General features: G+C 43.1%; 1 protein-coding gene across 7 annotated transcripts; it reads left to right on the top strand.

The window, feature by feature from the left end:
- Window positions 1-32,705: 32,705 nt before the first annotated feature.
- Window positions 32,706-59,062, top strand: vegfab (vascular endothelial growth factor Ab). Of its 7 annotated transcripts, none has more exons than XM_055885104.1 (9): window positions 32,708-33,486; window positions 35,234-35,279; window positions 35,796-35,936; window positions 36,213-36,409; window positions 39,751-39,827; window positions 46,516-46,548; window positions 52,676-52,750; window positions 54,575-54,718; window positions 54,965-59,062. In XM_055885104.1, exons 1-9 carry the CDS (start codon window positions 33,382-33,384, stop codon window positions 54,984-54,986), a joined length of 840 nt encoding a protein of 279 aa, XP_055741079.1. In that variant the 5' UTR covers window positions 32,708-33,381; the 3' UTR covers window positions 54,987-59,062. The 7 variants fall into 7 exon arrangements, with proteins under 7 accessions (XP_055741086.1, XP_055741079.1, XP_055741081.1 ...); XM_055885105.1 differs by lacking the exon at window positions 32,708-33,486 and adding an exon at window positions 33,493-34,274; XM_055885106.1 differs by lacking the exon at window positions 52,676-52,750.
- The last annotated feature ends 13,027 nt before the right edge of the window (window positions 59,063-72,089 follow it).

Genomic DNA, 72,089 nt, shown 5'->3' with positions numbered 1-72,089 from the left:
TAGCATATTTGTGGTGAAGGGTACAGATAAGGTGTGTGTTCGTGTGTGTGTTTTTTTGTTTTGTTTTTACTATCCTTGTGGGGACCAGGGGCTGGATTCACAAACCCTTCTTAAGAAGACATTTCTTCTCAAGCGCAATTTTTTCCATAACTTTAAATTTAATAAGGAACTTACGAAAGTTGCTATTCTTCAAAAAAGTTATTGAAAATGTTCTTACATTTATTCCTATGTTATTTCTTAAGAAAATAGTTAAGAATAAATTTGATTCTTAAAAAAAGGTTTTCTTAATTCAAAGATAGCTAAACCCTTGTCTTAAACTAGTGGAAGTGAGAAAATAAGCTAATGAAAGCAGTAAACATGTTAAATTGACTCACAAACTTCATATGAATGTTTCAGTATTGCTTTTTTATTTTCTTGAGAAGCTTTTAAAGTTTTTGTGTAAGATATGTTTTTTTGAATCTGGGCCCTGAAGTCCTCACAAGGATAGCAAAACAAGGAAAATGAAGACAAGAGGGGACATTTTGCCAATCCCCAAAAGGTTTAACCTGTTGGGGATGGGGGCGCTGTTTAGACTATTTATGCTAATGTGGCTAATTTTTTAAACGGCTTCCCACAAAATCCTTGATCGTACAATATGCATATTATTATTATTATTGGATAGAAAACAGTCTATAGTTTCTATAGGAGTTGAAATTTTGTCTCTAAGTGGAACAGAGCCCATTCTACAGCAATTTCCCTGACATGGAGTCAGATTTGAGAAACGTTGGCCACTTTTCTGAAGTCATTTAAACGGGCACTGTCGTTGCTATGACTATACGGACACTTCTTACGTCTTCCCCTGGATGCCTTTACGTGATGACGATTCCAACGGGCTCGATTGCTCGTTCACAGGCCCTACAAATGAAAAAAACCTTTAGCTAGCAAGTCTTTTCTTGCTGCGTAACGCGCGTGGAAGACACCGACCCTCTCCTGTTCCAAGCGTTAGTTTAGCCTGTTATATTTCTCCGGTCATCTTTTCACTCGTTATAGGAGTTACAAACATCACAAAGTAGTTAATTTAAAGCGTTTTATAGCAATTTATATCCGTTTAGTGCGATTTTGGGACATTTATTTTTGCAACGATGTGAAAAGTTGGAAACGCTTTTCAGTTCATCCCGAACGTAGTTGACATTTCCACATGGCAAGAGGACAGCTTTCCACCAAAAGACGATTGCTCCCAAGAAAGGATCCTTTGCCCAAGATACTGATGGAAGAACAGCTCAAGGTAGGACATTTTTATTATGATAAATCGTGTTTCTGTCGAAACATTTTAGTGGCTTAGGACGCCATGTTTTTTGACGTAGCTTCGCTTGGCGCAAACTGTATTGAAAAGTAAGGATAAATTAAAAAATGTAATAACGCAATTGTATTAAGAATTAAATTGTCTATCAATCCCTGTCCACCCTATATTTTTTAGTCACGTTTATGAGTATTTATGTATAAGAGTAGATCACTGTCTAAGTGGCGCAAGGACGTTTTCTTTACCAGCTTGTCTACATTTCACATTGTCTAACCATGATTTTGGTGGCTAAATATAAACATTTTCGATCAAACTGTATATGCATGTTGTAATGTGATGTTACAGGAGTGTCATCGGAAGAATTCTGAGAAGGTTAGTGAAAAAATTAATATCTTTTGGCGATGTTGACTTTTATCGCTCACTTTGGCTAGAATCAATGCTGGGCTGCTAATTGCTATGTGCTAAGCTAATATAACGATTTATTGTGTTTTCGCTGTAAGACACTTAGAAAATCTGAAATATTGTCTGTATTCACAGGATCTGTGTCTTTCGATTCGTGTATGCTGTGTATTTTTACGAAATGTTTGATGATTAGTAGTTAGGTAAACACGTTGCTCATTGTAATTATTCTAGTCCATTTGTGATGGTGGGTGCAATTGTAAACTATGCCATATACCTGAAATATGCACTTTTTTCTAACAAAACCTATCCCATACCATAAATATGTTATCAGACTGTCATCTAATGAGTTTTTTTGTTGGTTAGGGGCTATAAATATCTTAGTTTAGCCGAATTGGTGATGGCTACTGGTGTTGGTGGACAAATAAAAGATGGTGGATTATGCTAATGTGTTTTTAGGTAATAGATGTACATCTTTACATATTGTGTCTTCCCTGTAAAACATTTTAAAAATCGGAAATGTTGACTGGATTCATAAGATCTGTGTCTTTCATTAGCTGTATTGGACTTTAATGTGTGAAAGTTAAATATTTTAAAAAAATATTTTTTTTGAATTTCGCGGCACTGGTTTTTCAGTGGGGGGGGGGGGGGGGTGCCGCTAGCGCCACGCTGATCCTAGACAGGTTAACTTCCTGCTCTGTCTGCATATTGCAAGTCAGTCGGATCTGGACAGGGTGGGAGAACATTGAGCGGTTATTTGCCTGAAGGATCAATGGAGGTCGAGAGCTCAGAGGGGTCACATGCGATGGTTCAATGAGAGGAAGACAACAATGAGAGGAAGACAAGTGTTGATAAAGTGCTGAGGGTAAACAAGTAGAAAATATAATAACAACAATAATAATAATAATAATAATAATAAAGCATGCAAGCTGGATCAATAAATTAATAGATACATCTTTGAATGAGCAAATAATATAGTAAATTATGGAAAATCACATCAAGGGATAAAGGGATTTAGGCATTAAGAGTTGGTTGTAAAAATAAGTGTTAATATAAGAACATTTAATGAATATAAAAGACAAAACCAGACAGGGCGAATAAAATTGAAAAAATCTGAACTTCCTCCTCATGTTGCTATCCCCTCTGGCTCTCCTAATTGGGCCCCCACCAACCATTACAGGTCAAGGCTGTATACTATTCCTTACCACTCGAACCAAGTTTGGGCAATCCAACTGGATTCAGCCGCTCTTCTCTGGGATAAGGCACAGAAGGCTTTCATCTCCAGATCTGTGATGTGGCGGGAGGACTGGGAGTGACTGGGAGTGTAGGAACATTTGGGTTCTTCAGTTTGGGGTTTCTGCAGTAGGCTGATACAGGTCTGAAGTCCTGGAGTGGGGGAATGTACACTGAGTATCCCAAACATAAGGTTCACTTTCCTAATATTGAGTAGCACCCCTGCCTTTTGCCCTCTGAACAGCCTCAATATGTCAGGCCATAGACTCTACAAGGTGTCGAAAGCTTTCCACAGGGATGCTGGCCCATGTTGTCTCCAATACTTCCCACAGTTGTGCTAAGTTATGATCCACACAGGAAACTGTTGACTGTGAAAAACCCAGAAACATTGCAGTTATTGATACAAACCGGTGCACCTGCCACCTACTACCCACCTACTACCATACCCTGTTCAAAGGCGCTTAAATCTTTTGTCTCGCCCATTCACCCTCTGAATGGCACACATACACAAGCCATGTCTCAATTGTCTCAAGGCTTAAAAATCCTTATTTAACCTGTCTCTTACACTTAATCTACATTGATTGAAACGGATTAAACAAGTTACATAAACAAGGGATGATAGCTTCACCTGGATTCCTCTGGTCAGTCTATGTCATGGAATGAGCAGGTTTTCTTAATGTTTTGTATATGCAGTGTATGTTGTGTGTGGGTGAATGTATCTTTGAGTCTTGTGTGAAGGAGTTTGTGTTGAGAAGGTGCTGATGAGGGTTTATAATCTCGAGTTCTGTCTCTGTTGGAGGAATGGGGACAGGGGTGTAGCAACTGATAATGTAATAAAATGGCAGTAATGTAATAGCTGCTAATAATGTAATAACTTCTGAATTTATAATGTAAGAAATGCTGATAATGTAATAAATTGCCAATAATGTAACACATGCTGAACGCATAACGTAATAAAGCTTTGTGTATAATGTAATAATTGTTACATCATGTGTTCACTATTACATTATGAAGTGGGTCTTTTTTTGTTCATGAATAGTGTAATAACTTTAACCATTAATGTCCTTTTCACTCTCTCTTTTTTTTGTTTCGTGCATATCACGTGGCCTGCTTCAATAATTGCAGACAACACACCAAACCAAATTCCTGAAACCTAGCTCTAAACCTGACTGTAGCAGTAATATCAAGAGTTTCAAATGACACACTTGACCCGCCAATACACAACCACAATTCCAGTCAGTAAGTGAATCAACAAGTCAGTGAGTCATTCTGTCAGTGAATCAGTCAGTTAGTGAGTCTGTCTGTCTGTAAGAATTATGGAACGAGAGGGAGAGAAAGTGTGTGTGTGTGATTGTGTGTGCTTTTGCATGCTAAATTGTTTTAGGAAACTACTACTAAAATCTCAACTGATATGCAATATTCTTTATAGATAAAACCCTGCAAACTAAAATGAATCATTAGGACGTCCCCGAAACGTATCAAAATGATCACCTAAAAATGTAAGGACGTTCGGTCATGGTCCCCTGGAGGTTTTTGTGTAGTTCACGTCCCAGGGACGTCAACTGATGGTCGACACCTGATGGTCATAAAGAAACGTTCTCCCAAAAAAATGAATTAGCACGTTCTACCAAGGACTTGCATAGCCTAGTTTCATTAAACATCACCCCTTGGTACTGTTGGCAAGGCCCTGATTGGTGAACCACTGATCCATTCACAGCTCTCTGGCAATGTTAGGGACACACACCCACACAAACAGTGCTTTTAAAGGGACCTATTAGGATTGTCACTGTATGTTCTTAGGACATCCCCTGTTTTCTGGGAACACAGTTGTCGACTGAACTGAACCATACCAGAGAGAGGGAGGTGAAACAAGAGCCATACTATATCTCTGCCCGAAATCTGTCCACGTTAAGCAGATCCTTAATTATTAACCTGTCTAGGATCAGCGTGCCGCTAGCGGCACCCCCCCCCCCCCCCCCCCCACTGAAAAACCAGTGCCGCGAAATTCAAAAAAAATATTTTTTTTAAATATTTAACTTTCACACATTAAAGTCCAATACAGCTAATGAAAGACACAGATCTTGTGAATCCAGTCAACATGTCCGATTTTTAAAATGTTTTACAGGGAAGACACAATATGTAAAGATGTACATCTATTACCTAAAAACACATTAGCATAATCCACCATCTTTTATTTGTCCACCAACACCAGTAGCCATCACCAATTCGGCTAAACTAAGATATTTATAGCCCCTAACCAACAAAAAAACTCATCAGATGACAGTCTGATAACATATTTATGGTATGGGATAGGTTTTGTTAGAAAAAAGTGCATATTTCAGGTAGATGGCATAGGTTACAATTGCACCCACCGTCACAAATGGAATAGAAAAACTACTTAGAGCAACGTGTTTACCTACTTACTAATCATCAAACATTTCGTAAAAATACACAGCATACACGAATCGAAAGACACAGATCCTGTGAATACAGACAATATTTCAGATTTTCTAAGTGTCTTACAGCGAAAACACAATAAATCGTTATATTAGCATAGCACATAGCACATAGCAGCCCAGCATTGATTCTAGCCCAAGTGAGCGATAACGTCAACATCGCCAAAAATATATTAATTTTTTCACTAACCTTCTCAGAATTCTTCAGATGACACTCCTGTAACATCATATTACACAATCCATATAGAGTTTGATCGAAAACGTTTATATTTAGCCACCAAAATCATGGTTAGACAATGTGAAATGTAGCTCAGCTGGTCAGAAAATGTCCTTGCGCCACTTAGACAGTGATCTACTCTTATACATAAATACTCATAAACGTGACTAAAAAATATAGGGTGGACAGGGATTGATAGACAATTTAATTCTTAATACAATTGCGGAATTACATTTTTTAATTTATCCTTACTTTTCAATACAGTTTGCGCCAAGCGAAGCTACGTCAAAAAACATGGCGTCCTAAGCCACTAAAATGTTTCGACAGAAACACGATTTATCATAATAAAAATGTCCTACTATGAGCTGTTCTTCCATCAGTATCTTGGGCAAAGGATCCTTTCTTGGGAGTAATCGTTTTTTGGTGGAAAGCTGTCCTCTTGCCATGTGGAAATGCCAACTGCGTTCGGGATGAACTGAAAAGCGTGCCCGGCTATTCACATCGTTTCAAAAATAAATGTCCCAAAATCGCACTAAACGGATATAAATTGCTATAAAACGCTTTAAATTAACTACCTTATGATGTTTTTAACTCCTATAACGAGTGAAAAGATGACCGGAGAAATATAACAGGCTAAACTAACGCTTGGAACAGGAGCGGGTCGGTGTCTTCCACGCGCGTTACGCACCAAGAAAAGACTTGCTAGCTACAGGGTTTTTTCATTTGTAGTGCCTGTGAACGCGCAATCGACCCCATTGGAATCGTCATCACGTAAAGGCATCCAGGGGAAGACGTAAGAAGTGTCCGTATAGTCATAGCAATAACAGTGCCCTTTTAACTGACTTCAGAACAGTGGCCAACATTTCTGAAATCTGACTCCATGTCAGGGAAATTGCTGTAGAATGGGCTCTGTTCCACTTAGAGACAAAATTTCAACTCCTATAGAAACTATAGACTGTTTTCTATCCAATAATAATAATAATATGCATATTGTACGATCAAGGATTTTGTGGGAAGCCGTTTCCAAAATTACCCAATTAGCATAAATAGTCTCAACAGCGCCCCCATCCTCAACAGGTTAAGCAGGTGAAGAGTTTTTTTGGATGGGGGTACAGTGTGAGTGTTACAGATAAACTTTTGCCGCCAAAAACTCTTAACAGCCAAATTATGAACTTTGGAACAATATTCATAAGATAGGAATGTTATTAATGGTCCGTGGGGATCTAAAGAATAATCCTGTCATATGGTTTATTATTTTGTGACGTTATTAACGCTGGTATGACAAAGTACCTGTAACTTTGAAAGTGTAAGCGTCCTATGTATCAAGTTTACATCTAAATGTGGTTTAATACTTTTGTGAAGATATCAATGTGATTTTAGCCTTCTAAATTAGATAATTGTTTATCATACAAACTTGGGCCCAGTCAGTAGCCACACATAAGTGAGCTCAGAGCTCATGTCAGCATGACGGAATGCCCTTTTTGCTTAAAAGGACTCGCTAATAATTAACATACAGACCAAGCAGACGGACGGTGTAAACCGGACATCACAAATGGTTAAAAATACAAGACCAAAAAGACGTGAGGCTGTGGTCTACACGTTGAAATGGTTAGAAACTTTATACTGAGACCAGACAGCGTGGAGCGGTGGCTACACGGCTGAAAATTGTTTAAACTCTATAGACCAGCCGACGTACAGCGCAAGCTGAACGTTACGAAATGGTTAGACGCTTTGAAATTCTCAACACAAGTGAAGAAGGTAAAGACTAGATCAGAACATTCACAGTCTGCAGCTGTGCATGAAAAAGTGATCCTAGATGTTTGACACGAGGGGGGAAGGAAGAAAATCCCCTCTGATACAACCGTTGGTACGTCTGAAGTATCTATTCTAATGAACACTCCAAGACCAGAGAAGCTCTACAACGAATAAGGACATTGTGACCTCTGGTGAACAACATCAAGCCACTACCCATAGACAGATCGATTGGTTTCAAAAGAGAGAAGATAGAGAAAGACAGCTACGGGTAAATACATATTGCATTTCTAATCTGAATGAGCGGTGGTTATGGTGCTAAGTATTCTGGTTACTGTGAGCGTAGTTTCCAAATGAATGTACGGCTCGGTAGGTAGCTTAGCGGTTAGAGCGTTGGGCCAGTTACCGAAAGGTTGCAGGATTGAATCCCCGAGCTGACAAGTAAAAAGTCTGTTGTTCTGCCCCTGAACAAGGCAGTTAACCCACTGTTCCCGGTAGGCCGTCATTGTAAATATTATAATAAGAATTTGTTCTTAACTGACTTGCCTAGTTAAATAAACGTAAAAAATATATAATATATGATAAGTTGACTTTCTTTGTCTCTCCCTCTTTCCACTGTGTATCAAGCCATCATATCGTGTCAGTCCACTAGGGACCTTTATTTAATGTATGTGTGTATGTGTATTCTGTGTTATTATTTAGTTAGTTAGTAAGTAAATCATTTTGCCAATGTGTCTATTGCTGTTTATGATTATGCGACGTTCAGAATGAGACTGATGAGGTAATAATTAATAATTGATTGTTATTGATGTAAGAGATATCTATATATCTTCAGAATTTAAGTCAGGAGACAGTAACTCATTAAACAACTTTTACCGTGGTGCGCCAAATTCCTAATGAGTTAATTGTTACATGATTAATTTAATGATTAATTTAACCTTTATTTAGCTAGGCAAGTCAGTTAAGAACAAATTTTTATTTTCAATTTAACATAGTTAAAATAATAATAGTCATCAGATTAATGATAGTCACGTCACGACAGAGCCTTTTGTACCTAGGCTTGGAGCTCCGGTACCACTTGCCGTGCGATAGCAGTGAGAACAGTCTATGACCAGGGTGGCTACAGTCTTTGACCATTTTTAGGGCCTTCCTCTGACACCAACTGGTATAGAGGTCCTGGATGGCAGGAAGCTCGGCCCCTGTGATGTACTACTGCTGCATCAATATGTTTTGACCATGACAGTTTACGATCCAGTGTCACTCCAAGCAGTTTAGTCTCCTCAACTTGCTCAATTTCCACATTACTCATTACAAGATTTAGTTGAGATGTAGGGTTTAGTGTTGAGCAAATATCCCAAATGCACCACTTTAAGTTTTTTAAATATTTAGGACAAAATTATTTCTTGCCACCCATTCTTAACCTGTCTAGGATCAGCGTGGCGCTAGCGGCACACCCCCCCCCCCCCCCCCCCCACTGAAAAACCAGTGCCGCGAAATTCAAAAAAAATATTTTTTTTAAATATTTAACTTTCACACATTAAAGTCCAATACAGCTAATGAAAGACACAGATCTTGTGAATCCAGTCAACATTTCCGATTTTTAAAATGTTTTACAGGGAAGACACAATATGTAAAGATGTACATCTATTACCTAAAAACACATTAGCATAATCCACCATCTTTTATTTGTCCACCAACACCAGTAGCCATCACCAATTCGGCTAAACTAAGATATTTATAGCCCCTAACCAACAAAAAAACTCATTAGATGACAGTCTGATAACATATTTATGGTATGGGATAGGTTTTGTTAGAAAAAAGTGCATATTTCAGGTAGATGGCATAGTTTACAATTGCACCCACCATCACAAATGGACTAGAATAATTACAATGAGCAACGTGTTTACCTAACTACTAATCATCAAACATTTCGTAAAAATACACAGCATACACGAATCGAAAGACACAGATCCTGTGAATACAGACAATATTTCAGATTTTCTAAGTGTCTTACAGCGAAAACACAATAAATCGTTATATTAGCTTAGCACATAGCAATTAGCAGCCCAGCATTGATTCTAGCCAAAGTGAGCGATAAAAGTCAACATCGCCAAAAGATATTAATTTTTTCACTAACCTTCTCAGAATTCTTCCGATGACACTCCTGTAACATCACATTACAACATGCATATACAGTTTGATCGAAAATGTTTATATTTAGCCACCAAAATCATGGTTAGACAATGTGAAATGTAACTCAGCTGGTCAGAATTTGTCCTTGCGCCACTTAGACAGTGATCTACTCTTATACATAAATACTCATAAACGTGACTAAAAAATATAGGGTGGACAGGGATTGATAGACAATTTAATTCTTAATACAATTGCGTTATTACATTTTTTAATTTATCCTTACTTTTCAATACAGTTTGCGCCAAGCGAAGCTACGTCAAAAAACATGGCGTCCTAAGCCACTAAAATGTTTCGACAGAAACACGATTTATCATAATAAAAATGTCCTACCTTGAGCTGTTCTTCCATCAGTATCTTGGGCAAAGGATCCTTTCTTGGGAGAAATCGTCTTTTGGTGGAAAGCTGTCCTCTGTCCTCTCCCCTTCCATGTGGAAATGTCAACTGCGTTCGGGATGAACTGAAAAGCGTGCCCAACTTTTCACATCGTTGCAAAAATAAATGTCCCAAAATCGCACTAAACGGATATAAATTGCTATAAAACGCTTTAAATTAACTACTTTATGATGTTTGTAACTCCTATAACGAGTGAAAAGATGACCGGAGAAATATAACAGGCTAAACTAACGCTTGGAACAGGAGAGGGTCGGTGTCTTCCACGCGCGTTACGCAGCAAGAAAAGACTTGCTAGCTAAAGGTTTTTTTCATTTGTAGGGCCTGTGAACGCGCAATCGACCCCGTTGGAATCGTCATCACGTAAAGGCATCCAGGGGAAGACGTAAGAAGTGTCCGTATAGTCATAGCAACGACAGTGCCCTTTTAACTGACTTCAGAAATGTGGCCAACATTTCTCAAATCTGACTCCATGTCAGGGAAATTGCTGTAGAATGGGCTCTGTTCCACTTAGAGACAAAATTTCAACTCCTATAGAAACTATAGACTGTTTTCTATCCAATAATAATAATAATATGCATATTGTACGATCAAGGATTTTGTGGGAAGCCGTTTAAAAAATTAGCCAAATTAGCATAAATAGTCTAAACAGCGCCCCCATCCCCAACAGGTTAAACTGACTGCAGCTCTTTGTTAAGTGTTGCTGTGATTTCACTTGCTGTGGTAACTGACGTGTATAGTGTTGAGTCTTCAGCAAACATAGACACACAGGCTTTACACAGAGCCAGTGGCAGGGCATTAGTAAAGATTGAAAAAAGAAAGGGCCCTAAACAGCTGCCCTGGGGAATGCCTGACTCTACCTGGATTATGTTGGAGAGGCTTCTTTAAAGAACACCCACTGTGCTCTGTTATATACGTAACTCTCGATCCACAATATAGTAGGGGATGGATGTAAAGCCATAACACACACGTTTTTTTCAGCAGCAGATTATGATCGATCGTGTCAAAAGCTGCATTGAAGTCTAACAAAACAGCTCCCACAATATTTGTATTATCTATTTCTCTCAGCCAATCATCAGCCATTTGTGTAAGTGCTGTTCATGTTAAACGCCCTTCCCTATAAGCGTGCTGAAAATCTGTTGTTAATTTGATTACTGTGAAATAGTATTGTGTCTGGTCAGCCACAATTTTTTCCTAAAGTTTACAAATGGTTGGTAACAAGCTGATTGGTCAGCTGTTTGAGCCAGTAAAAGGTTGCTTTGCTATTCTTGGGGAGCGGAATTACTTTTACTTCCCTACAGGCCTGAGGGCACACTTTCCTGAAGACTTAGATTAAAGAGAGGCAAATAGGAGTAGCAATATCGTCCGCTATTGTCCTCAGTCATTTTCCATCCAAGTTGTCAGACCCAGGTGGCTTGTCATTGTTGATAGACAACAATAATTGTTTCACCTCTTCCACACTCACTTTACAGAATAATTAGGTCAGTTATGCATGGCTGTTAAGGTTCAGAATTTGTTGGTGGCAAGAAATGCTTAATTTTGCTAATCTTGACAATAAAAAGTAATTAAAGTAGTTGACAATATCACTGGGTTTTGTGATGAATGAGCCATCTGATTCAATTAATGATGGCGCCGAATTCGCCTTTTTGGCCAAAAAATGATTTAAGATGCTCCCAAGATTTTTACTATCATTTATCTTTGTTTCAAAATACAGTTTCTTCTTATTTTTGTTCAGACTTATTTGCCATTCCTTTTGCCTCATCCCTCTCAACCATACAGTTTTTGAATTCCTCATCAATCAACAGGGATTTAACAGTTTTACAGTCATTTTCTTCATGGCTGCATGCTTTATTAGTAACCGGAATAATCAATTTTATAAATGTGTCAAGTGCAGCATCTTGTTGCTCCCAATTACAGACCACAGACTCCCAAATATTCTTCACATGTTCAACATTGAAATCACTACAAAACGTATTGTTTGACCTCTTATACACTATATTAGGGCCAGCCTTTGGAATTTTGGTTTTACTATATTATGATCAGTACACCCGATGGATTTAGATACTGCTTTAAAGGTTGCAGGCACTAGTTACAGTTTGAAGCGTTTTCTTGAGTGGGCAGCTTGATGAAAGCCAGTCAATATTTAGGTCACCCAGAAAATATACCGCTCTGTTGATATCACATACTGTACATTATCAAGCATTTCACATATATTATCCAGATACAGACTGTTAGCACTTGGGGGTCTATAGCAGCTTCCCACAAGAAGGGGCTTTAGGTGAAGCAGGTGAACCTGTAGTCATAAGCCATATTACTTCAATTGCATTTGACATGAGATCCTTTCTAAGATTTACAGGAATATTACTCTGAACATCTCTTCTGAAGATGTTGAAACCATGTATTGCTACCACTGTGTCATCAAATGTATTATTTAAGTGAGTTTCAGACATAGTCAGTATATTAATGTTATCTGTTACTATCTGTTACTTTGGCATTGATTTCATGAACTTTGTTTCTTAGTATGTTAATGTGGGATATTTTTTGCACTTTTCTTGAATTCTTGATAGTTTTTATTGCTTTACTGGAAGGCTTATCACAAATAGACATGACAATGATATTTATGTTTGAGCTGAAGGTGCTGGGTGAGCTGCACACAGTGGACTTCCTACTAGGGCAAACTGCCTTAGTGTTAACAGTTTATCTCAAGTTCATAGGTGCATTATTACTGCATACAGTACAGTAGCTGTAGGATTGACAGAGGCATTCAGAGTTAGAGGGACATAAATTAGGTTACTTACATTTTGACTGCCAACGCCCCTGGGACAACGTACATTTGCTGCAGCACTAGGACAACTCAGAGACACAATGGTAGGGATTATCTGAGTAGGGCTTGGGTCACTGATAAATCATTGAAATGGGTCCAGGAGCCAAGATGATGCGGATGGACTCTGTCATTCTGTAGAGCATCTTCTGTTTCCAAAAAGTGTCAAAGTTATCTATAAAAGTTACGCCAACAGAGCTACAGTAGTCTTTAAGTTAGGTGTATAATGCCAGTAGCCGGGCTGAATCTTTCACAGCAGCAGTCCAGCGATGGTTCCCGGGCATGAAGTACCGGGCCTCTAATTGTTCGAGTGGTCACCCGACCATCTTGTAAATATAATTTACAATCTTTGACCATCCCCCCTTTCTGACAGTCATAAATCTGGTGTTGTTGGAGATACGTCAGGCGGTGTGGGTAGGGCTACGCGCTACCTCACAGGAGAGGCCAGGGGCTGGGGCTGGGGGCTCACCTTTTGATCTCCACTCTGTAAGGCAAATTGGCCTGGTCAAGCCTGGGATAAAGAGGAGTGAAACTCTGTTTTTAGGATCATTAGTATTTGGCTAATCACATGACTACAAGGTTTGTCTTCAAAGCGAGGAGTGTGTTTTTTTCTCCCCTGAGAGCACTGGATGTTTGCAAGATCAGAATGGAAGTGCAATAGTAACAGTGGTTAGGAAAAATAGGATTATTAACTGGAATCAATTGTTTGGTCCCAACAAGGATAGTAAAACAAGCATGCCTGTGTGCATGGGTCTTTTCAAGTGTACAAGAATGGCATCGGTATGGAGAGTGTGTTTGCCACAGAGAATTCCCGAGCAACATCACACATTGGTCTTAGACGACACTGAGATGTTCCCATAAGAGAGATTAAATTTGGGTCAGCAAAGCTAGTCTACCCTACCCAAAGTTGTGGCAGGGGAAACACTGGGCTAGATTAAATCACAAATCAATTAAACAATAAGGGTTTTATTTTACATAAGGTATACTGTATGTACATTGTTTTACACAGAGTGGATGTACAGTACATTCTGAAAGTATTCAGACCCCTTGACTTTTTCCATATTTTGTTACTTTACAGTTTTATTATAAAATTGATTAAATAGTTTTTTTCATCATCAATCTACACACAATACACCATGCATTTTTAAATGCAAATGTATTTTTAAATGCAAATGTATTAAAAATAAAAATGTTAAATATAACATTTACATAAGTGTTCAGACCCTTTACTCAGTATTTTGTTGAAGCAGCTGTGCTTTGGCAGGAACTACAGCCTCGAGTCTTCTTGGGTATGATGCTACAAGCTTGGCACACTTGCATTTGGGGAGTTTCTCCCATTCTTCTCTGCAGATCCTCTCAAGCTCTGTCAGTTTGGATGGGGAGGATTGCTGCACAGCTATTTTCAGGTCTCTCCAGAGATGTTCAATCGGGTTCAAGTCTAGGCTCTGGCTGGGCCACCCAAGGACATTCAGAGTTGTCCTGGCTGTGTGCTAAGGGTTGTTATCCTGTTGGAAGGTGAACATTTGCCCCAGTCTGAGGTCCTGAGTGCTCTGGAGCAGGTTTCCATCAAGGATCTCTCTGTACTTTGCTCCATTCATCTTTGCCTCGATCCTCACTAGTCTCCCAGTCCCTGCCGCTGAAAAACATCCCCACAACATGATGCTGCCACCACCGTGCTTCACCGTAGGGATTGCGCCAGGTTTCCTCCAGATGCTTGTCATTCAGGCCAAAGAGTTAAATCTTGGTTTCATCAGACCAGAGAATCTTGTTTCTCATTGTATGGGTGTCTTTAGGTGCCTTTTGGCAAACTCCAAGTTGGCTGTCATCTGCCTTTTACTGAGGAGTGGCTTCCGTCTGGCCATTCTACCAAAAATCCCTGATTGGTGGAGTGCTGCAGAGATGGTTGTTCTGCTGTAAGGTTCTCCCATCTCCACAGAGGAACTCTAGACCTCTGTCAGAGTGACAATCGGGTTCTTGGTCACCTCCCTGACCAAGGCCCTTCTCCCCTGATCGCTCAGTTTGGCTGGGCGGCCAGTTCTAGGAAGAGTCTTGGTGGTCCCAAACTTCTTCCATTTAAGAATGATGGAGACCACTGTGTTTGTAATAGTGCCTGTGTGTAGCTGGTGTAGAGGAGTCAGGCGCAAGACAGCAGATATGAGTAATAAACGTAATTTACTCAAATATTCACAAAATACATCACAATAAATCGAGCACACAATAACGGACCGTATTACAAACAAACAATCACTCACAAACAACCATGGGGGAACAGAGGGTTAAACAATGAACAAGTAATTGGGGGATTGAAACCAGGTGTGTAAGACAAGGACAAAACAAATGGAAAATGAAAAGTGGATCGGCGATGACTAGAAGGCCGGTGACATCGACCGTCGAACGCCGCCCGAACAAGGAGAGGGACCGACTTCTGTGGAAGTCGTGACAGTACACCCCCCCCCCTTGACGTGCGGCTCCAGAAGTGCACCGACACCGACCTCGGGGACGACCTGGAGGACGAGGCGCAGGGCAATCCGGATGGAGACGGTGGAACTCCCGCAGTAACGAAGGGTCCAAGACGTCCTCCACCGGCACCCAGCATCTCTCCTCCGAAACGTACCCCTCCCACTCCACGAGGTACTGAAGGTCCCCCTCCCGACGTCTCGAGTCCAGGATGGCTCAAACAGCATACTCCTGGGCCCCCTCGATGTCCAGAGGGGGTGGAGGAACCTCCCGCACCTCAGACTCCTGGAGTGGACCAGCCACCACCGGCCTGAGGAGAGACACATGGAACGAGGGATTAAAACGGTAATCTGGGGGAAGCTGTAACCTGTAGCATACCTCGTTCAGTCTCCTCAGGACTTTGAATGGCCCCACAAACCGCGGGCCCAGCTTCCGGCAGGGCAGGCGGAGGGGCAGGTTTCGGGTCGAGAGCCAGACCTGGTCGGGGACAGTCTCACTGTGGTGGCGGTCGGCGCTCGCCTTCTGCCGCCTCACGGCCCATTGCAGGTGCACATGGGCGGCGTCGCAGGTCTCCTCCAAGCTCTTAAACCATTTGTCCACCGCAGGAGCCTCGATCTGGCTCTGATGCCAAGGTGCCAGAACCGGCTGATACCCCAGTACGCACTGGAAGGGGGAGAGGTTAGTGAAGGAGTGACGGAGTGAGTTTTGGGCCATCTCTGCTCAGGGGATGAACGCCGCCCATTCCCAAGGCCGGTCCTGGCAATATGACAGCAGAAACCTACCCACATCCTGGTTTACTGTCTCCACCTGCCCGTTACTCTCGGGGTGAAAACCTGAGGTGAGGCTGACCGAGACCCCCAGACTTTCCATAAACGCCCTCCAGACCCTGGACGTGAACTGGGGACCCCGATCAGAGACTATGTCCTCAGGCACCCCGTAGTGCCGGAAGACGTGAGTGAACAGGGGCTTCGCAGTCTGTAGGGCCGTAGGAAGACCGGGCAAAGGGAGGAGATGGCAGGACGTAGAAAACCCATCCACAACGACCAGGATCATGGTGTTGCCCTGTGAGGGAGGAAGATCCGTCAGGAAGTCCACCGACAGGTGCGACCACGGCTGTTGTGGAACGGGTAGGGGTGGTAACTTCCATCTGGGCAGTTGCCTGGGAGCCTTGCACTGGGCGCACACTGAGCAGGAGGAAACATAAACCCTCAAGTCCTTGGCCAAGGTGGACCACCAGTACTTCCCACTAAGACAGCGCACCTTCCGACCTATACCAGGATGACCAGAGGAGGGTGATGTGTGGGCCCAATAGATCAACCGGTCGCGGACAGCAGACGGAACGTACAGACGCCCAGCTGGACACTGGAGAGGAGTGGGCTCTGTACGTAACGCCCGCTCGATGTCCGCGTCCAGCTCCCACACCACCAGTGCCACCAGGCAAGATGCCGGGAGTATGGGAGTGTGATCCATGGACCACTCCTCTGTGTCATACATCCGGGACAGTGCGTCTGCCTTAGCGTTCTGGGAACCTGGTCGGTAGGACAGGGTGAACACACAACGGGTAAAAAACATGGCCCACCTTTTCTGGCGAGGGTTCAGTCTCCTCGCCGCCCGCATGTACTCCAGATTGCGGTGGTCAGTCCAGATGAGAAAAGGGTGTCTCGCCCCCTCAAGCCAATGTCTCCACGCCTTCAGAGCCTTGATGACAGCCAACAGCTCCCGGTCCCCCACATCATAGTTTTGCTCTGCCGGGCTGAGCTTCTTCGAAAAGAAGGCACAGGGGCGGAGCTTCGGTGGCGTACCCGAGCGCTGAGAGACCACGGCTCCTATCCCAGACTCGGACGCGTTCTCCTCCACTATGAACGCCAAAGAGGGATCCGGATGAGCCAGCACGGGAGCCGAGGTAAACAGAGCCCTCAGGTGACCAAAAGCCCTGTCCGCCTCGGCCGACCACTGCAGTCGCACCGGTCCCCCCTTCAGCAGTGAGGTAATGGGAGCTGCTACCTGACCAAAGCCCCGGATAAACCTCCGGTAGTAGTTGGCAAACCCTAGGAACCGCTGCACCCTGCCCATACAGGTCCCGGACAATCTCGTCAACAAAGGCCTGGAAGACTGATGGAGCATTCATCAACCCGTACGGCATGACGAGGTACTCATAGTGCCCTGAGGTGGTACTAAATGCCGTCTTCCACTCGTCCCCCTCCCGGATACGCACCAGGTTGTAAGCGCTCCTGAGATCCAATTTTGTTGAAGAAGCGCGCCCCGTGCATTGACTCGATCGCACTGGCGATAAGAGGCAGCGGGTAGCTGTACCTCACAGTGATCTGATTGAAACCCCGATAGTCAATACACGGGCGCAGACCTCCATCCTTCTTCTTTACAAAAAATAAACTTGAGGATGCAGGTGAAGTCGAGGGCCGAATGTATCCCTGCCCCAGAGATTCGGGGACATATGTTTCCATAGCCGCCGTCTCCTCCTGTGACAGAGGATACACGTGAATCCTGGGAAGTGCTTTGTCTACCAGGAGATTTAACGCACAATCCCCCCGTCGATGAGGTGGTAATTGAGTCGCCCTCTTCTTACAGAAGGCAAAATCCAAATCGGCATATTCTGAGGGGATGCGCACGGTGGAGACCTGGTCTAGACTTTCCACCGTGGTCGCACCGATGGAAACCCCTACACACCTCCCTGAGCACTTTCGTGACCACCCCTTGAGAGCCCTCTGTTGCCACGAAATAGTGGGGTCATGACAGGCCGTATTATAATCAAACAATCACTCACAAACAACCATGGGGGAACAGAGGGCTAACCCTAACCCTAACCCAAAACAAATGGAAAATGAAAAGTGGATCGGCGATGGCTAGAAGGCCGGTGACGTCAACCGCCGAACGTCGCCCGAACAAGGAGAGGGACTGATTTCGGCGGAAGTCGTGACAGTGTTCTTAGGGACCTTCAATACTGCAGACATTTTTTGATACCCTTCCCCAGATCTGTGCCTTGACACAATCCTGTCTCAGAGCTCTACAGACAATTCCTTTAACCTCGTGGCTCGGTTTTTGCTCTGACATGCACTGTCACCTGTGGGACCTTATATAGACAGGTGTGTGTGCAAACATTTCTAAAAACCTGTTTTCGCTTTGTCATGGGGTATTGTTTGTAGATTGCTGAGGATTTATATTTATTTAATCCATTTCAGAATAAGGCTGTACCATAACAAAATGTGGAAAAAGTCAAGGGGTCTGAATACTTTCCGAAGGCACTGTATATATCATATTTCCATGTGCCTGGGGGCTTTTGCTATCTAAGGCAGTTAGAAGCGGTCACTGATTGAACTCTCACTTCTTGTGTGAGACACCAACACCTGTTACATCTGTTTTATGGGTATGCACGTTCAATGCTATGTAGTCTACTTCTTTACGGTGAAGTATGGCTGGCACTTTGTCAGGTTTGAGTGTATTCTCTTGACTTTCCTTTCACTTTCACTTTGTTTGTCTTCCTCTCTAAGTCACTGAACCCTCTAAACTAAACTGTAAAAATAACATGGCCCATGAACTCACTCACTTACTGGAAATACGCTAAGAATATGGATGGAAACAGAGGTAGAGAGGGGTTTAGTGGGAGAGAGAGAGTAAGAGAGAGAGGGAGGGAGGGAAGGAGAGAGAAAGTGAGGATGAGTGAGAAGGATGGAACAAGCTCGAAAGATACTGTATTTCCCATTTGGCATTTGATCCCTTGGTCCTCTTCTCAGTTATTCTAAAGGATGGATGAGGCAGGGGGGATCCCCTAAAGTTTGTCGGTGGTCATGTAGACGTGCGTTTCCTCTCCATGGCACGCTCTCCACAGCTGTTCCAGGAGAAAGGTCAAAACGCTAAGAGTGGTTTGGCCGATGGTTCATAGAATGGCTATCTGTAATGACTGAATTCATCTGCTGTGCTTGGTGTCCAAGACTCTGTCAGTCCTGTTTAGGGAGCAGAGATTGAACAGAAACTTTTGTAGCTGGCTGTTACGGGACAGGAATGGGAAGATTCCCCCCTCTCAATGTTCACTACATACAGTATAGATGTAGAGACATGCTATAGAATATGACAGAGAACAGTTAAGGAGAATAAACAGTAAAGATAGATGGAGGTTTGGAATTTGAGATATTCTGGGATTTGAGATCATTTGTTTCTATAGTGGTCAGTTTAAGGGTGGAGAGGAAGCAATTTTTTGTGAAAGTACGTTTTTGTGATTTTTGTTGTTGTTTTGTTAATTGATTCAGCCTTGAAAGCGTCTCTCTCTCTCTCTCTCTCTCTCTCTCTCACTCTCTCTCTCTCTCTCTCTCTCTCTCTCTCTCTCTCTCTCTCTCCTCTCTCCTCTCTCTCTCTCTCTCTCTCTCTCTCTCTCTCTCTCTCTCTCTCTCTCTCTCTCTCTCTCTCTCTCTCTCTCTCTCTCTCTCTCTCTCTCTCTCTCTCTCTCTCTCTCTCTCTCTCTCTCTCTCTCTCTCTCTCTCTCTCTCTCTCTCTCTCTCTCTCTCTCTCTCTCTCTCCTCTCTCTCTCTCTCTCTCTCTCTCTCTCTCTCTCTCTCTCTCTCTCTCTCTCTCTCTCTCTCTCTCTCTCTCTCTCTCTCTCTCTCTCTCTCTCTCTCTCTCTCTCTCTCTCTCTGGACATCCTGACCTGAAATACACCCCCCCCTTTCCATCTACAATACTCATAGTATTGTGTGACACACAGTCACCGACACACATACAAAGACAACCTCACTCATTCATGCTTGTAGGTGCACGTACTGTAGACCTTGGTACAGTATACACACACACACTAACACACACTCACACACACACACACACACACACACACACACACACACACACACACCTTGTCTCTCACGTGGTGTTGGTCTGTAAATGTTATCAGGGCTGTAGCTGAAGGTTCATTCAGTTTAATATATATAAGATTACTGGAGGGAGTGGTACTGTAGATATTTCACTCACAAACACGTTTCATTCTCCATCAGTCCATTCCACAGACATACCAAGGGCTTACCCTCACATACACAACCACTGCCAAGGAGTGACTGTTCACTTCTCAGCCCTAATCGAAAAAAGAGACAAAAGGGAGAGAAGAGAGAGAAAGAAGGAGACATGTTTTAATTTGGATTTAGGTGAAACAGAAGATGGCAGTAAGCTATGAGACATTCCCGCTCTCTGTAAAAGAATGCTCTTTGAGATAAAGTTGCACAAAAAGTTGCACTTACACAATTCTTTGTTTACAGTATTAGAGGAAATATGCTTGGGGTACAGCAGAGGAGAGTGGAGTAAGTTGAGCCAAAGGGTTAGTTGAGCCACCCCTTGTTTCTAGGAAACCATACATAAAATGTACCATGTGACCATTTATTTAGGAAGAGGTCACAATTTAATGGAGTCTGTGAAGGAAGAAACCACATGGAAAAAGTAAGCAAGCTGTGGTCTAGTGCTATTTTTTTGTACCGAGAGATATAGTCTATTAAATAATATTTTAGAATATGCATAAAATGTATCCTCCAATTGCAACATCTGCCTATGCCCACACATATTGTCTCAAGAAATTGTGAATATAGGTTTTTGCCGTACTCATATCAGAGACACAATGAAAGCACTGGAACGGCAGCGGCAAGACTGATTCTATGCGTTTCTGTGAGCGATTCGAGCAGAAATGCAATGAACTGGGCATGGCAGAAAGCAAAACTCGTAATAAACAGCCGACCAAAGTAGAGAGACCGAATCTGCGAGAACATACTGGACAATATCAATGTTCAGATGAAAGTCAAGTTTGACCACTTTGGTGAACTTAATTCCCTTGGCTTAGTGGAATGCAAAAAATTCTAAACTATGTCACAAACGTTTGACACCAGCAAACGACAGCTTGTCAATATAATGCCAAGAACTTCGATTTTGTTAGACTTAAGGCTAATCTTGTCAGATTGTACAGTTCACTAATGGTACAAGACACATCACCCGGATAGCTCCTCAGCTTTTTGTTCCAGTATGACCTGACGCAGACTGTCCCAAAGTCAACAAAGTTACTGCAGCTGGTCCTCACTATACCAGCCACAACCATTGAGAAGTAATTTTCTTTATTTTTACATTTGTATTTTTTTTGCCCTTTTTGGCCCCAATTTCGTGGTGTCCAATTGGTAGTTACAGTCTTGTTTCATCGCTGGTCCAGGGCGAAGGTCCAGAGCCGCGCGTCCTCTGAAACACGACCCAACCAAGCCGCACTGACTCTTGACACAAAGCCCACTTAACCCGGAAGCCAGCCGCACCAATGTGTTAGAGGAAACACTGTACACCTGGCAACCGTGTCAGCGTGCATTGTGCCAGGCCCGCCACAGGAGTCGCTAATGCACGATGGGACAAGGATATCCCTGCCGGCCAAACCCTCCCCTAACCCGGACGACGCTGGGGCAATTTTGCGCAGCCCCATGGGTCTCCCGGTCGCGGTCGGCTGCGACAGAGCCTGGACTCTAGTGGCACAGCTAGCACTGCAATGCAGTGGCATAGACCACTGCGCCAGTCGGGAGGCCTTGAGAAGTCATTTTCTGTGCTGAAATGGATAAAGACATACAGTCAAAACCGGACCGATCAAGGACGAATCTCATCCATTGCCATCATCTCCATCGAGATTCGAGACCGAGAGACTTTTAAACAGGAAGGAGTTTTACAGTTTAGTCACTGAGGCCTTAAATCAGGATAGACAAGTAGGCCTAAATGTAAGTGAAAGTGTTCATTTACAGTAGTGCCGTCTACTATTACTACATTACATGTCTATTGTGTAAGTACACTGAACAAAAATATATGGTCCCATGTTTCATGAGCTGAAATAAAAGATCCCAGAAATGTTTTATACACAAAAAGCTTATTTCTCTCAATTTTGTGCATACATTTGTTTACTTCCATGTTGGTGAGCATTTCTCCTTTGTCAAGATAATCCATCCAGGTATGGCATATCAAGAAGCTGATTAAACAGCATTATCCGTACACAGGTGCACCTTGCATGTGGACTGCAGGAATGTCCACCAGAGCTGTTGCTAGAGAATGTAATGTCCATTTCTCTACCATAAGCCGCCTCCAACGACGTTTGAACGACGCCCTCACAACCGCAGACCACATGTAACCGCCCAGGATCTCCACATCCTGCTTCTTCACCTGCGGGATCGTCTGAGATCATCTACCCGGAGAGCAGATGGAACTGCGTTTGCACAACCAAAGAACTTCTGCACAAACTGTCAGAAACCGTCTCAGGGAAGCTCATCTGCGGTTTTCGTCATCCTCACCAGGGTCTTGACCTGACTGCAGTTTGGTTTTGTAACTGACTTCAGTGGGCAAATGCTCACCTTCAATGGCCACTGGCACGCTAGAGAAGTGTGCTCTTAACGGGTGAATCTCGGTTTCAACTGTACTGGGCAGATGGCAGACATCGTGTATGGCGTTGTGTGGGCGAGCTTTTTGCTGATGTCAGTGTTGTGAATAGAGTGCCCCATGGTAGTGGTGGGGTTATGGTATGGGCAGGCATAAACTACGGAGAACGAACACAATTGCATTTTATCGATGGCAATTTGAATGCACAGAGATACCATGACGGGATCCTGAGGCCATTGGACAAAGTCTGTAATAGAATCAACAGGTTACGACAGAGAAGAACAGGTAACTATTGTGGGAGATTTTCTTATCAACGGTTACAGGAAGCATCAACAGTGCCTTGGAATACTGTGGTCATGATGGGCATTATGGGGTTGGAAGACTTCCTTCTAATACAACAGACGTAAAATCGGAAAGTATTCAGACCCCTTCGCTATTTCCACATTTTGTTATGTTACAGCCTTAATCTGAAATGGATTTTAACTTCTCTGGGATATGTGGGACAGTAGCGTCCCACTTGGCCAAAAGCCAGAAAAAATGTAGCGCGCCAAATTCAAATATATTACTATAAAAATCAATCACACATGAAATGACACATGAAAGACACCAAATTAAAGCTACACATGTTGTGAATCCAGCCAACATGTCTGATTTCAAAACGGATTTACGGGGAAAGCACACCAAACGATTATGTTAGCTCAGTACATAGCCACAGAAAAACACAGCCGTTTTCCCAGCAAAAGATAGCAGTCACAAAAAACAGAAATAGAGATAAAATTAATCACTAACCTTTGATGATCTTCATCAGATGACACTCATAGGACATCATGATACACAATACATTTATGTATTGTGTATTGAGGGCTCTCTATGGTCAGGGCGTGACAATAATGACAAAGCGAAAACATGTTTTTTGATTTTTTTGCAAATGCATTAAAAATAAACAACTGAAATAACTTATTTACATAAGTATTCAGAACCTTCGCTATGAGACTCGAAATTGAGCTCAAGTGCATCCTGTTTCCAATGATCATCCTTGAGATGTTTCTACAACTTGATTGGAGTCCCACCTGTAGTAAACTCAATTGATTTGACATGATTTGGAAAGGCACACACCTGTCTATATAAGGTCCAACAGTTGACGGTGCATGTCAGAGCAAAAACTAAGCCATGAGGTTGAAGGAATTGTCCGTAGAGCTCCGAGACAGGATTGTATCGAGGCACAGATCTGGGGAAGGGTAACAAAAATTGTATGCAGCATTGCAGGTCCCCAATAACACAGAGGCCTCCCTCCTTCTTAAATGGAAGAAGTGTGGAACCACCAAGACTCTTCCTAGAGCTGCCTGGCCAAACTGAGCAATCAGGGGAGAAGGGCCTGGGTCAGGGAGGTGACCAAGAACCCAATGGTCACTCTGACAGAGCTCCAGAGTTCCTCTGTGGAGATGGAAGAACCTTCCAGAAGGACAACCATCTCTGCAACACTCCACCAATCAGGCCTTTATGGTAGAGTGGCCAGACGGAAGCCACTCCTCAGTAAAAGGCACATGACAGTCTGCTTGGAGTTTGCCAAAAGGCACCTAAAGGACTCTCAGACCATGAGAAACAAAATTTTCAGGTCTGATGAAAGCAAGATTGAACTATTTGACCTGAATACCAAGCGTCACGTCTGGAGGAAACCCTGCACCATCCTTACGGTCAAGCATGGTGGTGGCAGCATCACGCTGTGGGGATGTTTTTCAGCGGCAGTGACTGGGAGACAAGTCAGGCTTGAGGGAAAGATGAATGGAGCAAATTACAGAAAGATCCTTGATGTAAACCTGCTCCGGAGCGCCCAGGACCTCAGACTGGGGCGAAGGTTCACCTTCCAACAGGACAATGACCCTAAGCACACAGCCAAGACAACGCAGTAGTGGCTTCGGGACAGGTCTCTGAATATCATTAAGTGGCCCAGCCAGGGCAGGGACTTGAACCCGATAGAACATCTCTAGAGAGACCTGAAAACAGCTGTGCAGCAACCTGACCTGATAGAGCTTGTAGCGTCATACCCAAGAAAACTTGAGGCTGTAATCGCTTGCAAATGTGCTTCAATAAAGTACTGAGTAAAAGGGACTGAATACTTATGTAAATGTGATATTTATGTTGTTTTTATATATATATACGTATATAAATTTGGACAAAAAATTACTGTTTTCGCTTTGTCATTATGGGGTATTCTGTATGGATTGATGAGGGGAAAAAACGATTTAATCTGTTTTAGAATAAGGCTTTAACGTAACAAAACGTGGTAAAAGTCAAGGGGTCTGAATACTTTCCGAATGCACTGTACACTGAATTAGATAGTAGCTGTGTGTGTGTGTGTGTGTGTGTGTGTGTGTGTGTGTGTGTGTGTGTGTGTGTGTGTGTGTGTGTGTGTGTGTGTGTGTGTGTGTGTGTGTGTGTGTGTGTGTGTGTGTGTGTGTGTGTCTGTTTGTGTTCCTGGACGAAGTTGTTTTCTATGCTAACTGTAGGAGTTGAGATCTCATTAAGTCGACCATGTGTTTGTGCGTGTGTGTGACACACTAATTCTCAAAATGTCAACATAAAATAGGATACACACTCGTCACCTACATTCTTGCACATACATACCCTTACACACACACACGGACACGCACTGAGTCAGCAGAAACAGGAGCTTAGTGACACAGCTGATGAACCTGTGTGTTATTCTTCAATTAAACTATGGATGAGATCCGAGCTAAAGAACTCTCCTCAGCCCTGCTCAAGTTACATGATTGCCAAATCCCTTTCTCACTCTCTCCCACTCTCAACTATATGCTTCTCTTAACTCTTTGCTTCTCTCTCATATATATATATTTTTTCTTTTTTACCATCATTTTTCTTTACCCCTCTCTATTTGTCCCATGCCATCCTCCATATAGGTGGATCCAACATATCACCAGATGGCTGATGAGTTATGTCACTACATTCTTATCTTTACTATAGACCTCCTCTATGTCAGTCAGTCTGTCAGAGCAGCGGAGGCAACAGTGGCTTACTGTACTGCAGGGTTCCCCAACTGGCGGGTGATTTTATTTGCCCCCCTTGTTTTCTGAGCAAAAAAAATAAAACACCAGCAAATCAGCTCCAAGTGATTTTAATGTTGGGAATCTGTTCCAAAGTACTCCCACACATAATAAAGAGATATACAGTACGTGATCATATAAAACTGGAAGTTTGAAATTATTATGTTTAAGTCAAATATTATATCTCGTTGGGCTTCTTGCTGTCAATTTGCAGTCTACAAATTATTTGTAATTATGTTCTGGCGCCAAGCAGATGGTCATCTGCTCAAGAAAAAAATGGCCCGTGGCTGAATCTAGTTTATAATCCCTGTTTGTACTGTATGTTCTGCATACGTGCTTGCAGTTCAAGCCTGTAGTACCACACATCACGAGCAGAGGGCAGAACTGCATCCATGTGAAATTGGGCATACATCTAACCATGTCAAAACATTGATTTTAATGAAAGGGGTAGAGATAAATGCCTGATGCCTCTAGACTCAGAAAAGGTCCGATGATCATGAGAAAGTTGTCACAATGTTTTGATCCATATCCTTATATTGAGAATTGTAATTGGAAAAGGGAGAGCTGTAACCTATGGAGAGAAATACCACCATCACAGCGGTAAATTATGTTTCCCTTTTTCCTCTCCTCATTCAACAGCTGTGGAGTCGCGCACGTTCGGTGCTGAGATATTTTTAAGGGCCGATCAGTCCATCTGTCCATCTGTCAGGTGATCTGTTGGCACCTGCTGCAAGCTAGCTTCGAGGGAAAACTGAGAATCCTTTTATCTCCCTCTTACACACTGGTGAAAAGGGGAAGCCACCGCACGCACGTTCCAACTTTCCATGACAACGCACAGTGACGCTGGCCACCGCCAGTTGGCCGGGCTGACCACCGCTCACATGCCCAGACAGCGCGCACTGGAACGAGCAGGCCTGGTGGTGTCCCCGAACGCACGAACACACACCGGTACGTTGCAGTGGACACACACGCTCACTCCCACGTCCAGATTCGGTTAAACGGTTGCCGCTGTCCAGGCAACATTGTAGTTCGACTGGGGAATTCATCGGTTGCAGGCGCTTCCAGATGGTTTTGAAATGTTTTGTGCGCAAAGATACATAACTATATTTCAAAATTGAATCACCGTATATAGGCAATAGGGCACATCGGATGCTTATTGGATAATATCATACATTACAGATTGTCAACTCAATGCATTCCTTTATTTATGATGGGCATGGTGGCATATTCCATCCTCACTGGGAATCGTTCTGTGCGTGTGCGTAATTCGACTTGTATATATGTCGTTTATTATGGGGATGGTAGTTGTGGTAATAACTTTTAGAACTGAATAAAGTAAATTAATAGGCTACTACTGTCAGTTTTGTTCTTATTGATTATTGAGGAAACAGCAGTTTCATAGTTTATTATAATGTAATATAGCCTATTTCTCTTCAGGATATATTGCAACACACAGCACACAACAAAACAATAAATCATAGCAACAAAGACCATTTTGACTTTTACAGTAGCCTAAGGATATTTTTTATTTATTTGTATTTAACCCTTATTTTACCAGGTAAGTTGACTGAGAACACATTCTCATTTACAGCAATGACCTGGGGAATAGTTACAGGAGAGAGGAGGGGTTGATGAAACCTCCCACCAAAGCAACCTTGGCTGAGGCATAGAAACTGTAAATATCCGGTTTTAAAGGATACAGTATCTTCAACCTAATCTCATCAAAAATATAAATGCAACATGTAAAGTGTTGGTCCCATTCTTAATGAGCTGAAATAAAAGATCCCAGAAATATTCCATACACACAAAAAGCTTTTTTTCCCCAAATGTTTTGCACAAATTTGTTTGCATTCCTGTCAGTGAGCATTTCTCCTTTGTCAATATAATCCATCCACCTGACAGGTGTGGCATATCAAGAAGCTGATTAAACAGCATTATCATTACACAGGTGCACCTTGTGCTGGGTACAATAAAGGGCCACTCCAAAATGTGCAGTTTGGTAACACAACGCAATTCCACAGATGTCTCAAGTTTTGAGGGAGCCTGCAATTGGCATGCTGACTGCAGGACTGTCCACCAGAGCTGTTGCCAGAGATATAATGTTAATTTCTCTACCATAAGCTACCCCCAATTTTGTTTTAGAGAATGTGGCAGTACGTCCAACCAGCTGGCACAACCGCAAACCACGTGTAACCACGCCAGCCTAGAACCTCCACATCCGGTTTCTACACCTGTGGAATTGTCTAAGACGAGCCACCCGGAATGCTGATGAAACTGTGGATGTGCAGAACCGAATAATTTCTGCACAAACTGTCAGAAACCGTCTAAGGGAACTCATCTGCGTGATCGTTGTCCTCAACAGGGCATTGACCTCCTGACTGCAGTTCGGCGTTCTTAATCGATTTCAGTGGGAAGATGCTCACCTTCGATAGGCCAATGGTACCCAGAAGAAGTGTGCTCTTCATGGATGAATCCCTGTTGTGACTCTACCGGGCAGATGGCAGACAGCATGTATGGTGTCGTGTGGGTGAGCGGTTAGCTGATGTCTACGTTGTGAACAAAGTCCCCCGTGGTGACAATGGGGTTATGGTATGGGCAGGCATAAGCTACAGACAACGAACACAGTGGCATTTTATCGATGGTCATTTGAAAGGAAAAGGAATGCACAGGCCTGCATACTCATCAGACATGTCACATTGAGCATGTTCAGGATGCTTTGGATCGACGTGTACGACAGCGTATTCTAGTTCCCGCCAATATCCAGCAACTTCGCACAGGCATTGAAGAGGAGTGGTACAACATTCCACAGGCCACAATCAACATCCTGATCAACTCTATGCAAAGGAGATATGTCGCGTTGCAGGAGGCAAATGGTGGTAATACCAGACACTGTTTGGTTTTCTGATCCACTCCCCTAACTTTTTTTTGTGATCAACAGAATCGGATCTGTATTCCCAGTCATGTGAAATCCATAGATTAGGGCCTAATGAATTGATTTCAATTGACTGATTTTATTATATGAACTGTAACTCAGTAAAATCTTTGAAATTGTTGCATTTCATTTATATTTTTGTTCAATATACTTTCCTTTTCTTCTAAAGTAGGGACCCCTCTCAGAAGTAGGAACCCCTCTCCGATGTAGGGACCCCTCTCCGATGTAGGGACCCCTCTCCGATGTAGGGACCCCTCTCAGATGTTTATTTTACTCCTGTTACATTAAAGTGACAAAGTCAAAGGCATAAGCGGTGCGTTCATAAGGCTAGGCAAAGCTAAGCTTACCCTAAAGTAAATTTAATTAAATGTCAAAATGATATAGAGTAATTTGCTTACTCCTAACTATACAGAAATAAAATCATTCAAAATAGGCTACAACAGCAGAAAGCTTGATTTTGCCACGAATGATAGCTTCTTTAAAAAACAAAAGTGTGGAATGTTTTAAATCGCATTGCCTACAGTCCAAAGGGCCTGCAATTTCAGCAGTGCGTGCGTCAACTGCCAAATAGATGACTGTTGAGTTGCAACTGTCAGAGAGAAAAGCAGAGAGACCCAGCCAGGCTTATCACAATATTTAAAAATACAATCGCGGAAAAACAGTTTTGAAGCAAATGGCTCTTGCTGTAAAGAGAAGACAATGAAAACTCGGTCTTTCATATATCAACATTTTCAACATAATTGAGCATATTCATTATCTTTATCATTGGGTCAGTGCCACTTGTTTGTTTTTGGACAATAATTTCCTCCTCCAGGTTAGATGGATGTCATATTAAATTTATCACGTTTGAGGTATGATCCAGAACGGTGGGGTAAAGGTACAAAACGGCAAGCAGTCTCAGGGTCAGGGCAGGCCCCACTCCAACATCAGAACCATCGGCCTCCACCACGAACTGGCGGGACGGGTCAGGATGAACCAAGATGGGAGCTATGGTGGAAAGGTGTTTGAGATCCCGGAACGCTCGATCAGCAGCTGGAGACCACGTGAACGGAACCTTGGGAGAGGTGAGTGCAGACAGGGGGGAAGCCAGGGTGCTGTAGCCCCGCATAAAGTGGTGATAAAAGTTGGCGAAGCCCAGGAACCGCTGCAGCTGGACTCTGGACGTGGGGTGGGGCCAATCCACCACCGCTCTCACCTTCCTAGGCTCCATCTGTACGCTTCCTGCAGCGATGATGTAACCCATAAAGGGGATGGTGGGCGATGGAATTCGCACTTCTCAGATTTTACAAACAGCTGGTTCTCCAGGAGGTGTTGGAGAACCTGTCGGACGTGGAGCACGTGTTCTTTGGTGGAGTGGGAGAAGACGAGGATGTCATTGAGGTAGATGAAGACGAACTGGTTCAACATGTCACGGAGAACATCATTAACCAGAGCCTGGAACACAGCAGGGGCGTTGGTAAAACCAAAGGGCATGACCAGATACTTGTAGTGGCCTCTGGCTGTGTTGAAGGCAGTCTTCCACTTGTCCCCCTCCCGCATCCGCACCAGGTGGTAGGCGTTCCGTAGGTCCAGCTTGGAGAACACGGTGGCCCCCTGGAGTGGCTCGAAGGCCGAGGAGATGAGAGGTAGCGGTTCTTCACCATGATGTCGTTGAGACCTCGGTAGTCGATGCACGGATGCAATGAGTCGACAATGTAGGTCTCCATAGCCTTTGTCTCTGGACCCGACCGAGAGTACAGTCATCCCCGTGGTGGAGGGGTGCCTGGGAGGAGATCAATCCCTCAGTCATAGGGTCGGTGCGCTGGCAGCGAAGTGGCCAGGGTCTAACTGAACACCTCCTGGAGGTCCTAGTACTCCGCGGGAATGGCGGAGAGGCCCGGGGCAACCTCCGAGGCCCCAGGAAGACATCCGGGATCAGGCTGCACTGACTTCAGGCAGTGGGTGTGGCAGAATGGGCTCCAGCCCATGATAGCATAGGCAGACCAGTCAATGAGGGGATTGTGTCCCTGGAGCCAGGAGAACCCCAACAACACGGGAACCTGAGGAGACTTAATGAGCAGGAACTGGATCGTTTCGCTGTGGTTCCCAGAACGCCCGTCCAGTGCTCTAACGTCCATGGGAATGGAGAGGGGCTGAGTGGGGATATCCCGCTCGGAAGCCAGGGTAGCGTCCATAAAGCTCTCATCAGCCCCAGAGTCAATAAGTACCCGGAGAGATTTTGACTGGTTCCCCCACAGCAACATGGCATGAAAAGGAATGCGAGTAAGGGGAGAGGAAAAGTTCTGGGTATGGCCCACCAGAGACAACAGAGAATCAAACATCTTCTGAACTTCCTACCTGAATACCTCCAGACTGAGGCAGACGGCGGATTGTTGCTCCCACACTGCCGTGGCCCAGGCAAGTGGCCTCCCGGACATCAGCGTAAAGATGTATGGTCTGAGGGGAACGAAGCAGGCTGCAGCTCGAAAATGAGGGATCACTGGGAGAGAAAGGCCCGGCAGATCCCGGATTCTCCTTCGTAGTGCTCCAGAGGTAGTAAGCGGGGTTCTCGGGACACTGGGGTGACCAGGAAGGCGGGGCTGCTAATAGCCGAGTTACTGAAGGGCTGGGAGGTTACCGTCGTGGTAGCCTGCCTGACAGACAAGCCGCGGAATTGCTCCAGCAAGTGTTCGGCCAAGGTCTGGAACCGTTCCATAAGCCCGCGAAGCAACTCCTTGTGCCTTCCAGTGGTGGCTCCTTGGGAGGAAATGGCGTTGCGGAGCTGGTCCGAGACTGCTGGGTCAGTCATGGCAAGTTCGTACTATCACGTTTGAGGTATGACCCAGATGCAGACAGGGTTGAAGAAACAAAAGTTTATTCCTAACAACAGAGGCAGGCAAATGACAGGTCACGGGTCAATAATCCAGAGAAGGCATAAAGGGTCAAGAACGGCAGGCAGTCTCAGGGTCAGGGCAGGCAGGGGTCAATAATCCAGAATGGTAGGTTAAGGTACAAAACAGCAGGCAGTCTCAGGGTCAGGACAGGCAGAACGGTCAAAAAACGGGAAGGACTGAAAAACAGGAGCAGGAAAACAGGCAGGAGCAGGAAAACAAACACTGGTAGGTTTGAGGAACAAAACTAAATGGCAACAGACAAACAGAGAACACAGGTATAAATACATAGGGGATAATGGGGAAGATGGGGTACACCTGGAGGGGGTGGAGACAATCACAAAGACAGGTGAAACAGATCAGGGTGTGACAGTATTTGTGTCTCCCCTTTTCGTAGGCCTATCATATGGATCAGATCATTTCATTTTTATTGAACTGTTTGTCAGTGTCTTCACATTAGGCTATCCTGAAATTTTTATCGTCTTAAAAAAGATTCTGGTAATATCTCCAGTAATATAATTGTAGTAGAATTGCATTAAATGTGTTTCTAAAAGGCCAACATTTTCCTGTACAAAGAAAAGAGAATAAATGTATCTGATATAGCCCAGGCCTACTCTATGCCACTACACCCTGCATTGAACAATATTTTTTTGCGAACAGTGATTGAGTTATATTATTAGCCTACATTATGACTTTCCAATCAAATTATCACATTAAAAATACTAGGCTAGAAGTTTGCAAATGCAAAGATGCATGGAATGCTTTATTATAAAGGTGGATTTTTAATATGAAAATTTGCTTTCCCAAACATGAAACCCAAGTTCAGCGTATGGTTAAAGGGCTTGTTCGACATTGTAGCCCAACTGACTCTACAATCGGGCATCTTAATACTCATTATTATCTGTTAGTCAGTCAGTCTGAATTTACCCATGATGTATTACGGATTTGATCCACATGGCCATTGTCAAGGTTTGATTGATGAAATTCACTGCACAAGCGGTCAGTATCAGAACACTGCGATCTGACCTCACACATCTGTCAAGATTGGGTAACCACGCCCACCTCTCCTTTTAGCCAATGAACCACTTTCGGTACTTTTCTCAATTTCAACCTCCTTGCGTCCTCTCCTCGCTCCTCGCCTCCTTCTCAAAACCCATTGGAAGAGAATGTCAGAGAGGAGGGACCTCTGACTTTCTCATCCAATGGGTTTTGCGAAGGAGGTGAGGAGAGAGGACCCGAGGAGTAGCCAATGCAATTGAAATTCTCACCCTGGGCTTCCAATCCCTCTGTGCTGCACGACAATTCGACAGTATATTCGCCGCTCGAGAGACGGAACCAGGGGGACACGTTGTAGACCTCCAAAACTATTTTACGGTGATGCGTTAGCGACAGTAGGGTAGATGAGAGCTGGGATCACTCAAACCAGGAGAACGCGAAATTAAACCGCAGTTAATGTCATGTTTGGAAGTTTGACAGATCTCGTAAAACAGAGTATATTCTTTGAATGTTATTGTAATTCTGGGGTTGACATACAGTAGGAGTGGGAGTTTCTGTAATCGCATGTCCCCCTTATCCAATGGACACGCATTGGAGACCCCTGGTACACCAAGTAGACCTATGAAATTACTTCTGTAATGTGGATTGCAATTTTATTTGAAAAAAATAAAGGTCTACTTCAGAACAATGTGAGAAGATACGCGTCCTGGATTTTCATGTTTCTGGATATCTTGAAAATTATTGGCAACAGCTGAAAGTCGCTATGCTCAAGGGATTTCTGCTCAGGTGTCTTGCCTGCTCCGACAGTGGGACCAAAATGGATTTGACGCCACTGCAACCCCCCGTCCCCCATTAACAGAAGTTCTAACAGTTCTTACACGTTGTTATTAAACTACGGTTTTAAATTTGACAAATGCTTTGGAAGAAATCGCAAGACGACCCGCATGGATTTTAAATCGACATTTGCATTTGGAATTTCAATCATGAACTTTGTTGACAGTTTAATAACCTTATTTCTCCTGACGCTTCTGTATTTGTCAGCTGTCAAGGTAAATTATGTATCATAACAGACCCAGGGTCTCTAAATGGACGTCAAGAAATGTATTATATTTGTGAAATATGGTCGAGTGTAGGTCGTCCTTGTCGCTCCCCTTGTTAGGTCATTGCTCATGTTTTAACAACCTCAAAATGTTTCGTGGCATCGGATATATTCAAATAGCAAATCTGACACTGTTCCAACTTCATGTATTTACTGTCTGGTGTGGTGCGTTTTTGTCGTTCAGAGGTGGAATAGGCTTATCTAATGTTTTTGAAAGAATGTTATAAACTTTAGTCTAGACTGGTGATTGCGGGCCTGCTCAGAACCACCTTGGCGATATTATTACGCTTTTAAAGGCGCAGCGGCATTTTGAATTTGCAGAGATATGGCAGCAGGTTCACTGCCTGCACATTCGATCCTACAGTTTCATTTTAATAGGCACTATCGGAATACCACTACCCACCTACATTTTAAATGAACATTTCTGAAAAATAGTGCGTTGGCTTCATATTTTATTAAGGCTATAACATTAGTTTAACTAATGAAAATGTATACATTAATGTAGGACTATACTGATTTGCAAATCATTAATCAAAATGTTGAAGCCTCCACATGACCCTTGAGCAAAACTTTTTATGATAATACAAAACCCCCAACCAATATATCTCTTTAGGAGACTTTTCAGGTTCAGGTGAAAATGTTCCAGCCAAGTCACCCCTGATACAAGTCAGTATTCGACGTCCGTCCATGTCAGAGGAAGTCAGGAAATTATGTGGAAACTGGCCACTAGGGCAAACAGTGAGTGTTGTTACTTTTTTTAACCTTTATTTAACCACGCAAGTCAATTAAGAACAAATCCTAATTTTAAATGAATACCTTCAACTATGTTTCAGTGTTGTGGACAGGGATTGTGGATGCGCATAAGCATCTACCTCTGATTACAAATATTGCAAGTTCGAATCTAGTGATTTAATATTTTTTAAGCCTACCCGAAACCTTAACCATTCGAAGTTAATGCCTAACCTTAAACATTTGGATTTAGTGCTGAAACATAGCCTTAAACACTTTGAAATTTGACGTTTGCAACAACTTTGACATTTTACGTTTAAAACATGGATTAACGTGTAATTCTGACGTGAGACTGAGAACTGGTAGCAGCGGTAACAGGTTGAGGTTGATATTATGCACTTCCATTGTTCCGACTAAACTCAGTAGTCCTCAGTGAAAGCCACTTGGTAATGAATCTCCAGGCCTCATGCAATCCTGGGCAGAAATTGCACAAGTGTGTGTGTGATGGTGTGTGCGTGTGTGATGATGATGGTGTGTATGTGTGCGTGCCTGTGTACGTACGTGCTTGTATATGAGTGGATCGATGCCAACCACTGTGGGAGGACTGCTGACAGCAATCCCCACCGTGGAGAAATGTCGCAAACTGTGGGCTGGATACAGGTCATTGTAGCAACAATTAACAAGTGTGGTCTGTTGAGTTGCGTAGAGAATTAAATGGTAACATTTGCAAACATAGGCTTACAACTTCTTCAATCTTCACAGTGAATGACAATGTAGGCCTTGGCTTTGAAACAAAACAAACAAACCGGTTGATCTTTGACAGCGCCAATGTCATATCGTGTCTGCGCCACGTAGCCTCTTTGGTTACACTTAAGTGATTGTGAACTGCTCTGGAATATGACATTCAAAAATGTAAGGCTACTATCTAACCTCCAATTTGTGTGCCCCTTTTCCTTTCTCCCGTGCAGAGTGCCCACATACCGAAAGAAGGATGGAGGATTTCGCATGACGGCGGTAGGTGTAAGGCACCGTGGGAAAAGGGCTTTCATTGGGCTCCCTCGAAGGCAAACTGCCAAGGAAACAGAGTTTGTGTGGTTCACATTGAGAGCACAGGGAGACCCACACCTTCTAGTGGACTGAAGTGTAACTGCACTAGGTCCTCAGGTTGGCTGAATAGGCTCCAACATTGAAGCCATAGTAACACATTTCAAGTAGAATGTTGTCAATTTTCACTTAAAATATTCATGAATTCCATTTGAAATATTGTGTGAGGTTTTTATAGAATGGAATTGAGTCTCTGGCCTTAATGGGTTCTTTACACAAGCATAAGTTGCACAATATATTTGGGATGGAGCTGCTTTCGATCAGAAGCTGAACGTTATGTGATATTGTTTCATACTATGTTTGGTTTGGCTGGTATAGGACACTGCAGGGGGTGTGCTATGATTTCCCATTTCTCCTTTACTCTCCAAGAGGAATCAGAGTTTTTGTCTGTTTGTGGTGTCTCAATGTCTTTCCCAACATTTGCAGCCCCAGGCTACAATGTTTTTAGTGCTTCAGTGCAGAAGGTACCAAGCTTTGTGGGGCTGAGAGAGGGATTGAAAGAGGGAGTCAGTACAGAAGCATACCAGAGCCACAGTGAGAGAGGAAATGAGAGAGACACCTTGATGGGTGAGATAATATAATAATAAAATATATAATGTACATATGGCATGTACTGTAGTAGATGCTTTTATCCATAGCGACTTACAGTAATGCGTGCATACATTTTCGTATAGGTAATCCCAGTGGGAGATGCTGGTTGTTGAAGGGAAGTTAATGTAGTAGATGTATATTTTGTAATATGCATGTGTGATCTTGCCACAACCGCCCTGTGTTTGTTGATCATTTACTGTATGTGTGTATAGGTTCTTGGTATACTAAATGTGTGTGTATGTCTCTCCTCAGTGATATCCTTCATGGAGGTGTACAATAAGAGCCTATGTCAGCCCAGGGAGCTGCTGGTAGAGATCGCACAGGAGTACCCAGAGGAGGTAGAACATATCTTCATCCCATCCTGTGTGGTGCTGACGCGCTGCGCAGGCTGCTGCAACGATGAGATGCTAGAGTGCACGCCAACCTCCACGCATAACATGACCATGGAGGTGAGAGACAGAGCGTTTTATATTTTAACCCTTACATCTCCATCACACTTCTTCTACAACCCTACTTCTACATATACCGGTTACATCACCAAGGAGGTGAGATACTGACCTCTGACCTTTGACTGTTTAACTGCTTACATTTAGACTGGACACCTCCCCAAAATGACATTTAGAACATAATGGAGGTGAAACACTTAACCCCATACTTCTTTCTCTTTGTGTTATTTCCTCTATCCCCCATGTCCCCTCACAACACAGTAACATCACTATGGAGGTGAGAGCCCTTTAAACTTTAACCCCATATATTAACCCACTGTTCCCCGGCTGCCGAAGATATGGATTAAGACAGCCCCCTGCACCTCTCTGATTCAGAGGGGTTGGGTTAAATGCGGAAGACACATTTCAGTTGAATACATTCAGTTGGACAACTGACTATCTCCCTTTCCATAGCCTCTAACCTGCCCCTATCCTCACATACTATAACATCCCTTTCAGGAATCTCTCCAGCCTCTTTCTGACAATCCATATACCCTTATGCTACATGCGTGTCTCAAGTTATGTGGGTCTATGTATGTAGATGTATGAAAGGGATAATCAACGAGGGGCTATGCGTTCTATGGACAATAATGAACGACGTGGAAGCTTCCACAGAGTTGCATTATTTTACAGAGAACACATAGAGCCCAAGTTCAGTGATGAATTAGTAGTTGTAAAAAGGTATTTATTTATATGGGCAATGGGACCAGATTTACATTTTAGTCATTTAGCAGACACTCTTATCCAGAGCATTTAGGGTTAAGTGCCTTGCTCAAGGGCACACCAACAGATATTTCACCTAGTTGGCCCGGGGATGTGAACCATCGACCTTTCGGTTACTGTCACAACGCCCTTATCCACTAGGCTACCTGCCACCTAGGTATACAGATATGTTCTAAACAGGTCAAATGGTTTTAAAGACATTTTGGAAAAATTCCTGGGAGGATGGAAACCCTGTCAGACTGCAGCAACCTTGTACTTGTTAATATGAATTATATTTTAAAACTATACTTTCCTTTACACAGACACAACCATTGCAATTGGACAATAGAACTCACAGGGTTGAGCTTGCTTTATGCAGGTTTGCATTGTATAGGCCTATGCAACTGCAATTAAAAGTAACTCACACAGTCTATTTATGTAATCAGTATTGTGTTGTTCGATTAATTTCATTTAATACTTTTGGATTGAAAAGTTCATGGTAGCCTAGCCAGCCAGCCGAAGTTTGAATATAGCCTAACCAAATTTGATCAAGTTCACATTTTCTCCTAACACAAATATATTGTCTATAAATAGGCTACAGAACCCTGGCTAGAGGGGACATGGAGCATTGGCTGTAGCCTATGCAGCTGCCGCTGTAGTTGCCTATGCAGTAGCCGAGTTGATCAAACTGAGAAATTGTCTCTTTTTCTTCCCATACAGTTTAGGTGTAGGCAGCTGCAACATTTCTGTGAAGTTTTTGCTTGTGTATGTCGGTAGTGATGTGTAATCACGTTTGCTAAATAAATACTGTAGGACAGTGGGGCGGCGTGCGCTTTGCTAAATGATGTGCTTTGTACCTGGCCTGCGCAACCTGTGATTTCCGTGAATCTGATTGTTCAAGACACAGAACAGAATGCACAGAACCTGCAGCACTCCCATATGAAGGACAGATATGCTTACATAGTGTGTGAGATGACATCGAGTCATACAGCTCAAGTCCAAGTTAAGTCACCAGTCATAGATGCTCAAGTCAAAGTCAAGTGTTTGTTTTTTTGTCAAGTAAAATCTTAAGTCGCAAAATTTGACTTGAGTAGTACTCAAGTCCAAGTCACATGACTCGAGTCCCCATCTCTGACTATAGCCATTGAATTCTACCGTGCAAATATACCAAATATATTGGCAACTACCTACAGTAGTTGCCGTGGTAAACAGACTTTCTAGTTTAACTAAACAAACCATCAGTCCTAGCTCGCCGTTATGAAAATCGAATTCAACAATGCCAATTCATGTTTTCAATTTGAATTCTTGTTTCAAAAGTAGCTCAAACATGTATGAATGAACTATAGCCATTGAATTCTACCGCGCAAATATACTGTGCATTATAGGGAAATAATGCATGCTCTAGAATGCCCTTCAAGCCAATCAGAAACAGTTATTCAACATTGCAATAGTATAATTAAGTGGTAATGCCCGAGAAGCCGGTGTTTGGAGGATTTCGTCTCGGGCCGGCAAACAGTGCTAATATATCCTCCAAACACTGTCTTCGAGGGCATTATTACTTTTATACAATGGGTTACCAACGTATTCAAATAATGATTGACAAATTTTCATTAAAAACGTTTTGATGAATTTATTCATACTATTTCATCCTTCCACAAGATATAGTCCCGACACAAATCTAGGGTTGCTATGCATCTATGGACGCAACCCAGTCATTCGATCTAAATGTTCCAAACTGGCTAGAACGTTCTTATCCCTTTCTTGCTAGCTAGCCAACTACGCCTAACTTACAGTCATGTCAAAAAGTGCAGCCAGAATAACAGCAAAGTAGCTGCATTTGCATTTGTTTAAGCTGTTTTCTATTGACATTTATTTGGCTATGTCCATCACAATGAGCTAATGAGACTCGATTTCACCTGGCATAGAAAATGTGCTCAATTGTCAGGACACTTTTGTTCAGTGGAGCTAGCCAACAACACATCTACAGTAACACAATCACTTCAAACTGAAGCTGGAAAGACTGCAAATTATCTGCGTTTCGTTTTTACCTTTTTTCCATTTCCATTTTTTTTGTATATATCCATACAAATTATTGTAGCTGATTCCTGATTTCGACTGGCTGAGAAATGTTGCCCACCTGTCTCTCGTCCCGACTCGTTCATTACTATGGGATTACTATGGGACAGCGGGAGATTGAATATTGAAACAATGTTGCAATTGTCGGAGAGACAGATTGAAGGTTTTTTCAAATCTCCGCTGTTGAAAACTAAGTGTTAGTCTAAAAGAAATGTGAGATAATGTCTAGATGCTTTTTATAGAGGAGATCAAGTTTATAAGTTGCCTGGCTGGGCTGATGAGACAGTGGATCAGGGTAAATAGGCATTTTAACGTCATAGATTTAGCCAGTGACAACTTGTGGAATAGACACTGGCTGGAATGTGGTTTTAACCAATCAGCATTCAGGATTAGATTTACCCGTTGTATAAAAATGTGTAAACAATATATGTGTGTGTATAGTATATGGTGGGAAAGGAGAGAGTCTGTGTGAGTATGTTTGACCGTTCTATATTAGACTCTGTCTTCTCTTGTTTTTGTTTCCACAGATAAAAAGAATAAAACCCCAAAGGCAGGAAAATGACATCTTTATGAGTTTTACAGAACACAGTGCATGTGAATGCAGGTAAGATGTGTTTAAGTATTATTTTGTACACTTGCTGCATGTACACACACACACACACACACACACACACACACACACACACACACACACACACACACACACACACACACACACACACACACACACACACACACACACACACACACACACACACACACACCTACTATCTAATCCAGTGTTCTTCTCAGTTCAGGGCATATGGAGGTCTTCTACGAGGAATTCAGGGGCATTTACTGTAAACAGCGATATTGATTGTCTCTGTTAGATAACTAAGAGTCCGTTCCTACTTCCGGGTGCCATCTACAATCACACTGAGCACTGATCAGGGCCTGTATCCACAAAGTGTCTCAGAGTAGGAGTGCTGATTTAGGATCAGATCCCTCCTGTCCATATTATCATATTTATTATGATCTTAAGGCAAAACTGATCCTACTATAGATCAGCACTCCTACTCTGAGACACTTTGCAGGTCACAGAAAAGTGATATGGTATGAACCATGTATCAGCTTTTCTTTTAACGCCATAGCTATTCATTTATTTAACATTTTATAAAGATTTCTATCCTACATTCAGTGTGTATAATTTTCCACCTTTTCATAACCACCATATAAACTGCTCAAACCATTATTCATTGTTTGTTAACCATTAATAAACTATTTGTAAATCACTTTTCACGACTCTAACTAGTTTATAAGTAGAATGCAATGTTTTACATGGTTTTCTACGAACCTATTGAGAGTACTGGGAAATGAAATGTGACGTTTCACAATTCTTGGCCTCCTGTACACACTGGATTAGCTGTGAGCCAGAGGATTCGTTGCTCCATAATCAGTTATAGTGAAATGAGCTGTGGAGTTGAGCAACAAAATAGAATTGAGAATTGGCTATTGTTATCAGATATTGTGTGTGTTGTGTGTGTGTGTGTGTGTGTGTGTGTGTGTGTGTGTGTGTGTGTGTGTGTGTGTGTGTGTGTGTGTGTGTGTGTGTGTGTGTGTGTGTGTGTGTGTGTGTGTGTGTGTGTGTGTGTGTGTGTGTGTGTGTGTGTGTGTGTGTGTGTGAACAAATCAAGGAGGTAAGCCAGGGAGAAAGCCATCCTTGTCATGACTACTTTGGGATCAGGGATGGAAAACACTAGAGTAGTAGAGTGCTACAGGGCCACCCAAGCTGAATCCTGCCTATGTCTATCTGTCCACTGTTGATGATCTGAATCGGTTAACAAAGAAACAAACGGTGGGCTAGATTTTGTATTTATTATGGATCCCCATTAGCTGTTGCCAAGGCAGCAGCTACAGTAGTCTTCCTGGGGTCCAAACACATTAAGGCACTTACATTACATATAAAACAAATATAAAAACAGTACATCATATGACATTATTACACCACTACATGTACTACATGTATGCGCTTGTGTGCGTATGCGTGTGTCTGTACCTTTGTGTGTCTCTTCAGTCCCTGTGTTCCATAAGGTGTATTTTTACCTGTTTTTTTATTTTTAATCTGACTCTACTGCTTGTGTCAGTTACCTGATGTGGAATAGAGTTCCATGTAGTCATGGCTCTGTGTAGTACTGTGCGCCTCCCATAGTCTGTTCTGGACTTGGGGATTGTGAAGAGACCTCTGGTGGCATGTCTTGTGGGGTATGCATGTGTGTCCGAGCTGTGTGCTAGTAGTTTAAAGAGACCGCACGGTACATTCAGCTTGTCAACACTTCTTAACAAAACAAGTGGTGATGAAGTCAATCTCTTTTCCACTTTGAGCCATGAGAGATTGACATGCATGTCATTAATATTAGCTCCCCGTGTATTAAGGGTCAGCCGTGCTGCCCTGTTCTGAGCCAATTGTAATTTTCCTAATTCCCTCTTTGTGGCACCTGACCACACAACGGAGCAGTAGTCCAGGTGTGACATCTAGGGCCTGTAGGACCTGCCTTGTTGATAGTGCTGCTAAGAAGGCAGAGCAGAACTTTATTATGGAAAGTCTTCTCCCCATATTTGCTACTGTTGTATCAATATGTTTTGACCATGACAGTTTACAATCCAGGGTTACTCCATGCAGTTTATTCACCTCAACTTGTTCAATTTCCACATTATTCATTACAAGATTTAGTTGAGATTTAGGGTTTAGTAAATGATTTGTCCCAAATACAATGATTTTTGTTTTTGAAATATTTAGGACTAACTTATTCCTTGCCACCCATTCTGAAACTAACTGAAGCTCTTTGTTAAGTGTTGCAGTCATTGTAGTAGCTGATGTGTATAGTGTTGAGTCATCCGCGTACATAGACACACTGGCTTTACTCAAAGCCAGTGGCATGTCGTTGGTAAAGATTTTGAAAAGTTAAGGGGCCTAGACAGCTGCCCTGGGTAATTACGGATTCTACCTGGATTATGTTGGAGAGGCTTCCATTAGAGAACACCCTCTGTGTTCTGTTCAAATCAAATTTTATTTGTCACATGCACCGAATACAACAGGACCTTACAGTGAAATGCTTACTTACAAGTCCTTAACCAACAATGCCATTTAAGAAAAATGTAATTAATAATTAAGAAAAATAGAAAGATTTTTTTTATTAAGGAGCAACCAATAAAATAACTGTAGCGAGGTTATATACAGGGGGTACCGGTACAGAGTCAATGTGCAGGCGCACAGGTTAGTCGAGGTAATTGAGATATGTAAATGTAGGTAGAGGTAAAGTGACTATGCATGGATAATAAACAGAGCGTAGCAGCAGCGTAAACATGGGGGGGGGGGGGGCAATGCAAATAGTTCGGGTAGCCATTTGATTAGCTGTTCAGGAGTCTCATGGCTTGGGGTTAGAAGCAGTTAAAAGAAGCCTTTTTGACCTAGACTTGGCGATCCGGTACCACCTGCTGTGCGGTAGCAGAGAGAGCAGTCTATGACTATTGTGGCTGGAGTCTTTGGCAATTCTTAGGGCCTTCCTCTGACACCGCCTGGTATAAAGGTCCTGGATGGCAGGAAGCTTTGCTCCAGTGATGTACTGGGCTGTACACACTACCTTCTGTAGTGCCTTGTGGTCAGAGGGTGAGCAGTTTCCATACCAGGCAGTGATGCAACCAGTCAGGATGCTCTCGATGGTAGAACTTTTTGAGTATCTGAGCACCCATGCAAAATGTTTTCAGTCTCCTGAGGGGTATAGGCGTGCCCTCTTCACGACTGTCTTGGTGTGTTTGGACCTTGATAGTTTTTGGTGATTTGGACACCAAGGAACTTTAAGCTCTCAACCTGCTCCACTACAGCCCCGTCGATGAGAATGGGGGCGTGCTCTGTCCTCTTTTTCCTGAAGTCCACAATCATCTCCTTCATCTTGATCACGTTGAGGGAGAGGTTGTTGTCCTGGCACCACATGGCCAGGTCTCTGACCTCCTTCCTATAGTCTGTCTCATTGTTGTCGGTGATCAGACCTACCACTGTTGTGTCGTCGGCTAACTTAATGATGGTGTTGTAGTCATACTTGGCCATGCAGTCATGGGTGAACAGGGAGTACAGGAGGGGACTGAGTACGCACCCCTGAGGGTTCCCCGTGTTGAGGATCAGCGTGGTAGATGTGTTGTTACCTACCCTTATAACCTGGAGGCGGCCCGTCAGGAAGTCCAGGATCCAGTTGCAGAGGGAGATGTTTAGTCCCAGGGTTCCTTAGCTTTTTGATACGCTTTGAGGGCACTATGGTTTTGAACGCTGAGCTGTAGGTAATGAATAGCATTCTCATGTAGGTGTTCCTTTTGTCCAGGTGGGAAAGGGCAGTGTGAAGTGCAGTAGGGATTGCATCATCTGTGGATCTGTTGAGACGGTATGCAAATTGGAGTGGGTCTAGGGTTTCTGGCATGTTGGTGTTGATGTGAGCCATGACCAGCCTTTCAAAGTACGTCATGGCTACAGACGTGAGTGCTACGGTTCCGTTGTCATTTAGGCACGTTACTATGGGGCTTTTGGGCACATGGACTATGGTGGTCTGCTTGAAACATGTTGGTATTACAGACTCGGTCAGGGACAGTTTGAAAATGTCAGTGAATACACTTGTCCGTTGGTCAGCGTATGCTTGGAATGCACGTCCTGGTAATCTGTCTTGCCCTGCGGCCTTGTGAATGTTGACCTGTTTAAAGGTCTTACTCACATCGGCTACGGAGAGCGTGATCACACAGTCGTCTGGAACAGCTGATACTCTCACGCATGCTTCAGTGTTGCTTGCCTTGAAGTGAGCATAGAATTTTTTTTAGCTCGTCTGGTAGGCTTGTGTCACTGGGCAGCTCGCGGCTGTGTTTCCCTTTGTAGTCCGTAATAGTTTGCAAGCCCTGCCACATCCGACAAGTGTCGGAGCCGGTGTAACGCGATTCAATCTTAGTCCTGTATTGATGCTTTGCCTTTTTGATGGTTCGTCGGAGGGCATAGCAGGGTTTCTTTCCCACTCCTTGAAAGTGGCAGCTCTATCCGTTAGCTGAGTGCGGATGTTGCCTGTAATTCATGGCTTCTGGTTGGGGTATGTACCTAAGGTCACTGTGGGGACAACGTCATCGATGCACTTATTGATGAAGGCAGTGACTGATGTGGTGTAATCCTCAATGCCATCCGATGAATCCCCGAACATATTCCAGCCTGTCCTAGCTAAACAGTCCTGTAGCTTAGCATCTGCGTCATCTGACCACTTCCGTATTGAGCGAGTCACTGGTACTTACAAGTTATCTTGTAAGCAGGAATCAGGAGGATAGTTTATGGTCAGATTTGCCAAATGGAGGGCGGGGGCAGAGCTTTGTACTCGTCTCTGTGTGTGGAGTAAAGCTGGTCTAGTGTTTTTTTCCCTCTGGTTGCACATGTAACATGCTGGTAGAAATGAGGTGAAATGGATTTAAGTTTCCCTGCATGCAAGTCCCCAGGCATTAGGAATGCCACCTCTGGATGAGCATTTTCTTTTTTACGTATGGCCTTATACAGCTTGTTGAGTGCCGTCTTAGTGCCAGCATCGGTTTGTGGTGGTGAATGGACAACTACGAAAATATAGATAAACTCTCTAGGTAAATAGTGTGGTTTACAACTTATCATGAGATACTCTACCTCAGGCGAGCAAAACCTCGAGACTTCCTTAATATTAGATTTCGCGCACCAGCTGTTATTTACAAATATACACAGACCGCCACCCCTTGTTTTACCAGAGGCAGCTGTCCTATCTTGCCGATGGACCGAAAACCCAGCCAGCTGTATGTTATCCATGTCGTCGTTCAGCCACGACTCGGTGGAACATAAGATATTACAGTTTTTATTGTCCCGTTGGTAGCATAGTCTTGATCGGAGCTCGTCCATTTTATTATCCAATGATTGCACGTTGGCTAATGATGGTAAAGGCGGATTGCTCACTCCCCGTCGGATCCTTACAAGGCATCCCGACCTATGTCTCAGATATCTGTCTCTTCTTCATGCGAAGGATGGGGATTTTGGCCTTGTCAGGTATCTAAAGTAAATCCTTCTCATTAGACTCGTTAAAGAAAAATCTTTGTCCAGTACGAGGTGAGTAACTGCGGTCCTGATATCCAGAAGCTCTTGTCGGTCATAAGAGACGGTGGCAGAAACATTATGTACAAAATAAGTTACAAATAACGTGAAAAAACACACACAATAGCACAATGGTTAGGAGCCCGTAAAATGGTGCCATCTGTATAGACATGTAAATCTTTATCCACAATATAGCAGGGGGTGTAATGCCTTAACACATACGTTTTTCTAGCAACAGACATTGATCGATAATGTCAAAAGCCGCACTGAAGTCTAACAAAACAGCCCCCACTATCTTTTTATAATCAATTTCTCTCAGCCAATCATCAGTCATTTGTGTAAGTGCTTTGCTTGTTGAATGTCCTTCCCTATAAGCGTGCTGAAAGTCTGTTGTCAATTTGTTTACTTTAAAATAGCATTGTATCTGGTCAAAGACCATTTTTTCCCAAAAGTTTACTACGGGTTGGTAAGAGGCTGATTGGTCGGCTATTTAAGCCAGTAAAGGGGGCTTTGGTAGTGGAATGACTTTTGCTTCCCTCCAGGCCTGAGGGCACACACTCTCTAGTAGGCTTAAATTGAAGATATGTCAAATAGGAGTGGCAATATCGTCCACTGTTATCCTCAGTAAACCTCCATCCAGGTTGTAAATGTTGATAGACAATAATAATTTTTTCACTTCTTCCACACTCACTTTACGTAATTCAAAAGCACAATGCTTGTCCGTAATTTGGTCAGATATACTAGGATGTGTAGTGTCAGTGTTTGTTGCTGGCATGTAATGCCTAACTTTGCTAATCTTGCCAATGGAAAAATCATTAAAGTAATTGGCAATATCAGTGGGTTTTGTGATGAACGAGCCATCTGATTCAATGAATGATGGAGCCAAGTTTGCCTTTTTGCCCAAAATGTAATTTAAGGTGCTCCAAAGCTTTACTGTCATTCTTCATAGCATTTATTTTCGTTTCATAGTTTAGTTCTCTTCTTTTTATTTAGATTTCTCAATTTGCAGTTATGTTTGCCAGATTTATATGGCATACCTTTTGCCTCATCCTTCTCAACCATACCATTTTTCAATTCCTCATCAATGCAATGGGATTTAACAGTTCTTACAGTCATTTTCTTAACGGGTGCATGCTTATTAGTAAGGTAAGGGCTGTAAGGTAACATGTTTGTTTCTATCTTTCAGGCCAAAGAAAGAAGTGAAAGAACAGAGACAAAAGTGAGTACAGACTCTTGCTCTGTGTTGATTTGAGAAGTGATGTCTATCTCTTTGTCATTGTCTTTCTCCTTCTATCTTTCACTGTTCTCTTTCTCCTGTGCTCACACATTTTTAGCATTTCTCTCTTAAAATGTGTGTTGTTACACACAGCATATCAAATGATCACTCGCACTACCATGTGGCACCGCTCCAATGAGCTTCCTGGAACTCACAAAGAATCACATCCATTTCATTCATTCTAGTTTCATGGCCCTTTGAGCTCTCAGGTGAGACACACGGAAAACCCCAAGAATGCTTCACCCAGGTGAATAAGTGACACCTGATGAGGTCAATGTCCTCTGCTCCTGTCATCTAATGTTGTTTTATATACACCTGCTGCTCCTTACGTTCCTTTGTTACATTACTCTGTTTACATTCCTTCTCTCTGTACCTGCCTTCAACTTCTTATGGCTGGGGGCAGTATTAAGTAGCTTGGATGAATAAGGTACCCAGAGTAAACTGCCTGCTACTCAGGCCCAGAAGCTAAGATATGCATATTATTAAGTAGATTTGGATAGAAAACACTCTGAAGTTTCTAAAACTGTTTGAATGATGTCTGTGAGTATAATAGAACACATATGGCAGGCAAAAACCTGGGGGAAATTCCAACCAGAAAGTGGGAAATCTGAGGTTTGTAGGTTTGCCTATCCAATATACAGTGTCTATGGGGTCATATTGTACTTCCTACGGCTTCCACTAGATGTCAACAGTCTTTAGAACCTTGTTTGATGCCTTCTTCTACTGTGAAGGAGGGGGTAATAAGAGCTGATTGAGTCAGGGGTCTGGCAGAGTGCCACGAGTTCACTCAGGCGCACCCCCGTGAGAGTTAGCTGTGTTCCATTCCATTTCTACAGACAAAGTATATATTATTGAAGATTTATGTTAAAAACATCCTAAAGATTGATTCAGTACATCGTTTGACATGTTTCTACTAACTGTAATGGAATTTTTCGACTTTTCGTCTGGCTTTGGCGTCATGAATTTCGATTTTTGAACTAAAAGCGCGAACAAAAACGAGGTATTTGGACATAAATTATGGACTTTATCGAACAAAACAAACATTTATTGTGGAACTGGGATTCCTGGGTGTGCATTCTGATGAAGATCATCAAAGGTAAGTGAATATTTATAATGCCAGTTCTGACTTCTGTTGACTCCACAACATGGCTTGTTTTTGTGTCTGAGCACCGTACTCAGATTATTGCATGGTGTGCTTTTTCTGTAAAGTTTTTTTGAAATCTGACACAGCGGTTGCATAAGGAGAAGTATATCTTTAATTCTGTGCATAACACTTGTATCTTTTATCATTGTTTATTATAAGTATTTCTGTAAATTGATGTGGCTCTCTGCAAAATCACCGGATGTTTTCGAGGCACAACATTACTGACCATAACGGGCCAATGTAAACTGAGATTTTTGGATATAAATAGGAACTTTATCGAACAAAACATACATGTATTGTGTAACATGAAGTTCTATGAGTGTCATCTGATGAAGATCATCAAAGGTTAGTGATTCATTTTATCTCTATTTCTGCTTTTTGTGACTCCTCTCTTTGGCTGGAAAAATGACTGTGTTTTTCTGTGACTAGGTACTGACCTAACATAATCAGATGGTGTGCTTTCGTCATAAAGCCTTTTTGAAATCGGACACTGTGGTGCGATTAACAACAAGTTTATCTTTAAAATGTTGTAAAATACTTGTATGTTTGAGGAATTTTAATTTGGAGATTTCTGTTGTTTGAATTTGGCGCCCTGCACTTTCACTGGCTGTTGTCAAGTCGATCCCGTTAACGGGATCTCAGCCATAAGAAGTTTAAGTATGTCTCAGGGTTCATTTCTTTACTTATGTTTTACAGGATCTTGTGATGTGTAGATAACTGTGTGTTTTTAGAAACAAGGTCGGTCAGATATCATTACTGACCGACCTTATACTCACAGACATCATTCAAACAGTTTTAGAAACTTCAGAGTGTTTTCTATCCAAATCTACTTAATAATATGCATATCTTAGCTTCTGGGCCTGAGTAGCATTTTTGTGTGTGTTTATGGGTCTAGCTTTAGTGGATTTCTTGTTTTTGTTCAACTGATTTTTCAGTTGGGATTGTGTAGTTGTCCTATTGCCTAAACCTACACCTACAGGATACGAGGGTCTTTGGTTGTATTTAGGTTTTATATGTCATGTGTCCAGCGGTATAGATAAGGGTTTGTTTCTGAGACCCTATCTGACCGACCTTGTTTTAACCATTTATGAGTCTGAAGGCTGATGGCTTTAGTGCTCCCTGCCAACATGTTTCTACACTGAGATGCCCCAGGGGACATTCAACTCTTGTTTTTGATGCTACCGTGCTTTACTGTTTGCTCAACTTTTACATCTGACCATGCTGTGGTGACGGCAGGGCTGGATTAAGAAATCATAGGCCCTGGGGCTTAGATATTTTCTTGGGCACCCCTCCCGTTTTCATATGTGTACACCCGCTTGCAAGTACACACGTTTTTATGAGCCTAATAAAGATGTAATTTAACTGTGAAACTTTTAAAATAAAAATGTATCCGCCTCTTGGCACATATGAAAGCAGGGGGTTCCTTTTAACATGAGTCTTCAATATTCCCAGTTAAGAAGTTTTAGGTTGTAGTCATTATAGGAATTATAGGACTATTTATCTCTATACCATTTGTGTTTCATATACCTTTGACTATTGGATGTTCTTATAGGCACTATAGTATTGCCAGCCTAATCTCGGGAGTTGATAGGCTTGAAGTCATAAACAGCGCTGTGCTTCAAGCATTGCGAAGAGCTGCTGGCAAACGCAGGAAAGTGCTGTTTGAATGAATGCTTACGAGCCTGCTGCCTCCTACCACCGCTCAGTCAGACTGCTCTATCAAATATCAAGTCATAGACTTAATTATAATATAATAAATATGGTCAAATCCGGAAACTATAATTTCGAAAACAAAACGTTTATTCTCTCAATGAAATACGGAACCGTTACGTATTTTATCGAACGGGTGGCATCCATAAGTCTAAATATTGCTGTAACATTGCACAATCTTCAATGTTATGTCATAATTATTTAAAATTCTGGCAAATTAATTATGGTCTTTGTTAGGAAGAAATGGTCTTCACACAGTTCGCAACGAGCCAGGCGTCCCAAACTGCTGCATATACCCTGACTCTGATTGCACAGAACGCAAGAGAAGTGACACAATTTCCCTAGTTAATATTGCCTGCTAACATGAATTTCTTTTAACTAAATATGCAGGTTTAAAGAAATATACTTGTGTATTGATTTTTCAAAGTCATTGATGTTTATGGTTAGGTACATTGGTGCAACGACAGTGCTTTTTTCGCGAATGTGCTTGTTAAATCATCACCCATTTGGCGAAGTAGGCTGTGATTCGATGATAAATTAACAGGCACCTCATTGATAATATGCAACGCAGGACAAGCTAGTTAAACTAGTAATATCATCGTTTTTTATAAGATAAGTTTAATGCTAGCTATCAACTTACCTTGGCTCCTTGCTGCACTCGCATAACAGGTGGTCAGCCTGCCACGCAGTCTCCTCGTGGAGTGCAATGTAATCCGCCATAATCAGCGTAAAAAAATGCTGATTACCGATTGTTGAAAATTGAAATCACCCCTAATTAATCGGCCATGCCGATAGTAGTTAGTCACAGTGGTGTTAATGATGGTACAAAAGATCTCTGAAGATCAATGGGCTTGATCAGTCATCCTATGGAAGCTAACTCTAGTCTAGGTTCACCCAATCATTGTACGGAAATGTTCCTTTGTCACATTTTGTTATATACCCTGCATCTGTTAAATCTGCTGAATTTATACACTACCTGGAGCTCATTGTACTGTTATATCAAACAACTTAAACAGGCAGATCTCTCAAGATTGACTTTGAAATTGGACGTCTGTCAGTGTCCTGAGGGTGTCGGGAAATGCCTTCAAAACCGGACACTAGGCAACAGTCCTACTTGGGCAACAGTGGGCGCTATTACCATCAATTAGGCTTGGGATTTGATAGGGTGTTGTGGACGGGGGTGGTGGATAACCGTCATCCTATGACTCCAGATCAAAAGGTTGCATGTTGCATGAGTGGTGGACCCTCATTTGTTATTTTATTCCCATCCAAAACCTTAACCCTTCGAAATGTGACGTTTGGAACAACTTCGAATTTTTGAGAAGTGCAAAACGTCTAATTATGCAGTGAGCTTGTTGAGTTCCATCAGCCAAGACTGGTGACCCAGATTAGTTGAAAGAGAACTAGGCTGACTTATAGTTTTCATGACATTGTCAGCTAATCCATCTATGTGCACGCTTAAAAGGCATTTGCCTCATGGAGCGCAACACATCTCCTTCGCATAGAGTTGATCAGGTTGGTTGATTGTGGCCTGTGGAATGTTGTCCCATTCCTCTTCAATGCCTATGCAAAGTTGTTGTTTTTGGTGGAAACTGGAACACGTTGTCGTACACGTTGATCCAGAGCATCCCAGACATGCTCAATGGGTGACGTGTCTGGTGAGTATGCAGGCCATGGAAGAACTGGAACATTTTCAGCTTCCAGATGATGGCGGTGGATGAATGGCACGACAATAAGCCTCAGGATCTCGACACGATTTCTCTGTGCATTCAAATTGCCATTGATAAAATGCAATTGTGTTCGTTGTCCGTAGCTTATGCCTGTCCATACCATAACCCCACCGCCACCATGGGGCACTCTGTTCACAACGTTGACATCTGCTAACCGCTTGCCCACACTACACCATACATGCTGTCTGCCATCTGCCCGGTACAGTTGAAACCGCGATTTATCTGTGAAGAGCACACTTCTCCAGCGTGCCAGTGGCCATCGAAGGTGAGCATTGTCCCACTGAAGTCGGTTACGACGCCGAACTGCAGTCAGGTTAAGACCCTGGTGAGGACGACGAGCATGCAGATGACATTCCCTGAGACGGTTTCTCAGAAATGCTTAGGTTGTGTAAACCCACAGTTTTATCTGCTGTCCGGATGGCTGGTCTCATATCATCCCTCAGGGGAAGAAGCAGGATATGGAGGTCCTGGGCTAGCGTGGTTACACGTGGTCTGCGGTTGTGAGGCCGGTTGGACAGACTTTCAAATTCTCCAAAACTACGTTGGAGACGGCTCATGGTAGAGAAATGAACATTCAATTCTCTGGCAACAGCTCTGGTGGACATTCCTACAGTCAGCATGCCAATTGCGGGCTCCCTCAATTTGAGACATCTGTGGCATTGTGTTGTGACAAAACTGTACATTTTAGAGTGGTCTTTTATCGTCCCCAGCACCAGGTGCACCTGTGTAATGACCATGCTGCTTAATCAGCTTCTTTATATGCCATACCTGTCAGGTGGATTGATTATCTTGGTAAAGGAGAAATGCTCACTAACAGGGATGTAAATTAATTTGTGCACAACATTTTAGAGAAATAAGCTTTTTTGTGCATATTAAACATTTCTGGGATCTTTTATTTCAGCTCATGAAACATGAGACCAATGCTTTACATGTTGCGTTTATATTTTTGTTCAGTATAGTTTACATGTTGTCAACAATCTAAGCCAACCCTGTCCATTTTGCCCCATAGTTGCACAAGTGCCGGTTTTGTTGCTAAACAACCAACCCATCTATAGTCCAGTATCCATTTGGGAATGTTAAGAGTAGCTGAGGTAGTGTTTTGGCCAAAAAAAACAGCTAAACTTAAATATTAAACGTGTGAAAACCTTTCTTTTTGGTCTAAGAATGTCTAGAAGCCAGTGTTCTTTTGATAATTTATTTTGCTACAACAGTGACAAAGTTTTAACTTCTAGATTCATGGGCCGTTCTGGCTCGGACAAGGCTTACTTGTCCAATTCTTATTTACTAGATTTATTGAGACCATTTGATTCTATTTCAGTCCATTCTCTCACTCCTATAGCCTCTGTGTGAATGAACGATCTATTGATCGATTGATTTGATTTACTGACTAACTGAACTCGGAACTCTCTATTGGGTTGATATGTGTCTCTTTTCCTCCTCCTCTCAGATGTATCAGTGTTGTTGTGCTTCTTTCTCTTTTTTACAGAAAACCCCGGAAAGGCAAGGGCAAAGGCCAAAAGAGAAAGCGAAAGAAAAACCATGACCAAAAGAATCGTGAAGTGTATGTCAGCTCGGCCTTCTCCTCTCCCAACCTGCACTTGAGTGTGGCACTTCTAAGCTTATTTGGGAGGAGTTCATTTGCCCCTTTTTAATTAATTAATTTGCTCACTCACTTTTCACAGCCCCACCACTCCACCCAATACCACCACCACCACCCAATCCCACCACATGCATCAATTGGCATGAGGCTTTTCTGAACCCCCACCCCACCGGAGTAGGTAGAAGTCGTCCCTGAATAATAAATAACATCTGATCCTATATCTATGGTTAGGGGTGACTTCAACCTCAAATCACTACAACTCACTCGATTCACCCATAACCCTGCCTCCATACCTCACTGCCACCCTCACCCCACACCCCTTGTGATAAGGAACCCTAGGGGGATGGAGGGAAAGTATGGAGTGATAGGGTAAAGATAACAGAACTGAACCAACCAGCATGGCTTTTTGCTGACGATCTCACTAATCCGGTATCTGTTGTGGGGATCATCCAAGGCCTACATCAGTGTTGAGTCTGTCTCGCTTTGCTGTGTCTCACACTCGCCCTTTTCCCCCTTTCTTCTTCTGTTTCTTTTCATCCCTCCAAACAGGTTTTTGCTGTTCCGTCTGCCATATCTGGGCTTTGTTTGCAATGTGAGCATATGAGAGATGGCAATCACACTGCTGTTTCTTTCTGGGTTATGTAAACCAACAAGTTGTTTAGCCCATTCTATTTGTGCGTTCTCTTTGTCTCCATGGGTCTCAACAATTAAAAAAATAAATAATAATTCAATAGAAAGATTTGCTCATGTTTCTGCAATGGGTTTAATGTCAAATAATAGAGTTGTTCTGTTCACGTTGCTGTGCCTTTAGTTCTCAATGGAATGTCTGTCTGTCATCCCCCATACTCTGTGAAAATGGTTTGGTCCACTATCAACCCCTCTGTGTGGAAACAGAATGGTGCAGTCTCTCTAGTGTTCTTTGTCATTTAAACCAGATCCATTCTCTTATCTACTGGTTCTCTATCTAATCTGTGTCTACAGGTGTAGGATCTTAATTTGAGCCAGTTTGCTACAGCAGAAAAATAATCCTGCAGCAACAGGAAATGTGGATTATAATTAATGGATTCATACATTTTTTGTTACGGCAAATCAAGTCTGAAATTTTAACTCGCACTGCAAGTTTGCACTTCCTGCTGTGCAGGAAAATTCTCAGCAACAAATGAGTGATCATATTAAGATCATACATCTGTATGGGAAAAACAATACTTTTAAAATTTTAATTCAATAAAATCGAATCCTGTATTCTTACGCACAAAGACGACCTCTGAGTTTTATTTGATTATGTAAAAAGAGAGTTTTGGGATGTGTTGAATTTGACAGTGTTTTGTGTTGTAAGCCTCAAATCTCTGCCAAAGCTTGCTGGTGCATGTCTAACTGAAACAATGCATACTGTACGTGGGCAAGCCAATCATCAAGAATCACTCCCCCCTACCACCCTACGAGACAGTAGGAGGAGGTCACCCTGCCAGCATAGGATGAGTTGGGGAGAGGGCAATGGTTTTGGGGGTAATTTTGCTGCTTGCAAAGTGTCCGTTTTTGTACAACCCTCCAGTCACATGCTACAATTCCTCCTCCTTTACATACCTACACATACAGAACATTCACACATAGGCAGTGACACTGGGAGTATGAAGTTGCAGCATGTGTGGGTTGTCAGAAAACACTTCCAAGGTTGTTTCCATATTAACACCATTCTAATAAACATCCTTCCTATCTCTTTCTCCTCCTCCACTCTCCTCTTCATCATCCTTCACTTTTTCCTCTCCTCTCTCTGTCTGTCTAAAGTCAGTGCGAGCCATGTTGTGATGGCTGTTCAGAGAGGAGGAAGCAGGGGTTCATCCAGGACCCTCTGACCTGCCAGTGTTCCTGCAGAAACTCCAATGCCCACTGCCGGGCGCGTTACCTGGAGCTCAACGAGAGGACCTGCAGGTGTGTTTGTGTGTGGGTGTCGGGAGGACTTTTGTTTTATCACTCTTGACCTCATATCTCGGTATGGTAACCAAGATGGTGTTTGGTGACATTTCTTGACCACATAAGAGCCTACCATTAGCCAAGAACCTGACCAAGACATTGGCGCTCAGTTCCCAGAGCATGAGATCAAGTGTGTGTTTCATACAACCATACAGCCCTACTTCTCTGTTTTTAATGCCTGTCTTTCTTCTCTTTGTCCCCCAGATGTGACAAACCAAGAAGATGAGAGGCCAAACTTCAGATGAAATGACATGTGGAATATTCACAAGATGTTTCACAGCTCAGCACTTTGAACTTTAAACTCTAAGCTAATTTTCTCTGTGGAAAGCATTCCTCTGGACTGACTGAGAAACAGCAGAGAGAGAAAGAGAAAGAGAAAGAAAATGAACAGACAGACAAATCATCCCAATGTAGATCTGTATATACTGAAGTATATACTAAAAGTACAGAATTTTTATTGCTGCTAAAAGAAAACTAACTAAAACCCATCATTATAAAAAAGCAAACAGCTGTGTGGTTTTGTATTTCACTGGCGTGTGACCGGACTGCAGTTTTGTTGTAATTTCATTTATGCAAATTCTTCACTGGATATATATGAGGGGTTATGTGTCGAATCAGAAACAACAACCTAGCTATGTGATACATATATCAGCAGAAAAGAGGAGGAAGAGAAGAAGGGAGAACATTCTTGGAGGGATGGAAAGTACTGACCCATAGACTCCCGTTGCAGGAACCCAATTGCAATGGCAGGACAGGCAATGGGAAAACGGGGATCTGTCCCTTTGTGACAATTTCTTTTACCTGAAAGCAAGTTCTAGAACTGATGCGTAGAACTTGTGGAATGCTAAAACTGTCTTTTGCTGCCCTTTCTAGCAGTGGAACTGGATTTGGAGTGCCATTAATACTTCTAAAGGGATACTGATGATTGATTTTGGTATACATGGAAACCTCTAGAAACAACTGATACTGTAGCTTGATTCCATTGAGAAACTGTGCCTCACAAACTGTGCTGATCACTTCAGAGTGAGAAATCCTGAATCTGCTTCTTAAATTATTATATTTTTTTCAGAGGGGAGGGGGATGGTACGCTGTCTGCGGTTGAACTCAATACAGAATGCAATAGTATCGATGGCAAGCTGTCTGTCTGTATATATACTATACATACTTAATATCCCTTATGTCATTGTCCACTATAGATAATTTATAATGTTAGAGTATTTTCAGTATTCAGTCCTCTACCCGTATTTAATTTGATCTATTTATATATACAGTGTTATGTTCTTTTGGGTTTCCCCCCTCCCCGCTATGTGATGTCATTATCGTCTCCTCTCTGCCTAGCTACAAGGAGACACTGCTCTTGGCTTTTATAAGAAAGGAAAATCTTGGTGTAAACATTCCTCAAATGGATCATTTGTATGGACGGACTTTTTAAGGTGGGGGTGCTGCGTGTGATTCTCACCCTGCTCGTTTGTGCGTGTGTGGGAGTGTGAGTGTGTGTGTGTGTGTGTGGGGGGGGGGGTTAGAGGCAGAGTAGGCTTATGCTTGTCTTGAGCTCCACCACGCAAATAACAATAAACCCTTGCTAAAAGAAAGCTCGGCCTACCAAGTCAATGCTTCCATTTTGTGTTTGTATTACAGCTAGCAATCTGCAACCTACAGTACATTCGGAAAGTATTCAGACCCCTTGACCTTTTACACATTTTGTTACGTTACGGCCTTATTCTAAAATGAATTAAATCGTTTCCCCCCCCTTATCAATCTACAGACACTACCCCATAATGACAAAGCAAAAACAGATTTCTAGAAATGTTTGCAAATGTATATATAAAAAAATTACTGAAATCACATTTTTCGTAAGTATTCAGACCCTTTACTCAGTACTTTGTTGAATCACCTTTGGCAGTGATTACAGCCTCGAGTCTTCTTGGGTACGATGGTACAAGCTTGGCACACCTGTATTTGGGCAGTTTCTCCCATTCTACTCTGCAGATCCTCTCAAGCTTTGTCAGGTTGGATGGGGAGCGTCGCTGCACAGCTATTTTCAGGTCTCTCCAGAGATGTTCGATCGGGTTCAAGTCCAGGCTCTGGCTGGGCCATTCAAGTACATTCATTGACTTGTTCTGAAGCTGCTCCTGTGTTGTCTTTGCTGTGTGCTTAGGGTTGTTGTCCTGTTGGAAGGTGAACCATCTCCCATGACTGAGGTCCTGAGCGCTCTGGACCAGGTTTTCATCAAGTATCTCTCAGTAATTTGCTCCGTTCATCTTTCCCTCGATCCTGACTAGTCTCCCAGTCCCTGCCTCTGAAAAACATCCCCACAACATGATGCTGCCACCCCCATGCTTCACCGTAGGGATTGCGCCAGGTTTCCTCCAGATGCTTGTCATTCAGGCCAAAGAGTTCAATCTTGGTTTCATCAGACCAGAGAATCTTGTTTCTCATGGTCTGGGTGTCTTTAGGTGCCTTTTGGCAAACTCCAAGCGGGCTGTCATGTGCCTTTTACTGAGGATTGGCTTCCGTCTGGCCACTCTACCAAAAAGCCCTGATTGGTGGAGTGCTGCAGAGATAGTTGTTCTGCTGTAAGGTTCTCCCATCTCCACAGAGGAACTCTAGACCTCTGTCAGAGTGACCATCGGTTTCTTGGTCACCTCCCTGACCAAGGTCCTTCTCCCCCAATTTCTTAGTTTTGCCGGTTGGCCAGCTCTAGGACAAGCCTGTGTTCTTAGGGACCTTAAATACTGCAGAAATGTTTTGGTAACCTTCCCCAGATCTGTGCCTCGACAGAATCCTGTCTCGGAGCTTTAAGGACAATTCCTTTGACCTCATGGCTTGATTTTGCTCTGACATGCATTGTCAACTGTGGGATTTTTATATAGACAGGTGTGTGCCTTTCCAAATCATGTCCAATCAATAACATTTACGACGGGAGGACTCCAATCAAGTTGTAGAAACATCTTAACGATGATCAATGGAAACAGGATGCACCTGAACTCAATTTTGAGTCTCATAGCAAAGGGTCTGAATACTTATGTAAATAAGCTATTTCTGTTTTTATTTTTAATACACTTGCAAAAAATGTGAAAAAACTGTTTTCGCTTTGTCATTATGGGGTGCATTATGACAAAAAGGCTGTTGGCCGTTCTTTTGCGCCAGGGGATCAAGTTTTAGTTTTGTTGCCAATTCCTGGCTCATCTCTGTCAGCACGTTTTTCTGGACCATATCTGGTGGAAAAGAAACTCAGTGACACAAACTATGTGATAAAGACCCCAGATCGAAGGCGTTCTTCCCGTGTGTGTCATGTTAACATGCTAAAAGAATATTATGTACGTGACTCTCCAGACAGCTCCTCAAGTAAGCCGGTCCAGCCCGCCGTCTCCAGTGTGGCTGCGGTGGTGCTGAAGCCTGGCTGGGACCTAGAGGAGGATAAGGAGGATGGGTTGGAGTTAGTTCTCAGCAAATGTGGTTGCTGACGCTCTATCACGGGTTTACTAACTGGGGAAGCGTTGTTTTTTGTTATTACAAACTGTATGTTTGCAATTTTTGTGGTGGGCGTGTTACGTTCCCCAGTTTCTGTGTTCTGTTTTGTATTTGAGTGTGTGTTTCAGGAGATGGCTTCCTGAAGTACTCCCCAACCAGCTGATTGGTCAACCCCAGGTTAATTGGTGATTGGAGCTGACCCTGCCCCCTCGTCAAGAAGCAGCTGACTCTAATCACCATTGCCACCTGAAGATAAAAGCCAGTGTTCTGCCCAAGAGAGAAAAGATAGAGAGAAGAGTTGGAGAGAGGAGAGAGATGAGATTTGGAGTAGAGATTGAGAGAGATTGAGATTGAGAGGGAGAGAGAGGAGATGAGATTTGGAGTAGAGATTTGGAGATTGAGAGAGAAAAATTAGATTGTGATATAGTGTGGGTTGTGTATCAGAAAGTGTGGTATGTACTGTTGTTGGTAGCAGTTTTTCTATGTCCTGTGTTTGTGAGTGTTTGTGAAATCATTAATAATTACTCTGTTTCATTTGTTCCCAGGGGGGAAGGAGAAGGCACTTTGGGAGTGCTTAGGCAAGAGGCCCGCGGGCATACATATACCCGTAGTATATTTACTGTCTAGGCACACTAGGTAAGACCTGGGCGGACCACCCCCTGTATTTTGGTTAGGGCACCAGACGGTGCTAAGTTAGGTAAGTTAAGTGGGTAGGCAGATTAGATAGGAGAGGGGGAACTTTGATATTTACTTTCTTTGCTTTGGTTCCGTCCAGCCCCTTTTCCCCATATTACCGTGTAAGAAAATAAATCCAAGTAAACGGTAAAATCTGCTTTTGTGTCATCCTTGCTCGCACCTACAGTCCATACCTCTTGCACTTCAGAGAGTTGAGTTATAGCAGGGAGTTGCGTTCCCTCTTCGCAGAGGCGTGCGTAACACTAACCTTGATAAGCTTCATCAGATGACAGTCCTATAACATCAGGTTATACATACACTTATGTTTTGTTTGAAAATGTGCATATTTAGAGCTGAAATCAGTGGTTATACATTGTGCTAACGTAGCCTCTTTTTCCCACAATGTCCGGATATTTTTCTGACACTTTTTATGACACACGTATTCTGACCAAATAGCTATTCATAAACATAACTAAAACATACATGTTGTATAGGAAATGATAGATACACTAGTTCTTAATGCAATCGCCGTGTTAGAATTCTAAAAATAACTTCATTACGACATCCAGCTTAGGTATAGCTAGAGAGTACCCAAAAGCTGGGCGCAAACGACTAGCACAACATGTTCGACAGATATGTGAAATAGCATCATAAAATGGGTCCTACTTTTGCTGATCTTTCATCAGAATGTTGTACAAGGGGTCCTTTGTCGGGAACAATCGTTGTTTGGATTTAGAACGGCCTTTTTCCCTCTCGATTTAGCAAGCACACTTGCCAAGTGGCGCGAATCTCTCCATGTCAACAAATGGAAGAGAACGGAACACGGCAAAACTCCCGAAAAAATTTCAATAATCTGATTAACCTGTTTGGGCTGCAGGGGCAGTATTGAGTAGCCAGATAAAAGGTGCCCATTTCAAACGGCCTCGTACTCAATTCTTGCTCGTACAATATGCATATTATTATTACTATTGGATAGAAAACACTCTCTAGTTTCTAAAACCGTTTGAATTATATCTGTGAGTCAAACAGAACTCATTTGGCACAAACTTCCTGACCAGGAAGTGGAAAGTCTGAAATTGGGGCTCTGTTCTACTTCCTGCCTATAAATGGGCATGATATGTAAGAGTATACGTGCACTTCATAGACCTTCCCCTGGATGTCAAGAGGCGGTGAGAGAAGAAATTTAATGTTTATCTTGGTCTGAAGTGGAATACAGGCTCTTTGTATGACGTGTCTGCCCATTTCCTGTTTTCTGGAGGCGCGAAAGGGGACTTGGATTTGCCTTCTGTTTAGCTGTCGTTATAGGCGACTACTATTTCCGGCTTTGATTTTATTTGATACATGTGACCATATCATGGTAAAGTATGTTTTTTCAATATAGTTTCATCAGATTATTGAATTTTTTTTAGGAGTTTTGCCGTGTTCCATTCTCTGACTGTGTTGACGATGGAGCGATTCGTGCCACTTGGCTAGTGCGCTTCCTAAATCGAGAGGGAAAGTGTCCGTTCTAAATCCAAACAACGACTGTTCTGGACAAAGGACCCCTTGTCCAACATTCTGATGAAAGATCACCAAAGTAAGAAACATTTTATGATGCCATTTCATATATCTGTCGTGCATGTGAACTAGTCGTCGGCGCCCAACGTTTGGGTACTTTAGCTATACCGAAGTGGATGTCGTAATGAAGTTATTTTTTAGAATTCTAAAACTGCGATTTCATTAAGAACTAATGGATCTATCATTTCCTATACAACATGTATTTTTTAGTTATGTTTATGAATAGTCATTTGGTCAGAATATGTGTGTCAGAAAAAGTGTCAGAAAAAAATCTGGACGTTGTGGGACAAAGATGCTACGTTAGCAGAATGTATAACCACTGATTTCAGCTCTAAATATGCACATTTTCGAACAAAACATAAGTGTATGTATAACCTGATGTTATAGGACTGTCATCTGATGAAGAATATCAAGGTTAGTCAAAAATTACATATCTTTTGCTTGTTTGTTACGATCGCTAACCTTTTGCTACTGGTAAATGGAATGTGTTTCTGGCTATTGTGGTAAGCTAATATAACGCTATATTGTGTTTTCGCTGTAAAACACTTAAGAAATCGGAAATATTGGCTGGAATCACAAGATGCCTGTCTTTCATTTGCTGTACACTATGTATTTTTCAGAAATGTTTTATGATGAGTATTTAGGTATTTGACGTTGGTGTCTGTAATTATTCTGTCTGCTTTCGGTGCAATTTCTGATTGTAGCTGCAATGTAAACTATGACTTATACCTGAAATATGCAAATTTTTCGAACAAAACAGATTTATTGAATAACATGTTATAAGACTGTCATCTGATGAAGTTGTTTGTTGGTTAGTTTGGTTGGTTCTTGGTTAGTTAGGTTGGCTTTGTGCATGCTACCTGTGCTGTGAAAAATGTCTGTCCTTTTTTGTATTTGGTGGTGAGCTAACATAATTATACGTGCTGTTTTCCCTGTAAAACATTTTAAAAATCGGACATGTTGGCTGGATTCACAAGATGTGTACCTTTCATTTGCTGAATTGGACTTGTTAATGTGTGAAAGTTAAATATTTCAAAAAAAGATATTTTGAATTTCGCGCCCTGCACTCGAAGTGGCTGTTGTCATATTGTGACCGGCCTCGGGCTTGCAGCCAGAAGAAGTTAATCCACCTATCGTGTCAGATTTTGAAAATATACTTTACAGCGAAAGAAATCCAAGCTTTTGTGAGTGTAGCAATCAATGCTAGAACAGTTAGCCTTATATTAGCTTGGTTAGCTTGGTCACGAAAGTCAGAAAAGCAATAAAATTAATCGCTTACCTTTGATAATCTTCGGATGTTTGCACTCACGAGACTCCCAGTTACACAACAAATGTTCTTTTTGTTCGATAAATATTACTTTTATGAGAAAAAAACGCCATTTGGGTTGCGCGTTATGTTCAGAAAACCAAAGCCTCGTTCCGTACGATGAAAATTCCAAAAAGTATCCGTAATGGTCGTAGAAACATGTCAAATGTTTTTTATAATCAATCCTCAGGTTGTTTTTAACAAACATAATCGATAATATTTCAACCGGACCGTAACCTATTCAATAAGAGAGAAAAAGAAAATGGAGAGCTACCCTCTCGCAGGAACTAATCAGAGGACACCTGACTACTTTTCAAAAATCTTGCTCATTTTTCAAAATAAAAGCCTGAAACTATGTCTAAAGCCTGGTCACAGCCTGAGGAAGCCATTGGAAAAGGAATCTGGTTGATACCCCTTTAAATGGAAGAAAGACGGGCCAGGAAACACAGATAAAAAATTTAAATCACTTTCGGGTTAGATTTTCTTAGGTTTTCGCCTCCAGAATCAGTTTTGTTATACTCACAGACAATATTTGGACAGTTTTGGAAACTTTGGAGTGTTTTCTATCCTAATCTGTAAATTATATGCATATTCTACAATCTGGACCTGAGAAATAGTCTGTTTACCTTGGGAACGTTATTTAAAAAATATATAATAATCTGACCCCTAGCGTCAAGAGGTTTTAACATGGTAAGGAAGGCACCTTTTTTTTCAATTTAAAGTTGTATTAAGTTTTCAATCAACCAACCAAACACATTCCACATTCACAGATGTGACAGACTTAAAAAAAAATTATAATAATAAAAAATTGTTTTATATATATACATACATATACATATATATACATACATATATACACATACATACATATATACACATACATACATACATACATACATACATACATACATACATACATACATACATATATACATATATACACATATACATACACATACATACACAGAAATAATAATTATAACAAAATTTAAAATATAGAATTTGCAGCAGCACTATCAAGGTTCTTATTAGCTATTTCCAGCCTTAGCTGAGATGACGAGCCAATAATTCGTTTTTAGATTTTACAGCACCTTACACAACACGCATCTGCTCATCTCCCTGATCCCCCCATTCACTCTGTCCAATTTGAAATATAGTTGAGTAGTGGAGACCAGAGTCTATCAAACTTGGGCTGTCTCTTGTGGAGGTCATAAGTGAGCTTTTCAAGAGGGAGAAAGTCAACAATCTGGTCAATCCACATTTTAAATGTAGGAGAGGTACTAGAGGCCCACAATAGAAGAATACATTTCTTAGCAAAGTATGTAATGGTCATGAGCAAATTTTCTCTGTCAGGATCAAGAACAAAGTCCTGCTGGGCATTAAGAAGATAGAGACACGGGGTCATATCAAACTGTACATCTAGTATTTTCTGTGCAGCAGTATGTATAGATTGCCAAAATCTGGCAATCTCTATACAGCTCCAAAATACATGCATATAGGTTCCACTTTCAGAGGTACATCTTTTACAGTTAGGAGAAATGTCTGTTTAGGAAGGCACTTTTAAAGAATAACCAGCCATCCTCTACTGACAGGATGAGGTCAATATCCTTCCAGGATACCCGGGCCAGGTCGATTAGAAAGGCCTGCTCGCTGAAGTGTTTTAGGGAGCGTTTGACAGTGATGAGGTGTGGTCGTTTGACCGCAGACCCATTATAGATGCAGGCAATGAGGCAGTGATCACTGAGATCTTGATTGAAAACAGCAGAGGTGTATTTGGAGGGCAAGTTGGTTAGGATGATATCTATGAGGGTGCCCGTGTTTACGGATTTGGGGTTGTACCTGGTGGGTTCATTGAAAATTTGTGTGAGATTGAGGGCATCAAGCTTAGATTGTTGGATAGCCGGGGTGTTAAACATGTCCCAGTTTAGTTCACCTAGCAGCACGAGCTCTGTAGATAGATGGGGGCAATCAATTCACATATGGTGTCCAGGGCACAGCTGGGGGTAGAGGGTGGTCTATAGCAAGCGGCACCTGTGAGAGACTTGTTTCTGGAAAAGTGGATTTTTAAAAGTAGAAGCTCGAATTGTTTGGGTACAGACCTGGATAGTAGACAACTCAGCAGGCTATCTCTGCAGTAGATTGCAACACCGCCCTCTTTAGCAGTTCTATCTTGTCGGAAAATGTTATAGTTAGGGATGGAAATGTCAGGGTTTTTGGTGGTCTTCCTTAGCCAGGATTCAGACACTGCTAGGACATCCGAGTTGGCAGAGTGTGCTAAAGCAGTGAATAAAAAAAACTTAGGGAGGAGGCTTCTAATGTTAAAATGCATGAAATCAAGGCTTTTATGGTTAAAGAAGTCAACAAATGAGAGCACCTGTGGAATAGGAGTGGAGCTAGGCACTGTAGGGCCTGGATTAATCTCTACATCACCAGAGGAACAGAGGAGGAGTTGGATAAGGGTACGGCTAAAGGCAATAAGAACTGGTCGTCTGGTACGTTCAGAACAGAGAGTAAAAGGAGCATGTTTCTGTGCGCGATAGAGTAGATTCAAGGCATAATGTACAGACAAAGGTCTGGTAGGATGTGAATACAGTGGAGGTAGACCTAGGCATTTAGTGATGATTAGAGAGATATTGTCTCTATAAATCTAATTTAAACCAGGTGATGTCACCGCATGTGTGGGAGGTGGAACTGAAGGGTTGTCTAAGGCATATTGCGCAGGGCTAGAAGCTCTACAGTGAAATAAGACAATAAATCACTAATCAGAACAGCAATGGACAAGGCATATTGACAATAGGGAGAGGCATGCGTTGCCGTGTGATCATAGGGGTCCAGTGAGTAGTGAGGCTGGCGACACGGCGATTCAGACAGCTAGCGGGCCGGGGCTAGCAAGCTAGCAGAAGGGCCTTAGAGGGGCATCGCGATGGAGGAAGTCTGTTATAGCCTCCTCGTGCGGAGCCTTATCGTCAGTTGTGATGGATTAGTAGGGTTCCGTGTGGTAAAGGGGTCCAGTCCAATTGGCAAAATAGGTATAGTGGCCCAAGAAATTCAGCTAACAGTTCGAAATGCTATAGACAGCTAGCAGGCGAGCAGATGGGCATTCAGGGGACGTTGCGGCGACGGAGGGGCCAGTTGAATAACCCCCTCGGGCAGATTACGTCGGTAGTCCAGTCGTGAAGGATCGGCGGGGGTTCGTACCGGCAGTAAGAAGGGTCAAGGTATAGTTATTGTAGCCCAGGAGTGGCTGATGGACCTCTTCAGCTAGCCGGGAGATGGGCCTAGCATGGGCTAGCTCCAGGCTAATTGGTGCTTGTTTCGGGACAGATACGTTAGCCAGGAGTAGACATTCGGATTGCAGCTAGCTAGCTGCGATGATCCAGGTGAAAAGGTTCAGAGCTTGCGGTGGGAATCCGGAGATATGGAGAGAAAATAGGTCCGGTATGCTCTGGTTTGAATCACGTTGTGCAAACTGGCGAGAGTTTTCCGAGCTATAGGTTAGCTGATGACCGCTAGCAGTGGTTAGCTGACTACTATCTAGTAGCTAGTTAGCTGGCTAGCTTCTGTAGGGGGTTCCGATTTAGAAGTAAAGAAAAATACTTTCGAAAAAAGCAGATCCATACCACATTGGGTGAGGCGGGTTGCAGAAGATTATTTTGAAATTGAGGTTTAGAAAAATATATATTTTTTAAAATAAAAGATATGCGAAGAAAAAATATATAAAAGATATATACATGGGACACGACAAAGACGTCTGACTGCTACGCCATCTTGGGTTCTATACAAGACACTTCAAGAAATCAGGCCTTCAGGGTCGAATTGCTAAAAAGAAACTACTAATAAAGGACACCAATAATAAGAAGAGACTTGCTTGGGACAAGAAACATAAGCAATGGACATTAGACCGGTGGAAATCTGTACTTTGGTCTGATGAGTCCAAATTTGAGATTTTTGGTTCCAACCGCCGTGTCTTTGTGAGTCGCAGAGTAGGTGAATGGATGATCTCTGCATGTGTGGTTCCCACCATGGAGGATGAGGTTTGAATGTGTGGGGGTGATTTGCTGGTGACACGGTCAGTGATATATTTAGAATTCAAGGCACACTTAACCAGCATGGCTACCACAGCATTCTGCAGCGATACGCCATCCCATCAATTTTGCGCTTTGTGGGACTATCATTTGTTTTCAACAGTACAATGACCCAACATCTCCAGGCTGTGCGAGGGCTATTTGACCAATAAGTCAAATAAAAATAAGTCAAGTGATGGAGTGCTGCATCAGATGACCTGGCCTCCACAATCACCTGACCTCAACCCAATTAATAGGGTTTAGGATGAGTTGGACCACAGAGATGAATGAAAAGCACTCAACAAGTGCTCAGCATATGTGGGAACTCTTTCAAGACTGTTGGGAAAGCATTCCAGTTGACTACCTCATGAAGCTGGTTGAGAGAATGCCAAGAGTGTGCAACGCTGTCATCAAGGTAAAGGGTGGCTACTTTGAAGAATCTCAAATTTAAAATATATTTTGATTTGTTTAACACTTTTTTGGTTACTAAATGATTCCATATGTATTATTTCATCATTTTTATGTCTTCACTATTATTCTACAATATTGAAAATAATTCAAATAAAGAAAAACCCTTGAATGGGTAGGTGTGTCCAAACTTTTGACTGGTACTGTATACGGTTCTGGTTTCACCTCATTTTAACATGCTGACATGAAAAGCATGTTCAACTTCATAAAAAACATGTTTTTCCCATCTCAAGAGTTAAATAATATAAATGAAATGACTATAGTAAGAGCCTATTAAGTGCCAAATACAGGGTTGACTGTAACAGGGTTGACCGTAACAGGGTTGATGATGTTATCTTTAAATCAGCCATAAATCCCCTAGGGGGAGCGGAACCTTACTGTGTGCAACAAGGAGTGGCAATTGACGCAGAGACATGGGCTGTGCCCATGGACCTTTTCCATCCAATATTTCCTCCCAAGTCCACGAGTCCTGATTTCTTGGCCGCTGCTGCTGGTTCCTCTCACGCTGCTTGATACATGGTTGGTGGGTGTATCTGTAACGGTTGTCCTCCTCCTCTTCGTCCGAAGAGGAGGAGTAGGGATTGGACCAAAGCGCAGCGATTTATATTTTAAATCTGAGTGACGCAGAGACAGTAAAGGAGTTAATGGAGAAATTGGAGGAGAGAGTTATGAGGGATGTACTGGTTTGGTGCATGAGGCACGGCATCCGTCCGAATGAACGTGTTGGTGAGTTAATGTGTTGGAGAGTCCAGTGTGCCCTGTTGTTGTTCCCCGCACTAGCCTGAAGGTGCGTGTCTTTAGCCCGGTACCTCCAGTTCCGGCACCACGCACCAGGCTTACAGTGCGTCTCAGCCGGCCAGAGTCTGCCGTCTGCCCAGCGGCGCCTGAACAGCCCGTCTGCCCAACGGCGACCGAACTGCCCGTCTGCCCAACGGTGCCTGAACTGCCCGTCTGCCCAACGGCGCCTGAACTGCCCGTCTGCCCAACAGCGCCTGAACTGCCCGTCTGCCCAACGCCGTCTGAACTGTCCGTCTGCCAAGCGCCGCATGAACTGCCCGTCTGTACTCAGCTTTCAAAGCCGCCCGTCTGTACTGAGCCTGCAAAGCCGCCCGTCTGCCATGAGCCTTCAGAGCCGTCCGCCAGACAGGAGCCGCTAGAGCCTTCCGCCAGACAGGAGCCGCCAGAGCCTTCCGCCAGACAGGAGCAGCTAGAGCCTTCCACCAGACAGGATCAGCCAGAGCCTTCAGCCAGACAGGATCAGCCAGAGCCTTCAGCCAGACAGGATCAGCCAGAGCCGTCAGCCAGCCAGGATCCGCCAGAGCCGTCAGCCAGCCAGGATCCGCCAGAGCCGTCAGCCAGCCAGGATCCGCCAGAGCCGTCAGCCAGCCAGGATCCGCCAGAGCCGTCAGCCAGCCAGGATCCGCCAGAGCCGTCAACCAGCCAGGATCCGCCAGAGCCGTCAGCCAGCCAGGATCCGCCAGAGCAGTCAGCCAGCCAGGATCCGCCAGAGCCGTCAGCCAGACAGGATCCGCCAGAGCCGTCAGCCAGCCAGGATCCGCCAGAGCCAGCCAGCCAGGATCCGCCAGAGCCCCTCAGTCCAGAGCTGCCCCTCATTCCGGTGTTGCCCCTCAATCCGGTGTTGCCCCTCATTCTGGTGTTGCCCCTCATTCTGGTGTTGTCCCTCATTCTGGTGTTGCCCCTCAATCCGGTGTTGCCCCTCATTCTGGTGTTGTCCCTCATTCTGGTATTGCCCCTTAGTCCGATGCTGCCCCTTAATCCAGTGGGGTTAATTTGGAGGGTGGTCATTGGGAGGAGGCTAAAAAAGCGGGGATTTATAATGGTGGGATGGGGACCACGCCCAGAGCCTGAGCCGCCACCGTGGACAGATGCCCACCCAGACCCTCCCCTAGACTTATGGTGGTGTGTCCGGAGTTCGCACCTTGAGGGGGGGGGGGTTCTGTCAAGTTCCTGACCTGTTTTCTGTTATTTTTGTATGTGTTTAGTTTAATTGGTCAGGGCGTGAGTTGGGGTGGGCATTCTATGTTTTGTGTTTCTATGTTTAGGTCATTGGTAATTAGCCTTATATGGTTCTCAATCAGGGACAGGTGTTTGACGTTTCCTCTGATTGAGAACCATATAAAGGTAGGCTGTTCACACTGTTTGTTTGTGGGTGGTTGTCTTCCGTGTCTATGTCTGTGCACCACACGGGACTGTTTCGTTTGTTCGTTCGTTTGTGTCGTCTGTACCTGTTCATGCATTCTTCGTGTATATGTAAGTTCGTTTTGTTCAGGTCTGTTGACTTAGTTTATTATTTTGTAAATTCTCAAGTGTGTTTAGTTTTCGTCTTGTTTAATAAATATCATGTCGTATCACAACGCTGCGCTTTGGTCCAATCCCTACTCTTCCTCTTCGGACGAAGAGGAGGAGGACAACCGTTACAGATACACCTGCATTCTCCATCTCAGACTCCTCACTTGCCATTGTACCACACTTTAAATATCTTGGAAGTATCCTGTCGGGAAGACTGTAACATCGACCAGGATATCCATAATCGGGTCAAACAGGCCTCGTCCTCCTTTGGACGACTAAGGAAGAGGGTTTTTAACAACAGCAACCTGCACCTCCACACCAAAGTTGCAGTATACCAGGCAGTGTGAGTATCTACACTCCTTTATGGATGTGAAACATGGACAGTCTACAGCCGACACTTAAAACAAATGGATTCCTTTCACATAAAATGCCTCCAACCCATTTCAAAAGTGACCTAGCAGGACCATGTTCCGCACTCAGAGATCCTACAGAGAACCAAATGCAGGAGCATTGTGGTGTCCATCACACACCACAGCTTAGATGGCTCGGCCATTCCATCTGGGAGCCAGAGCATCGCCTGCCACGAAAAAGACATCACTATAGAAGTGTGGGATAAACCCTGCCCCCTTCGAGACTGTTTCTGCGGTTGGCTGAAGAAAAAAGGACTGAACATAGCCTGGCGAAACAACAGAGAAGATATATGACCATGTCTGCACCGGCTTCAGCGGGATAGGCCTTTGTGTGCTCTGTCTGTGTTAGACTTCACTTCGTATTTAGTCTCACTGTTTAGGAATGAGCTATTACCATATCACTGATTGGGTCACCACAACAAAGGAACATTTTAATATTAACTATCTACAGTACCTCACTCTTTCATTCTCTCATACCAACCACCAGCACTACAAAATTTGAGGCAGTGCCATTGGTAGTGTATACAGTAGAAGCCGAGAATAGGAGAGAGCGGAAGAGGGGAAAAGGGAGGGAGAGAGCAAGTGGAGGGGAGAAAGGAGAACAGGAGAGAAGGAGAGAAAAGAAGAGGGGAAAGGGGAGATATGGGTGGTGGGACAATGTTGTGTTTCGAGGTATGAAGCAGACAGGTCTAGCCTTGTTAGGATCACTGTTAAGTCAAGCTTTACAGTGGAAATCTAACTGCAAATCAGCCACAAATAGTTCTGAAAACTAGCAGGAAAGTGTGGTTGGCCACACATCAAAGATGGACAAAAATAAAGGATTAGTGTGTATAATATACAGTAGAGCATGATTTGAAAACAGATTCGCACATGAAACAGAAAAGGCTATTGAGGACCATTTTGGGTAATATTGGGAAATGTTGAACTTCCCCTGATGGAGGATAGAAGATTACTCTCATAACGGAAACCTGACCCTCATAATCTTAAAGTCCAAAAGAGAACTGCCACCAACTCTCTGTGTGTGTGTGTGTGTGTGTGTGTGTGTGTGTGTGTGTGTGTGTGTGTGTGTGTGTGTGTGTGTGTGTGTGTGTGTGTGTGTGTGTGTGTGTGTGTCTGTGTCTGTGTCTGTGTCTGTGTCTGTGTCTGTGTGCGTGAGAGAGAGCCGACCAATTCCTGGCAGTAACATTAGCCTGAACATTCTCAATGGCGCTAGCAATGTACGGCGTCTGTGTTCGATGTCACTTCTGGCACTTCTGCTCTCTATTCATTCTCCGGCTTATAGGTCACAGTGGCATCACGGACTCTCCATTATCATTCAACATCTTTAGTCATTGCGGTTCATGAAGAGTATCAACCATAAACTCATGGTAATTGATTGCATTGTGTTGTGTCGTGTTATGTCGCTAGGGCAGGACTGATAACGACGTATCAGAACTGACAATACTGTGACCATTTGTTTTTACTGGTGAGCAATCAAACCAGGCCAAAGTTGATGCCTCCCTTCCTCCCATGCCTTCGTCAAAACATAAAAACAAGACTCTCTCTCTTTCTCTCTCTTTCTCCCTAACTCTTCTTGAATTTTTAACAATATTTCTCTGTGACTCAGTCCTCTGATCTCACTTTACAGTTCTCCAAGATCAAATTTTGATCAGAACATTTGGCAGTGTCATTTTTTACTTTCCCTCAGAGCCCCCCTGAGCCTTTCACATGGCGCTGACAGGACAACACTTCACTCAAATACATCTATACCAGAGGGTGTTGTGGTCTTAGCTGTGTTTACATCTATTTGAGATGACCTACAATGTTAGCTGCATTGGGCTAATGGGTTGCGCTAACAACTATGCTAATCAGCCAGCTGCCAAGGGAAATTACTGGTGGAGAGATGGAAATGTACTAAAAGCTACTACTAAGCTAATTACAATGTGTAATTGTAATGTTGATTTAGCTCTCTGTGTTGTTCTAGCGGGTACCCTAATTGTATTTAGTTTAGTTTATTAATTCGACCCTTTTAAAAACAAGCATACATAAAACTAGAAAAAGACACATTCACATGAGAAAAATCATTGAGGATAACACACAATAAAGTTGTGGTCCTCTTGTGACAAGATGTCTAGGCAAGATCGGCAACACGGTTGTACACAGTATGGCAGTGAGATATAAAAAACATAAAAACAAGAAGAAAAACATCTATTTCATTCCTGCAGTTACATCGCAAGGGACATTCAAATAAGCACAGAATACATATATAATGGTTTTCTTCCAGGGGTGAAGGAGAGGACCAAAGTGCAGCGCGGTTAGTGTTCAACATGTTTAATTTGACGGTAAACAGTGAACACTTACAACAATACAAAACAACAAACCGTGAAAACCGAGACAGTCCTATCTGGTGCAGAACAAACACAGAGACAGGAAACAAACACCCACAAAATCCCAACACAAAACAAGCCTCCTATATATGAGTCTCAATCAGAGACAACGACTACCATCTGCCTCTGATTGAGAACCCACACTAGGCTGACATAGAAACAGACAAACTAGACACACAACATAGAATTCCCACCCAGCTCACGTCCTGACCAACTAAACACATACAAAACAACAGAAAACAGGTCAGGAACGTGACAGAACCCCCCCCCCCCTCAAGGTGCAAACTCCGGGCGCACCCCTAAAACTCAAGGGGAGGGTCTGGGTGGGCATCTGTCCGCGGTGGCGGCTCCGGCGGTGGACGAGGGCACCACTGCACCATTGTCTTTGTCCACCTCCTTAGCGTCCCTTGAGTGGCGACCCTCGCCCCCGACCATTGTCCAGGAACCTTCACCAACTCCCCTCTACAATAGAGGAGACAACTCAGGACAGAGAGGTAGTTCAGGACAAAGAGGTAGCCCAGGACAGAGAGGTAGCTCAGGACAGAGGGACAACTCCGGACTGAGTGGCAGCTCATGACTGGAGGGCAGCTCATGACTGGAGGGCAGCTCATGACTGGAGGGCAGCTCATGACTGGAGGGCAGCTCATGACTGGAGGGCAGCTCATGACTGGAGGGCAGCTCATGACTGTAGGGTAGCTC

This window comes from Salvelinus fontinalis, chromosome 27, assembly GCF_029448725.1.
Source record: "Salvelinus fontinalis isolate EN_2023a chromosome 27, ASM2944872v1, whole genome shotgun sequence".
NCBI lineage: Eukaryota > Metazoa > Chordata > Actinopteri > Salmoniformes > Salmonidae > Salvelinus > Salvelinus fontinalis.
Note: the sequence above shows the minus strand (reverse complement) of the source record. Positions and strands in the feature narration are given on the sequence as shown.

Bases quoted from the DNA above. Each gene is read 5' to 3' on its own strand.
- vegfab (XM_055885104.1), top strand. From the start codon at position 33,382: ATGGATTTTAAATCGACATTTGCATTTGGAATTTCAATCATGAACTTT. The intron at 36,410-39,750 runs GTGAGAGACAGA...TTGTTTCCACAG, and splicing joins CGCATAACATGACCATGGAG to ATAAAAAGAATAAAACCCCA. The intron at 46,549-52,675 runs GTGAGTACAGAC...TCTTTTTTACAG, and splicing joins GTGAAAGAACAGAGACAAAA to AAAACCCCGGAAAGGCAAGG.